The sequence below is a fragment of the Mya arenaria genome, chromosome 15, assembly GCF_026914265.1.
Source record: "Mya arenaria isolate MELC-2E11 chromosome 15, ASM2691426v1".
Classification (NCBI taxonomy): Eukaryota; Metazoa; Mollusca; class Bivalvia; order Myida; family Myidae; genus Mya; species Mya arenaria.
In genome coordinates, this window is record NC_069136.1 from 38,564,606 (window position 1) to 38,636,694 (window position 72,089).

The window sequence follows — 72,089 nt, forward strand, 5'->3', positions numbered from 1 at the left end:
AACTATCTCATGTTCTAAATGATAAATTGAGATACAAATGAGCACTAAGACGATGCAGAATGACATAATACACTTGAAATATTTCCAGTTATCTATGCCGTTTTTTTGGTGATAATAAAATAAATTATAGTGTTTATCATTCAATAAAAGTTAATCTTATAACTAGTCAAAAAACGATCAAATGTGCTCTTTCTCAGATCGCTTGTAATCGCAACAAAGAAATACATATACTCAGATATGTAACATATCATTTTCAATTTTATGTATCCGATGCACGTAACGTCCGGCATCAAAGGTTTTTAACAAAATCTCTAATTTTATCTTAATAGACTAGAAACCGGAGACGTATTTTTCTTAGATCGCAAGTTGCCAGTAACTGCATTTCTCCGTGACATTTTGTAACGACCTATTCTGAATTTGCATAATTGGAATAACATTAACCTAACTAAACTCGTTTTAGGATGCAAACATTGGCCTTTCGTTATTGGATTGGGTCTCTTTGGCATTGTTTGGCTACTTCTTCATGCAAAACACAACCCACGCCATTTCAGCTTTAGATTCCATGACTAAGGACTTATATTGAAGATATAATTTAAACGGGCTTCTGAACATTATGTTTTAGCTATCAAGTCTAAATCAAGGAAATGGTTTCATGTCTTCTATTAGAAAAGTTAATAACCCTAATACGTGGAATGTATTAAAAACAGCAGTCTCGTTTTACTTGAGTGAATTTATTGAAAGGCGCCCCATGACAATGTTTAAAAAATGAACAACAATCACAACAAATTCAAGCAAATATACAATTATTACTCCGCTCGCTAGGTTTTCTTATGTAACAAAACAATGGGAAAAAAACGGGACAAGAACCTTAACAATAAGGATTAATGTTATTAGACACATTGATCAAGCCAACTGACTTTTATCGATAGAGGTTACGAAGTCAGCAGAAAACAATCAAGACAAATACCAAAACAACGTTAATAATGGAATAACCGCCTTGGAAAGCTCAGTGAAAACTACGTAAGAAATAACTTGGAAATACCCAGAATGACATGCTATTGACTTGATCAATTTATGAAAACTCGTCTCAGGGCTAAGATAACAACTTTATGTAAAACAATGTAATAGAATAATATGCTATATGACATCAATTCCATTTGTAATTCGTATAACCTGTTTTATGGCCATTCATTGTGGTATTGAGGCCAGATATAAATACGCTCAAGTCTTACCGGGAATTCATTTGCATTTTTCCAACACGTATTTTTATATTTAGAGTAATATCAAGATTTTATGATGCAAAAAAACATAATTAAAAAAGACCAGATGTGTCTAATTTCCGAATTATATGTCAATCATATACTGTTGCACAAGACGTTGCATGTCCGTTAGAGTACAGAGTTCGTCTCTTTGTTTTTAAATGTACATGAAGCCAAACAGACAATACGTAAGTAATATATTTACTTTATTTTGTTTCAAATTTCACTGAATTAAATTTGTGAATTGTTGATGTTTTCTAGCCAAGGCAAATGTTACAGAGAATTACCCAAAAGTTTATTGCAGGAACCAGATTAAATATAGGAATTAAATATGTCTGAATTAAAGATAAAATATAATAGAAGTATTTATTTCTCCTGATCATTATGTCTAAAAAGAGTTAAATTGTCACGAACCTTCTTTGGTTAATTCAAGCCTAAATTCTCCCAGTTTTCAATAGCAGAATGGGTTATCAATTTAAAAAAAAAATGCTTAAAATAGTTCACGTTTGAAAATAATCTGATTAACATGCTTTAGAAAATTGATGTATTTCTAATCTGTATGTGGTTTTAACATTAAATCGGTGCTATTATTTCTTATAACTCAATTACTGAGGTTAGAAAGAATAATGGAAGGCAATCATACCATTTATAAGTGAGGTATACAACACGCTCCCCGACTGGAAAAAAACGATGGCAATTTATTAAGGCCATTGCCTGTTCTAACAGGTGCGTGTTGTAACACATAATCATACGCAATGTCGCATGTGGATATTATGAATGTTTTTATTTTAATTAACATCTAAGGCTATCACAATAAGACGAGTTTATTTTCTTTGGAAAGTAGGACACAGGATCAATCATATGCTTACATAAATAAAATGTTGCTGCTTAATACGCACGTTACAAAAGCCCAATACCTTTATTAATAATTTACAAATGGTAAATCCAGCCATAGTTGAAACGTAAGGACATACATATTTAACCGTGTTCAGGCCGCATAGAATAATATGTCTCGGTCGATTTCACATGGGAAATGTTAAAGTAGAAACACGTTACGAAAGCAGACAAGCAGATAAGCAGTACAGCAACACAATTACAATTGTCACGTTGAATGAGACCATAACCATAAGGCACCCATTTAACAATTATAAAGGCACGAGTTGGAGTCACGTAACATGTTCATGAAAGGTAGGGTAGACAGTTTAGATTAAAGTCCTGTGTTGGTCTGTTAGGATCAATAAATGCGTGGTTCGCGATATCAAACCGTTCGGATGCTATTGGTCGTTGACACTGTTGCAGTTTCTGTTAAGAGTCTTAACCAAACGAGGCGTCTGTTATATTTATTGTTGTTTTCCATTTTTTTTGTTCGAATACCAGACATAGTCACAGGAAGCCTTAATTAAAGGCAATCTCAAATACGATGATAACGCGTGGGTGCAAGGAGTGCAACGTATGTTTATCCGTTATCTCGTCAGTTCCTATCAGGAATGAATTGGACATGGAAATGTTGTGAAAACATAACATTTTGCGAAGCCCAAAGTCATTATTATTGCTCTATAGGCCACATTTAGGAAACTTTGATCGAATAGCCGCATTATTCATGAATGGTCCAAATTCCAAGTCAGGAGGGAAAAAAGGGATTCAGGATTGTTTGGCAAGTGTTTCCGAAGCTTGGTTAATACTTTATTTTTTCTCGAAGGTATAGACAGCAGCTGAAAGCTTATATGAATCACTCTCGAGCAGAAACCGGTATGTCCTTTTTAGAGGTCCTGAGAAAATACCCCAGTTGAGCTTCGAACACACAACCTCTCAGGTGAGTGGTAGATGCTCATATCACTAGGTCACTCTCAACCTTTTATATATGAGGCAAAACAACAATAACAAAACAATGATAAATGATATATTCTTTAACATCCATATGCATTATATAGTCTAACCCTATATTTCTTGGTTAGTTTTTGGTTTGTGCTTAACTGGTGACTGCCTTAATGATTGAGTGATCTAATTTAAAGCTCAGTTTTTTGTCATAGTGAAACATAATTGCACATGTAAATTTCTTCCTTAATGTTAGGCAGACAAGACTATGTTCTAAATTTTGGCTTTACTTTTAGTTTATAATTTTTATCTGCCTCAAAATAGAGATAGCTGGAAGCGATGCAACTGTAGTATCAAAGTAAATTGGCGTAAGTGATATTTACAAATTTTCGCTAAAGTTTTCGTCATGTGAAGAAAAGGCACATCTCTCCTCTCTGGAGCCATTTTGGTGATCCGCGGGCTTATCAGTAGTTTCTGTTAATTAGAGTTACCACTTCTGATGACTTTAATGTAGATGTTTTTTTATGTGACGCACCGAGAGACGTTACTAGTATACTAGTACTAGTATACAATACTAGTCATCTCCCTGAATGGCAATCGCTTACCCACATTTGTTTTTGCTCACTTCCTAAAATAAATACTATATTTGTAGAAGCGTTGGTTCCTTGACGTCCGTGTTTATTAAAATAGTTTCCGTGGTGGTATTGTGATAAGCTTCTGCGAATTTTACAAGTAAAAGAAACCCGCATACAAAATAAATTGAGGTACAAATAAAATCCAATCTATGTCTAATCCATCCATCAAAGAAAGCAAAAATCGTGTAAGGATTCCTGAAATTCGTTTCACAATACGAATTTGAACAGGATTGATTTGAACATTCTGCATTCACGATGAAATTGCAAATTTGACTCTTTGCAAATTGGACCTAAGATTTGGGCAATTAAGATTACGTGTCATTCATGCCCCTACACTGTCTAGAAATAACACGTTTAAAAGATATGCAATAGAACATTTGCTCTGACTAAAGGTGATGGAACCAGTATTTTTTTCTGTTCAAAAACTATATTGAGCGCGTGCATGCCGGACACCAACGTCATGGAAGAAAAAAATTAAACTATGCGATGCGGCGAAATAGCGCCCCACTGGTTATTAAAATAATTCAAAATATGCTTATAAACAATAACTATGAATATAATAAAACATATTTCTATAGATTGTCTGAGATATATACTTTGTTTACTTGTTTATTAAAGATATTCATACGCATTGTTTACCATTGTCTATACGAAGGTCACGCTTGACAGTTAGTCGTTGTCATTTTAGGCTTTACAATATCGATACTATTTAGATGTTTGACAGTTGTTGATCGGATACAAATTGCGAAGATTTAATTCCTGTTGGATTACCGGTTTAATTACGACCATGGATTATACCGGTAAACATAAGCAGAGTTTGTCACGTCAGCCAGATACAGTATGATTATTTTGTAAAAAATACTTTTTAGTAAATCATACAATGAATATATCAATTTCATAAACTTATGACATGCAGTTGACCAGTTCAGAAATCGCTATGGCTGAGCGAGATATTGTCACTGAAAAGATGGATGGGGTGTACCGTTTGTGAACCCCAGCAATGGATGAGTGAGATGTTTTGACTGAGATCAATGGATGGGAACACCTTTCAATTACCAACACGCTGGTTGAGAGATTGAAACTAAAAAGATATACAGGAATTGTGTGACAGGTGAACTCTTGTGCCATGCAACACCACTTTTGTGTAAATTAAGAAGTTGGGCGGGGAGGGTGGGGGAGGGGTATCCCCTCCTGCCAAGTGAAACCATGGCGGAGCGCAAGATTATGACTGAAAAGATCAATGGACCGTTGCGGTCCGACCCCATGTGAATGATAAAGATTGTATATAATATTAAAATATTTAATATGTAAATATATATGACCAAAAGTGGATTATTTGTTTATTATATGTATCATAGAGTACACAAGCACATTTTTTTTATAATTCTCAGACCAAGAGATCACCCAAGGGACTGAATCTCCCCAATCAGAAAGCCCGACTGGTAACAACTGCAGTCCAACTACCAGCTAACTGAAATGCAACACCACTTTTTTTGTGACAGATGTTATTAAATTAAGAAGTTGGAAGGGGAGGGTGCGGGTTTCCCCTCCTGCCAAAAAACATGGCGGAGCGCAAGATTATGAATGAAAAGATAAATGGACGGTCCAACACCATGACTGTAAAGATGAATGGTTTTGCTTTGATCCACAGATTGTGTGAAAGATTGTAAATAAATAGTGCCGAGTGACCCCTCGTGCCAAGCAACACTATGGGAGATGAGAGATTGTGACTGAATATGTTGAGAGGAAGGCTGACACCATAAAAGTGCAAGATTGTGATTGAAAGACAAATCGGCATATGCGGGTTGATGGTTTTGTTGTGGGCCACAGATCGTGTGAAATATTATAACTAAATAGTCAGCCCAGGGTGTGGAGAAGGCGAACCATCCTGCCAAACAACCCCCATGACTGAGTGAGAGTTGCCGTACCCTTTCCATGAAACAACATGGCTTTGTGAAAGAATCACCAATGTTACTAAAATACACTTACTTTACAGGTGCACCTGTATGTTATTAAGCTGTGCAATTCTTTATTCATACGTTCTGTTCTATATATATTTTAAAACTTTCAAATGGAGGTGCACTTACATAAATACAACTGCACCTCTATTTAAGATGCTGGTGCACATCTTTAATATACATCTGCACCTCTATATTTAGACCGTCATGCCTTTTCTTAGACCTGCACCTTAAAAAATTAGGGGCCACTCCATTTTTTCAATTTACATCGCCGTTTAGTAATTTTTCACCCAAATGGTAAGTCAAGCTGAACTGGCTTGCTGACACTCAATCTCATGGACAAGTTTATTATAAAATTGCCATTGTGTCAAAATTTCTGCTTGGTAATTAGTAAAAAAGTAAATGAGATGCCTAAAGAAATTTGTGTTGTTGACAGTTAATACTGTAAACACCCTCTGCGACTCACTCAAATCTCCATGCGATAATGCACCAGTCAATTGTAACCACGCCCCCCAGGTCCGGGAAATAGCGGGGACTTTGACATTTGGTCCAGCCAAACCCGGCTAAAATCCCCACCCTGTGGGGACGAACAGATGGTTAAATCCCAGCCAAATGCCCCTGCACCCAAGGGACCCTAGGTAAGGCCCATTCCCCGCTATATTTAAAGCGAAGACAAAACCACCACATTCACCCGGCACTGCGGGCCACCTGAAAAGTAAACACACGGCCCATTTCCCCGTCTATCCCCTGTATACCCCCGGACCTTGGGGGAGCCGTGGTTACAATTGACTGGTGCATGAGACCCCAGCTTCTCGATAAATCTCAAGCGTAACGGACTTAAAAAAACTTGAACCTGTAATAAAATATTTCAATAAATTGGGGCAAGAAACATGACATACAAAATAAAATGTCATGTACATACAGTGTACTAATGCTCAAAAGCAATATGTTTGGTCATAAAGAAGTCTTGTTACTATAGTATAGGACAATTAGATTTCAGTGTAAATCACTTGTAAATGGGATATGTCAGATTAGCACAAATTACAAACTTTTTTTTTGTATTTCAGAATGCATCCATGCCACCTGGTTTTTGACATAACAGCTGTGGACTGATTTTCAGCAATGCATGTATTGCCATGTTAGTATTGCCATGTTATGTATTACTGGAGGCAATAAGTTTGAAAATAAATTATTTCGATATTGTGCTCCGATTTGATTAGCGCTACACCATTAACTATAGATATGGAGGTTCCAAATATCAGCTATTCTTGATGGTATACGCTCATTGATATACTGTTTGTTTCTTTCCTAATTGAATTTCTTTCATACCGTTTTTGGTGCGGCTTTGAGATAATATCATTTTCTAATGAAACTGCGGACTTGTATTGGTCTTTGGTCTGTATTGTGCATCTATTCGCACATTTTGTTTGCTCTTTTAAGCAAACATACATAATTGCAAACAAGTATCAAAACTTCTTCACATACATGTATAATGCAGAATAATGTTTCATTTTAAAAATGTGCATATGATTTTCAGCTAATGAACAAGAATAACATCCACTTAAACAATCACAGCAACATAGTGAGATCCCTATCTAAAGAAATATTGCTTCTTTTCATTAATTCATACTATCAAACATTCATTAATATATTCATTTATTTGAAGTTAATACATTGAAAAACTTGACATTTCTAAAGGCAAAAGAAAAAAGGTGATCCGGTTTCATTGAGATTAGAACCCTTTCCCTTTATGCATTAAAGAAAACACCTAAATAAACTCAAAATGCCTTAAACGGAATGAACACCAGATTGGCACCAATTTTATTTTTATGTATCGAATCTCAGGACAATTATTTAATAAAATGTTGTCAAAACGTTCAATCTGTGAGAGTGCAGCTTTAAAAACACTTATTTATTATTTATTTCTATAGCAAGCCTGGTTGCTGAAGCCACTTAAGTTTTTTCAAGGACAAGAACCAATGCTGATAAAAACGTGGTCTTGTGATGGAATTCCATACCGGTTCTTGGCAATGATTTCCGAGAAAGGAATATCCTCTCCAAGTAAGGAATAATTCTAAGTATGTTTGGTTTCAACGCTTTCAAAATGCATCCAGGTACTTGAAATAAGTTGAGATTAACCTTTGAGTTGTTAAAAACTGATTGCAAAATGTCCAAAAGACTATATATATATTTAATAATTTTGTCATGAAAATCTTTGATTTAATGAACTTTTCTGCATATTTATCACATAAATGCCTACATAAAAGTTGTGTATGCCTCAAATGAGTGTTTACAGGCATTTTTCATACTTAAACAGTATAAGCAGATACATTTATTCTGTGTCAAACACTGATTTTGTTTCTTGCTTGCAGATTATTTTGTCCCAATAAGCTTCAGTTACATGTAGTTGCGGTTTTTCGCCCTTGACATCCAGGAGATGCAGCTCTGAATCCAGTAGTTCAGAAGAATAAAGTAAGTCAACTCTATAGTACTTGTTTGTGTGTAAATGATTCCAAAGAATGATGTTTATAGCAAAGCAGGTGTAAATAAGCAACTTATAGAAAATGGTAAAGTGCTGTACTCTTGATTTTAAGCCAAATCCAGTCTTCAAAACAGATACTTAATGCATTGTTTTTAAACTAGGGCATATTAATGCTATCGCTGCATTTTCTACACCATGTAGCCACCTCATACATGAAAACACCAGCAGTTGTCATGAATCTTTCAGATTTGGTGGTTTTTTTGCCATTTCTTTTGTTGCGCCATTTGTCCCGGAAGCAATCAATTTGGCATATAGTGGTGTTAAGAATGTCTATAAACACAGTATCACTTATTTTGTTTTTGTTAAACTGAACATTTCTGTTACCTTTGTATAATTGGACCAGAAAAGCATAAATTTGACAAGTTGTGGAATTTCAGTTTGGCGCTATGATATTTTTATATAAAACGCTAAGCCGATAAAGTGGATAATCGTAAATCTTATAAGAGTAGGCAGGCCATTTTTCTGGTGCTGTTTTATAAACACCATTGAAAGCTACAAGGAGAAATTTACTTGGTCAGATTATTCCAATGCATGAGGAAACAATGGCTCTTAAAAAGTTTGCGGCTAATCATTTGATGGAAATGGCTATTTCTGCCTTTTAAGAAAACACCACAGGTACTATTACTCATTCCTTAAGTGTTTAAGATATCATTGCCAAACTTTCAGTATGTGTTGCATACAGCCTGAAATTGAACCATAGGGATTTTGAAGTCTGTTTAAATTGCAAAAACATTATATGCAACGAATGTTTTGAAGAGAAAAGCCGGGTTAGTGTTTATATGAAACATATTGTGGTCTTGGACCATATTTAAATACTTTTAACAAAGGTGACTTCATTTATTAGTGTGATAGCCTCTTCATCTTTGTCAATGTGAACAAATTGACCCTTGTGTATTACTTCAATTTGGTGTTAATCTGTTTCAGATCGGGATATCACTTCAGTACCGTATTCACCAGTAACGCAGGATACCAGATTGGCCACCATTCTTTTTACATCCCTCCTTAATCTTCCTACAAACATTTATCCTTGGCAGCGACCAATCAAGGAGCCGTCCTACTGATGAAGTCCCGGACAATTTCATCCTATGATTAAAGTGTATTGAAAGTTAATGATAGACTATATATTGCTATTTATTACGTGGAACCTCAACATACATGTTATATAGAATAAGTGTAATGATAACCACTCTGTGCGTACTGTTAATTACAAACGTTAATTACCACATGCTACATTCGATAGCGATATACGTAGTTTTGGCTGGACTTGGATTGTTAAATTATGAATTCATATGAATTCCAAGGAAGTAGTTCGTATGTTTAAAATCATTCTCCGATTGAAATAGTGAGAATGAAAGCTTATTAAAGATATCCAACTATATTGAATTTACGTTGACATGTACAGTCCCTGTATTCTTCATGTGTATCAACTCAGAAACGTTTGATCAGAAACACAGCAGGATTGCCAAATGAGATAATATGAAGAACTATAATCCCTTAGTATCTATAGCTTTAGAAATTTATAAGTTGTAATAATGTGTAAGTCTTGTAAAGTAAATAATATTATCTGCAACCCAGGCACATATTCCATTTAAACTTCAATTAGATGATTTTGAAGCAGCGAGTATATGTTTACAGAGGTTAAGGAGTCTAGCGATGGCTTATTCTAAACACTTAAGTAAGAATAATTTGAGCAGATATTATACATGCATGGTAGGTAAGGTTGGTTTGCGTATCTACTTATATTGAAACACTAATGCTATTGTGTCGTACGAGGTAATTTAACTACAGTCAGAACCTTATTAATTGCAGCAACATGAATGATTGTGACCAAGTGACTGGATCACCTGGCATTTGCGCGAACTTTACATTTCTTAATATTGCATAACGGATATACTCTTCAGTTGAAATTAGGTATGCTGGTAGAATTCAATCTGAGACCCAACGAGGCACGTACATCACAACGCCAAATAAATTATAATGCAATTTAAGCTTCAACCAAGTGACAAATAACATTTGATTGTTCGCCAAAATAGCCTCAAATGCACATTTTATGACCAAAATTAGGCTTAATTCGGTGTGTCTTCATATTACAAATGAATTATAAACTTGTTTTATGATTGCCTTGTTTGCTTCGTGATAGAGAAGTATTAAATGCTCAGTTTATTTCGGTGTTGTTGAACATAAATTACGCTGGAATGTCCTTTATATGTTCAGTGAGTATGTGTTCATTGTCAATATTAAAGAATAACAAAGATAAGGCAATGCCTTTTTAAGGAAATAGAATGTCTGCGAAGTTATTTTTCATTTGGAAGATATACGCATTTCTTAATTATAAAACAGTTTATGACAGTTCTCAACGCGGCTCACCGCAACGTTTGAAAGCAATTTATGTATTCCTACACGTAATTACCATATTTATCTCAATTCCATACAAAAAAGTACTCACCATATAAGTATTGGTATAGTATCGAGTTTATTATGCAATGGAATCGAACCGGACAGGTAGAGTTGCTATAAACTTAATACACCAATGAAAATGTATTGTTTCAGCCACCATGAAGTTTCTCTGAAACTCGTTATTCAAATAGTTCCTGTGAGATTCACTTACCGAACCAAGACTCCGTCTCATATACTCATATATTAATAGTGTTATTACTGTTAAAATTTATCATAATGGCATGAACAACTTCTTGCTAGCATTAACAATAGTAACATAATGCCGATTAAGAATCATTTAAACACTTGGGATTAATTGAGCTGCTTTCGAGATGAACTTCATAAAGATCTAGTGTAACAGTTTTTACACGTTTTTATTGAATTATTCATGCGTGTTTCAATCCCTACTAAAACGCTTTTAGATATCTACAGCTCAAGCTGCTGTTGTCGATTTTTCACATGTGTGACGTCACATGTTTATCTAATAGGGGCGCCAAAGGGAACCTACACTCTTCTGATGAGAAGCAGTTTCCGACAAATCTAATACGCAGCGGAATTTAGGTGCCTTCCCTGAGTTTTTAGTTATCTGTCTTAGTTGAATATATAAAATATAAGATTAAAATAAGAAAATATTATTACATTTTAAGCATTTACCTAATATTTAGTCCCTAAAATTTACGACCGTCAACTCGTTCTTGAAATCAGGAAGACACATAATATCAATAATATTCTATTCATTTCTGAATCACCTGTGGGTTTTTTCTGCAATAAAGTTAATGTGGTAGTGAAACTGGCACGATAACAGTGTTCTCAAATTGGTACGCAATGATATTAATTTAAGTCACTTAAAGTGACACTCTAATTTAAAATCAATACATACACATGTATAACAAATATCAATTTTGACTGATAAACCTTTAACTTCTTACTAAATATTGCACTTTTGGAAAATATTAATTACTGATAACAAGATTGTAACCGTGTATTTAATAGCAGAAAACGCAAAAATATTAAATGATTGGTGAATGTTAAAAGATTTACTGTGGTCTACTATAGTCTCATGAGGTAGAAATACCGTGTTTTATGTTCATTTCTTTCAACTTAAACTCGGTATCCTTCATAAGAACCCTTGTTTTCGACATGTATTCATCCTTTTTCAAAATATTAAAATAATTGTATTAATTTAGGTAAATATTATTTGGGAGTAAGAGTGCATATTTAAGGAAAACCTAGTAGCTATTCATAGATATGCAAATTAGGTTCACACGCATGCGCAATTCGGTGCGCGTAACGATCCCCTACGTGCGAGTTTGTGTCGACATGAAAAATAAACATTTAAATAAAAATAATAATTATTTACTACTTCTCGGTAAGAACTTCAACTTTTGATTACCTAGTATCCATAGAATTATATATCATCCCCTTCTTTATGAAGATCTAAAGAAAGTACGCGAAAATATTTTTTGTCGGAAACTGCTCTCAGTCGGAAACTGCTTCCCAACCAGTACTGGCTAATAATCATTTGACTCTCAATTGTAGCAAAATCATCAAATTATGACACTAACATATTAAATTAGAATTTTCGGCTTAAATGTACTAAGATCTTTATTTAAAAGGTCACCTTAAATAATTCTTGGAAAATGATAAAGAGTACTTGGTATACACGCTTTTGCAGCATTAGAATCACTCCCGTTTGTTTCAACAGCCTATTAAATATTCCTGAGAAAAACAAGCGGTAGATACATCATTTCCAATGAAACATTGTCCGTGATCTGCTATTATAAGCATGATTTGTTTGCATACATATTATATATAAACTCATAGGTATGATTACTTTTTTCTTTACAATGGCACTTTTAATGAGGATATTGAGCCACTTTGATCTTCTAAAGTCCTACTGTCGCCTGTCTTTGTTCTATTTTCCATTTCATTCAGTTTGCAATTTATTTTCATCCTGAAGTAATTCACTTTACAATAGCTTTATTTTATTTTTTTGACTAAAAAGAGCGTGTTCCGTCATGCCAATTTTCATTTCTTTGGAGTCTTAATTTGTACTGTTTTTTATCATGGCAACAATAATGCAATCAATTTAACACAAACGCAATATATGGAACATCGCGAGGAACATGAGCGATTGCCTTAAATGCTTTATCTGGTAAAAATACATTGTTCATTATATTTTATATAGATTTGTATACGTGCGAGTCCATGCCGTCAATAGGGCCTTTATAAGAAGTATCAACCTGTGGAATGGCTGAACGCTTTACCCCTCTAGGAACTCTCCTGCCACAAACTTGTAGGGCACTTACACTTTATCTAGCAAAGCCATTAAATTTATTGTCAAGGATTCCGGCACAGACGCCAACAGGAAATAATGATATTTCTCCATTAACCAACCCTCTTTAATTTGTACTTTGTAAGGCTAACACAAAATAAGAGTGCCGTGGAGTGAGCACCAGCACTCGTGCGTTTTTCAGTCAACTAATTGGCAAGGTTGGGGTTTGTACACGTATATATCTGTTTTAAACATATGCTGAAATTTCGACGGTTTTGATGTTTTAATTAGGTACTAAAATAACTTTTGTTTGGAATGTTATCAAACAATATCCGTTGACTTTTAAAGACATGAATTTAATGATATAGACCGAATAATTTCCTAATTTCAACCCTTTCTGCACGTATAAAACACAGGCGGTATAGTTATATTTCAATGAAATATCGTATTTATTTCATGAGTATTGAATTTTCTTTGACTTCCCTTTTGTTCCATTATGTCCAAATATTGTTCACAATCTGTGCTTTTTTCGCATCATGAATTATGCAAAATGAACATATGTTAAGATACTCCTTAGCGAATACCCAAGGGCTGCATCGGGACGCAAAGAGTGTTATAATGTTTGGTTTAAATCAATGAGAATGTTAGTATAAATGCACATAATTTAATGTTGTAATCATTTGTAAAGAAAACGTAGCCAAGAAAACAATATAAAGTAATTAATATAGCATAATCTTTTTAACGGGTCAGTTATAAAACCTATTACAATCTCATACATAGTGTTGTCTTAAGATGACGAAAACTATGTAACGCGAAAGGCAACTGCTGTTAATAACACATATCGGTTCTAAAATACAAACTACATGAAACAATGCATCGTTGACAGTAATACATCTGATATTGAACAAAAGCGTTGAATGTTTAACAACAGTTTTTGATTCAGATAATAAGTTGTATTTCTGAAACACTTTTTGGCTATCCTCAACTTTATTTTATTATAAGACATTTTAAACAAAACCTAAAGGCAAACGTTCCGGAATACAATAAGCCCGTGAAACTTTATTTGTAGGTTGCCCATGACCCTATTGTTTCTGAAGCTAGCAGATCAAAGGTCACAGTCAAGAGTCTTATGAAACTTTTTTTCACACAATAACTGGAGAACCTAGGCTTGACGATACCAAATAATGATCAGTCATGCAAAATAAATCATGTCTGATCAAATAGTTCTGTGCTTTTATAAAAATACAGATAATAACATAAAAAAACATATGAACAGTACATAATATACTCACACATACAAGGTCACAAACAGGTAGGTTGCAGTAAGTAGATGGCCCCTGTTTTTTGGTCAGTATGTCAAAAGTCAAGGTCAATGTCTACAGTCATATGTTAATTTTGTTTGCACGATAAATGGAGGGTGGATTGTCCTAGTACTTGGATCTTCAGTGGTTTATTGTCCTTGGTTAGATGACCTCTTTTGGGAGTAGGATGTTAGTCTATCAGAATGTCAAGGTCACAGTCAGCAGTCTAATAAAAACTTTGACTGCACTTTTAAGTTTGAAATGTTTGTCTTCACTTTTTAAAAATCTATTCATAATCACTGCACATGTAAATCACATTACCCTGTCAGCAGTCTAATAAAACTTTGACTGCACTTTTAAGTTTGAAATGTTTGTCTTCACTTTTTAAAAATCTATTCATAATCACTGCACATGTAAATCACATTACCCTGTCATACAATAAATATATTTAGACAACTGCAAAGATATACCAAAATGTCTGTTTTGAATGTTAAATTTATGTTCATTTCAGGCCGAAGAAGCTATGGATGATACACATACATATGATCCTGTCGAGGTAGGTTTGATGTCAGGTGCTTTTGATCATAACAAAAGCCAGTCCGCTGCTGGTACGAACACATAGCAGGCTGTTGATATCACTGAGAGTAAAGATGAGGTCATAGTGACTGCAAAATATTCTTCTGAACATTCCCTAAATGGAGGAGATATAAAGTCAGGTGTTCATGCAAGTGTGAGTGATGAACTCTCTGTATGTTATGTGCCTATAATGCCAGGAAAAGTCCGAGAGAGGAGATTGACAGAGTCATCCACGCAAACTCAGGATGGTAAGCCGAAGAGCTTTCCCACTGTCTCATCACAAAATAAGCAATCACTTCCTCTAACAAAAACTAAGAATTTGACACAAAAGTGAACATGAACAAAAGCTTGAGATATCAACGAAATCAACACCAGTAAAGGTCAAAGGTTAGATAACTCAAAGTCACTCTGGGAGACCGTCCAACAACTCGAAAAAACAGGAAAAGGCTGCTATCAGTGGAAAAAAGAAACAAGATCCGAAGAACCCTGGACAGTGGAAGTCCACAGATGGGCACAGGCTCGTTTGTTTCAGGTACCCAGAAATTTAAGTCCATAAACAGTGGGGAGGGGAAGACCAGAGACCCTTACAAGTTTGAGAGCTCGCAGTCTCAGGTTTCACCTAACCAGGTAAGTTAGAATGTAGATTTTTTCATGTGTGAAAAACTATGTGTTCAGCTGAAGTATTCTCTCTATCATTTGCTTCAACCTTACTCATTCACTTACAGTGAGTTTAGTCAGAAAATAAGAAAATGCAATGGTGAAAAGCAAACATAACAATGTAAAATTATTTGAATTCCTAAACAATTGCCTCAACAGTTTTTGTTGAGAAATTCTTATCACAGTATTGTCAGACCTATCATTTAACTGATTCAGACAAGCAGAGATACTGGTGGCTCTGGACCACAGGAGAGAACCCCTCTCTCAACAAGGAAAAGGCCGGTCGACTCATCCACAAGAAAACTGGTCTCAATAAGCAGAAAACTGACAACCGTATGTGTTTAGCCTTATATTCTACATTTTCTCCAGCCTATTATTAGTGTTTATCTGTGGTAGAGAAAAAAATCCCATGAAAGTTAAAAAGTAAATATTGTTACGGACCTTAGCCCTCCGTGTAATAAAATAAATCCAATGTACTTGGAAATTTTACAGAATTATTAAGGAAACACAGATCAGAACAATTAAAATCAATACTTACGTGTAATCTTATCCTGTTACTATAGTTACCAAGTTTATAGCAGTTTGGAACAATACAACAGTGATAAAGGAGAAAAGAGCTTACCTTGTTAAGACTAATATCCAGAAGTATTTATCCGCTTCAAGACAGTTAAACTATCCTCAAGCGAATAACAAATACCCCACCCATCGTGATTTACATTATGGTCAGCATTTCATAGCGAATAATAACTCCATATTGTTTATTCGGCTTTAAATAACTATTCGTTAATTAACTTAAAACACTACTTAATAAGTTGCATAAGTTCATCAAACTTAGCTGACAAAGTGAGCGAAGAAATCCAGCACTAAACATATGAACTTTCAATTTCAGAAAATATCGGCAGCCATTTTTTTAACGATTCGGTGAACCTCGGACTCTGTGGTTGTGAATCGTTCATGAATAGGATTGTGGGTAATTTTAACAGTATATAAGAGCGCGAAAAAGCTCATTTGAACGGTGCTGCCCGAAGTGATAAGTTGACATCATGGAACCAGCTACTGTTCAGGTAACCACTTCTGCAAGAATACCAATTTCGTATTAGGTCAGCACACCTCCATCTCAAGTACCAGTTCTGTGCCGAAAACCATATTGGTTTCATTAGCCACTTACCTTATACCTATTTCCTGAGAATATCATATTGGTATAAATCTCCAAAGACGAAAACAACTGACTGACATTTTACTAAGTGTAATAACCACATCTGGTAACTTCCATATTAACAGTGTCTAAGTGTAATAACCACATCTGGTATCTGATAATATTCTAAAGTATTTAAGTGTAATAACCACATCTGGTAACTTCCATATTAATAGTGTCTAAGTGTAATAACCACATCTGGTATCTGATAACATACTTAAGTGTCTAAGTGTAATAACCACATCTGGTAACTTCCATATTAACAGTGTCTAAGTGTAATAACCACATCTGGTATCTGATGACATACTTCAGTGTTTTAGTATAATAACCACATCTGGTTACTTCCATACTAAGTGTTTAAGTGTAATAACCACATCTGGTAACTTCCATATTAACAGTGTCTAAGTGTAATAACCACATATGGCATCTGATGACATACTTCAGTGTTTAAGTATAATAACCACATCTGGTAATTTCCATACTAAGTGTCTAAGTGTAATAACCACATCTGGTATCTGAAACCATAATCAAGTTTCTAAGTGTAATAACCACATCTGGTAACTTCCATATTAACAGTGTCTAAGTGTAATGACCACATCTGGTAACTTCCATACTAAGTGTCTAAGTGTAATAACCACATCTGGTAACTTCCAACAAAAACGTGTTTGAGTAAGTGTTAATACCAAATCTGGTATAATTATACTAAATGAATAAAAGTGGAGTACTTACTCAATAACAACGTTATAAGTGTCTTGACCAAACCTTGTGAATAACAACTTAACATTGTTACCAGATCGGGACTATCTTCAACATAGTATTATCAACTAGCTGCCAGCCACCTATTTTACCAGGTCTTCAAACACCGACACTTACCAATTTTGGTGTATTGCATCATCTATCAAATCTAACCTGATCGGATAGACCACTCAACAACCGGCCATAGCGACAAAATTAACCATTGGACAATAAACACTGAACGATATCAGCCCTTACGACCAGGACGGGTTCTATCGCTACCTGATATAAGTCAACCACATGGGGGAACAACAACGCAACAGAGGTCTCTGTGACGATATACCATAAGAACTGTATTAACCATTTAGAGGGGAACGTTATGGACTATTGGATGCTCAGAATAAATCGCTACCAATGACATTAAATACCTATGAAATTCATTTGTTAGTTACAGTTGAATAAAAGAATTGAAGAATATCGCCTCTTTATCTGAGTCACCGAAGGTTTATCGAAAGCCAGGTCCAAACGGACCCTGTTGCACTAGCTGTGCCGTAAACCCCTGAAAACGTCATAAGCTGGGTCGTAACAATATATATTTGGCAGCTAAATAGGGGATAGTTTTTTGTTTCGCATTATATTTTGCTGAGTCAGAAACAAAAGCTATGTTATATGAGTGACATAGCCACAAGTGAAATATTAACTTGGGCTGTTTACTTGAGGTGAAATGTAATGTGACCTGACACTGTAACAATGTTTCTTTTATCATATTAATCAAAGGGATATATAATGATATTTAATTGCAGAAACAATGTCTTAAAATTGTGTCCAAATCTTGTGTATGTCTTGTTTGCATTGACAATGAGAACATTAAAACAACTTTAAAGTTTCGCTATTTGAAACAGTGAAATATCAAAGTATATTTTGCAGATAAATCTATATTAAATTGTGTTTTTTAGCATCCACTCAAAGCCGTGATTCACAAAATCCAATGAACATGGTAACCAGTCCAGTGTCAGAAAGTCGGAGCACTGATGTAACAGTGTCACAGTTGGCTCTCTGGCATCCCTGCCCTCCTCCATCAGCCAATCAAGTCCAGCAAGAGATATCTTGTCTCCCTCAAGCAGCTCAAGTAGACAGAGTGTCACAGATGAGATAAAAGGCCGATTATCTGGGAAAGGACTCTCTATTGAACAGGTAGTTAAAAATACTTCCATTTAAAATGTCATATAATAATCTTACACAAGGACACAATGGGAAATGTTTATTTTAGATAAATGTCAGCGAAGGGTTACTATGACAGTACATGTTTTGACAATCATGTAATCACTTTCAGTTATTTTAAATTGTTTTGGAATCTTAACATTTCTACTATGCTTATGAAAGTTATATTCGACGATGGGTCTTCTGGAGTTTTGAACAGGAGAATTAATTGTCCGGAGGTATTATTTATTTAAGGCTTCTGATGTATAGAGTATATAACCCATAGTATTCTATTTAGTCACTGCCAGACACCCTACCCCTTCCGCAGAGTGATGAGGACCATTACCAGCGTGTGACCATCGTAATTGAGAAGGTGGAGCGAGTTTTCAGGGAAATCACAAACACTAAAAAAGTTGTTGGACCAGATGGGGCTGTCATTGAGGGTTCTCAAGATGTGGTAAAAATTATGTTGGCATTACCAGAAGTCGGCTTTCATTGTGAATTTGTATAAACCAGGTGTTAACTGATGAATAGAGAAAAAAAGTTATTTGCTACAGTACTTTAGACTTGTACATATGTTAATCAAGTCTTTACTAAGACCTATTCATTGTAATTTCTTGGTATATCAATAAGATTGTACAGGATTAATTTTTACAAGATGAGAGCGAAGGCCAGGTTTGACTGAATTGTTCTTTTATATAGAAGCGTATGGACCCGGTTATTGTGGAGGAGAGCACTAACAAGAAGGTCCAGTATATCTACATCCCATCTCCCTCTCGTAGTGTAACCTCTATGACCTCAGGCTAAGTCGGCTACACCAGGGCATTCTGATCATGATGTGTCAGGTAAGAGAGACTTCCTTGGTTGTAGTGTTTTTTTCCAATAAATTGATAAATAGCATTTAAATAGAAATTACTGTAAAAAATATTTTGGTTGTGACTGCTAAAAGAAGAAAAAATTGTTTCAGCATTTGATGTTGCCTTTTTTTCTTTTAAAACAGCAGAAACATACCCGGTACTGGTTAAATGAATGCCATTCAGTATTTGCTGATAGCACCTATACTCAATACTTGTTTTCTATCCCTGTTAGGAGTGGTCACCCCACTGGGTTCGACAATCAATGGTTCGGGTAACTACTTGCACAGTCGTACAGTGAGTATGGAAAGCCCGCGCATGTCCTCCTTTCTCTTCTCCAGCTCTGACTCTGCAGGGCAACAAAGGAATGAACAGGGTAGGTAGATTAACTTTAGGCTATATTGACATGACCTTCTTTAAAATTGTTCAAGTATTAACTATTAGATATCATGTGCTTTCTTATATGCTTATGACTGATTATGCTTATTAGTAAATAGTTAAAAAAAATGTTATGTTTCATGTACAAAACTATTTTGAATGACACATATTAAACAACAAGTTAGATTTAATTGGACAGTTTTCATGTAGATAATCCTTTTTGCAACAGTTCCAGCCAGCAAAACGACTGAGATAGTGACAGAAAGTTCTTCCAGCGATAATCTTCACCCTGAACAAAAAAGGTAAGCTATGTGGGTTTCCGTTTGACCCAAAATCAGGAATTTTTGGAAAACCTATGATTTTCAAGAATTTTCTTAGAGTTTGTAGGTAAGTAACGCATTTAATTACAATTCAAAATGCTTATATTAAACAAAAACAAGTTTCTTAAACAAATGTTTTCCTATCAATTGTGTAATATGTAGTATATCAAAACTCTTTTTATCATGAATTGTAACACAAGTTATATTTATTAAACTTGGAAACTTGAAACTTAAAAATCTTTCCAAGTCACCAATTCTGACCCTGAAGCTGGCCCATCTGTCTATAATTTGGTACTTAGGCCATGTGTGATGTTTTGGGCAATTTTCCGGACGTTTACGCCCACTTACTGAAACACCTGAAGCTATGTATGTCTATGAACATTTCATGAGATACAAAGATTGACTGTCTTATAGAATAACACATATATGTAATATAATGGTCAGCTTGGAAACAAACAATAATCATATACATGTATCATGTAGTTAGGAGCAGGAAGTAATGCACTGTAAGTACATATAGAATGCCAAAATATTTTAATGTTTGTATTTCAAGAGCATCAAGCATTCTGATACGGTTAGTGGGCTGTCATTTGAATCAAAGGTTACATATCCCTTCTTTCTTATTCGCAGATATACAACGGCAAATTGTATCTTAAATATGTAGTATCTTGTGAAGATGGTTGACATTTTCACCAATTGTTTTGTTTCCTATTGCAGCTACTCGTTCAGCCAGGTGATTCTGTCGTCAGACCAGGCGGCATGTATCATCTCTGACCATGGTCCTGAGGTCCAGTTACAGGAGTGCACTACATCTCACTCGTCAACCGGCAATGTCAGTCTGGGTGAGGCTTTAGCAATAAACAGTTTCCTTATTATGCCATTCAGAAGTGATTCCTTTGCTTTATTAATACAGTTAAATTCTCTTTTATTGACCCTGGGAAATACATGTAGATGTGTAATTTAAACATGTGTACAATTAAAAAACATACCCAGTAATGTTCTTTTGTTTTTAAATTACCTCCCATGACAAAACAAGTATGTTGTATAAAAACTTTCAAGGAAGAGAGTGAGATTCTTCTATAAGTTGATGACAATGTACTAGTACCCCTTTGTATAACCAAGATTTGTATCTATATTATGTTTTAGAAAAAAGTTTTAGTTTATGGATGTGTTAGAATGATGGCAATGTGAACTTGCTAGAACAAACAAGAATTTTTTAAACAGTTTTTTCAAACATGCATGTTCATTGATAATACATTTTTTAAACTTTTTATGAAATACAATACAAGAGCAGCATTTTACTGTAAAGCTCACAGTTGCATGGTTATGGGTTGACTTATAAGATGCCTTCAAATTGCGCAACGTGTCAAATATGCTATTATCTGAGGCATTCTTGCATTTGTGCTCTTGTTATGTAAAATGTGTATCCCCAAATCTCAGTTAATTGACACTCGTGCTCACTGTCACAATGGCAAAGTGTAGTGAAAAATTTTGCTCTATCATAGAAAACCTGGTAGATGAACCATGAAGATCTGCCAAGAAGCTGCCTGCTAATAAATTCAAGGAAACTGTTGCCGGGGAGAGAACAGAGGATGAGGGAGGGGGAGGGGGACGGGGCCGTTCCAGGAAGAGAAAGCTGGAGCCCCAGGCCACCAGCACACCCATTCCCAAGGGCAAGGCTGAGCCAGGGGCTAGCCAGAGACAGAGAGGTTGGGATGCTCTTATTTGTAGATATGTGTATTGTCAAAGTGTATAATAATGTAGGCCAGAGAATATTATACTACTGTTTTCAAATACAGCAATCAAAATGTACTCGTCAATGAATTAAGAAAATGCATTATTGCAATGCCATTTAGCACCCACGAGACAGTAAACTTGTACTGCCCCAAAGCGGCTTTTTGGCACATCAATGAGTTTCGTTTGTCTCCAAGCTGTTCTTGTAAGGTATTGTTGATACCCATTATGTTAGTCCTCAGGACCTCAGGAAATTTGAAAGCTACATTTGAATTCATTAGTTAATGTGAAACCAATTCAAACTGTACATGCATGGATGCTTTGCAGCGGTATGAGCAGTAGATAATTTCAATATGACAAAGAATATATCCCAAGTAACTGTCAACTGCTTTGATGTGGGATCTCAAACAACAAGCCATAGATGTTGTTCTTGATTTTAAAAACTTGACAAATTTTGGCCAACTTTAACCCACGATTATTCAGTGCTTCAAAAACATGAAAAGCTAGTTTTATTTGTAAACAAAATTTTTTGTTTTACCATCTTATATTGAAATGATTTCCAAAGATTTCACATAATGTTTATTTCAATGAGGTCTTATATATTTAAACTTTTAAATTAATGTCAGCTTATATTCTCCATAACGTCTCGTTTCACAGCTAAGTGGTAGCATCTTTAGGATGTTCATTGAATCAGGCATTATTAATAAGTCGGTGCATTGTCACTATGGAGTGCTTGTCAAAACCAGCTAAATCCAGAAAAAAAATCAATTACACATCCACTGAAATAATCTCAAGTATAAGGTCGTCTTAATGTAGATATATTTAAAATTCTGCGTCCACATAAACAAAATTATCTTAATATCAGTTTCTACTACAATTTCATAAAAAATGTAGAAATGAGTTCTCTCAAGCAAGAGTGAAAATCATCAAATGTTATGTATTTTCAATCAAGCCAGCAAATCATAAATCCATATATGATTGGAAAGGGATATTAGAGTTATGGTTCTACCGCGTTAAATATTGACGTCATAATACCCCAGTATTTATATATATTTATTTTTGTGTACGATACGATTAGTCAGGAAGTTGTTTTGTCCCTTTTACGTTGTTCCTTTTGATAGAAATCGAATTTCGAAGCAGCTGAAATGTCATTTATTTAATGTAGAGTTCCAGATAAAAATAGAATCTTGTTAATGAAATAAGCGCATGCAGAAAGAGTGAACAATTTTGCGACGAGGAATTACCAATGATTTGTCTTATTTATGAGGAGCTCGATGTCGATATAACTGTGCTAGACGTCAACAATGCTATACGAATTTTTAAACGTCCAAAAGTGGAGTCATTTATCATTTGGTAAATGAGTTACATAACAGAACACATCTGCCCACCCATTTTGTTTTGTATTTCGATAAGGATTTCTACACTGCTTTATATGTAATTAATTATAGTCCTAAAGTACAAAAGGGAAATTACTTGAATGTGAACAATAATTGGGGAATTACTTCGTTCAAGTGAAAGATGATAAGAACAATTATATCTTATACACTATATTTCAAAGAGATATCAGTGGGTCGGAAGCAAGGGGATATACTTTCACCAATATTTGCTCCATGTTTGTTAAGTACTTTATCTTTAAACATACACAACCAGTGGCATACCACTGAATGATATAACTTTGTCAGTGTTGTTGTATGCGGACGACATTAACATATTTGCTGAAACGCCAGAAGAAATGGCTTCGTCTCAGGCTGATCTCAAAGTTGGGCCTTAGAGTGAACGCTGATATAAACAGCTTTGACAGAGATTGTGTAAAATTCAATTATCAGCGAAGATGTTTAATTGCCACGAGATATAACATGCAACATTTATTGTGTGGAAATGACTTAAAAGCAATGAATAATCTCTTGTTAAAGCTAAAATATTTCTATTGCAGTAAAATGAAATGAAAATTGTTCAATTATTCATAAGAAGAGAGTGCTTTGTCAGAGTTAAGGATAAAACGTATTCCGGTTTGGATATGCCAACATATTTTCTACGACATTCTCACCGCTTTGCATGAATTGCAAAACTACATGTGGAAACGGGGCGTTTGGTCGTAACCTTGTAGTTGAACACGAATTACGTTGTGAAACATGCCATTGGGGTCGATAGTTTTTTATAAATAGTTTTCTACAGTTTTTTTTTTCAAATTAGCATAAAATATCAAAATATTTTATTTCATTGCACACGAAACACGTTAGCGTATGTTCCACAAAATACGGTTTTACTGGTAGCTGTTATTCTAGGATTAACTTCAGACTTTAATTGTTTAAATAAAATTGTGATTTTTTTATTCAACGCTTTGTCCAACTTTATATAGATTTAACAAAAGACAAGGGGCAATCACTCGTCTGTTTTTGATCAATGAAACAATGGCCGTAAATCAACAAATATTAATTGGACCATAGTTCAAGTTAAACAGGACGACAAAAGAAAAGAACGGTGGTCTAAAAACTAAAACACACACTGTTTTCCTTCAAGTGAGATAGTCCCACCATCGGCAAACACATTATTCCAACGGAACAAGTCTACGATGGTCAATACAAGCTTGTTTGAGGCCGATTATACATCATTTAACATGATTCAAATACTATTTGTCGCTGACTCAGCTGCGTTTACCCTCTTACAAATAACGCATAAGAGTATCTTATTTCATAGTGTGTATTTAAAGCATGCGAATGTCACGTCATTAATATAGATACATAAACCGCCGCCATCTTTAAAATAGAGGGATATACGTGGTAAACAACGCAATAAATTTCGAAGTGGAAAATTATGCAAAACCTGCGAAAGATATCTTTGTCGTTAGCGATGCTATACATCAGTATAAACGATTAAATAAAGTGTAAACATCGATATTATTTTATGTAAATTTTTACTTATTTCTTTATTTTTTCTCAAATGTATAATCTGCTGTCTTGTCCCTTTAGAACTAATCCGATCCGACAAATATTTTCAATAAAGAAATATTGGCTGTTCTCTTCTTTTCTTTGATTTTCTAAACGACACTATTCCATTTGTATTACTTTTTGGATAAACGTGAAATGTTCCTGAACATTAATGTCAACTCATTAGAAGTAAAGATAGCGTGCCATCTAAAGTACAGCTAACGTTAATTGCGATAACGCCTTGCTTGTAGGCATAAATTGACGAGGGATTTGATTAGGAAATGATGTAACTTCATGCGAGAAATTATGATTTGAGGACGGACATTGATGCCATCTGATTTGTATTTATATTTTGTTTGTAAAATATGTGTAGCATTTTAAACCAACTCACGGTCATGTTCATTGAGGCTTTTCTTTCAATTTGGCTCTAATTGATAAAATTGATTTGGGGACAGTGATTTTTCCGGTTTAATTTACTACCTTCTAAAGATTGTTCCCCTAGTGAGAAAGTGTTCATTTTTTCACAATGAATTGAATAAAGATCCTTTGAATAAATAAAATAGCAATTAATTTATTAAAAAATAAACAAAATCTTGAAGAGACTAGCTCTTTTACAGCATAATGCATGCATAAAAAGTAAAGACGTGTATAATTGCTGTTTAAGCATGATTTTGTATTTTTCCCAAGGTCGAAAAATATCCCAATTAGGAAGGAACACGCAGGGAAAATAATTCCAAAAGAAATCACTGGGGGAAATGTGAATGGTTGTGTTCAGGTGAACAGGTTTAACTTACTTCCTTATGTTTTTCTTACACCATGACGAAGCAGGGACCCAAAAGGTATCAATAAACCGCGTAAGTTTTCGTAAAAGGCTTCATTACATTTTGATAAATGTTGGGATAAGCTTTGAATGTGAACGTGTAAACATATTTAACATTAAAGAACATAACTTGTTTCTCTTATTGTGTCTAGGCGTCAACCCCATCATTAAATGGTTGTATTTTTCGGAACTTGATCAAGGTTCCGTTGTTGGATGCTGGACAAGCCCCCTCCCCTTGTAGTTTCAGTGATTATAATTGTTTAAATCAAAACACTAACCACATTCTCCTACACAGTGATCTCCTTTGACGAACAGACAATATCTCTGCCGCAGCCAATGAACATAGCTGGATTCCAGCTTTAGAGGTTAGTTTGATAACAATTCTTTTACACGTATAACTATTTATGTATTTAAAGTTCTATTTTATAACGTTTTTTTTTCAAGCTATTTTTTAGTTTTAAATGAAACAATGACGTAACGTGATTTGACTGGTGGCAATGGTTGCTGTACGGCAAGGAACCGATCTGTAACATAGTCAAACATACACACAGAGCTAGAAGACTACAACTGCAGACTAAATATATACTTAAATCCGACGCAATGTCGGATGAGACGCTATGAAAATACAGATGTCTACCAGGACAATTTGAACAATTTACTGTGCTGTAACCAACCATTTTACGCTCGTTTGGATCATTTTCTACTGGTTTTGCACGTTTTCCAAAAGTGTTATTGCCTGTTCCATAAATGTTCTAGAAGACAATATCCGGTTATTATAATGTATAACATGATTCGGCATATAATAAATAGATCTTTATCGTTCGTAGATCGGCCAACGTTTTAGAAGTGATTGGTCTACTTAATACACGGCTTGGCTTCAGATGTACTCATGTATGAACTCGTGTGTAAAATTGAGTTGAAGTTCACAGATATTTTGAACTTTACGAACTCCTACACCATCTAAGTTTGTATTTCAAGTGTGTCTTTTACCTATAAGTCTACATTTACCTATGTGTAGCAATGAGATAAAGTTCACATATATCTAGATTTACACGAAAACTTCCACCTTTTTCGGCAGGTAAATTTCAATTTTGTCATTAAGCTTTGTCTGCAACGCAGCGTTTATCATAATTGTCAAAGAAAAAGCTTAGAAACTTCACATTTCAAAATATATATTATAATGGCAAATGAGGGGGACGGACCAACAACATTCGCGTTATTAGCACGACGCTCTAACCGACTGAGCTAACCGGCCAATAATCTTAAATGTCATTTGTAATGTTTGATACTGAATGCTTCAAGCTTTACACTACCAAATAAACGTTATTCTTCTTAAAATAATTACGTTAATGGTCAACGTTCTTTACTACATGTATACCGCTTCATTGCCATCGTGTTTAAAGGCAACCTTTGTACCCTGTCAAATAAATGTTACGTATGCTGTTTGTGATATTGATAAATAAGTAAGCATCACTAACGAAGATGTACTTCTAACACAAACGTGTGTAAGCAAAAAGGCACTTCTAAGCAGAGGTAAAACCTGTTTAAGTTGTAAGGATGTCAACATACGCATTATTTTTTATATATATATAAACATATATATATATGGCAGCTATTGTACCAAGTTTCCCCTTGAATTAGTTTTCTGGACGACTCCAACAATTGTGTCAACTACGAAAGCGATGCTAAAACAATACCTCGACGTTTTGGCTATAGATACTGACGAATTCAAAATCGTCAAGAGGAGGTCACCGAAGTTCATCGGAAACTATCCAGTAGGGCTAGCACAGTTGCATATAATGCTAATGTTTTTTTAATACAATAAGAACGTTCCCCTTTACATAACAGATAAAATATTCGATGCATGCACCATGAATGTCTGGTTTATAAATGCATGCACTTTCACAGGCAGGTTCGTTAATCAGTGTGGACAGACCACGTGGTTTGTTACGTCACATTTTGTTATAACGTGAAGCAAAATACCGCTCGATTCGAAAATGATTATCGCTGTAAGTTTGTTACTTTCATATCATTTTTTATAAAACCTAGCGGAGTCTAAGAGGAAATAATGTGCACTATACTCGGTTACTGTACGATATGTTAATCAATTTTTAGTTTTTTTCAAAAATCATGGGCAAATGCTGATAATGTACAAACTAGTGTTTGTTTTAGCGAGAAGCAAATTACGTTTCTGGTCCAAAATGTTCTTTATATATATGTTAACCATGTTTTCCTCAAAACGGAAGTCTCGGAATGCATATTCTATTCCCAGGATATATTCATACCTACAAATGATGCACACACTGCATAGAAATATAGAATGTTTTTATTTTGTTATGACGAAAAGCAAAAACTATTTGGTTATAACGAAAAGCAGTTTTTAAAGAACAATTGCCGACCTCCCTCCTTCTTGCCATGAGCCCAATTAAAACCCGTTTTGCAATATTAGTTTACATAGATAGTAGGTATGAGCATCGGTTATGTTTTACAGAAATTAAAATACATAAATATGACAACTAAATGTCACCATCATACTGCTTAGTATGCCACTCAATCTATCTATCAGAAAACTTCATGATTCCAACAAATCACATAGTATGTCCACACTGTTAATGCATGCTGCCGCATTACATCGATTTTTGTTAACGCTCCTTTCTCTTCCTGATAACAGTTACATTTTTACGATGAAATACTCGCACCACAACGGATTTTTCCCGACTTACATGTATATCATTGTTATTGTTGTAGTTATTGTAAGTTATACATTTAAATGTTAACATAATTATATTAGAAGATTAAACATTGGGTATTACTTATTTGATAATATATGTAACGTAACCATATTTGGTTAAAAGTTTAAACTCGTCATGCTCATTACCAATTGTCCCAAAAGATGCATGTTTCTTTATCACAGATCAATGATACACAATTTCAACCCTTTATTAATGAAGAACAGTAGAAAGTTTGCATGAATTGCCGACAAACATCATAGCTACAAGACAAGACATCAACGATACGTCCGTGTCTAAGCTTCATTTCCATGCAAACCACAATTATTAGAACTCCAATTACTACTAATGAAATTAATGTTTGGCGTTTTTAGTTTGCAACGAAGTATTTAATATTCAAAGCGTTAATTATCACTTTTGAGATTATTGAAGGGCGCTAAGGCACGTTTCAGAATTACGGAATCGGATAATATCTGCATGCAAGCAATTTCATTGCTTGTTTAGAAACTACTTTCATTTATTGCATGTAAGAAGTTTCAATGATATCAATAGTCCAGCGATACAATATAGTGTTCAAAGTTATATATTGCCTTTGAATTACAGGACCAATTCTCCCGAAGATCTTAACAAGAAGTATAACAGGCATAGGTTTCTTATTTCATGTAGCTAAAATACAAACTTAACCTTTAGTTTGTTGTTTATTTCTCCGAACTCTTCAAATGTGAACATTTTAAAGACTTATTGGCACTTATGATTCAGAGATACAACCACGGGTACACATATTAATATTTACACCTAAACTTCCATTCCTTAAATGAACTGCCTTTCGGCAATTGCGTTCATCAATCGATGAACGCAACATCTTCGGATATGTTCGGATCGTAATTCATGGCATAACAATAAACATGAAAGCTGTTGATCTTGTTATTGATTGTATTGTGTATGCAGGTCCCGTAAAATATAGATCAACATTTTTAAAAGTGTTTATTATATTTTAAATATATTGGTACAAGACGTGTTTCAATTTTACGTTTTAAAGTGATTATAAGTGGTTGATCTTTTCCCGCGTTATTGTGACGTCATTTGAAAAAAATGTTTCCGGTCGTTCTATTTTCCGAATGGGTAAGAACGGACTACTGAAAGGTTTTCTTAAATGAAATGAAGTATTTTTTAACAGTTCTTGAATGAAATAATGAACTATTGGTGTAAATATAAGTAATGAATTGCGGGGTTGATGTCATTATCGGGGATATGAACGCAATTGGGTTTGTCAAAGTAAACGACATGCAAATGTCGCTATGTGTTTAATGCTCATTTTGTCAGATAAATCCCTTGAGTTATTTCAATTCGAGTTACATAAGACCGTGCCAAGAACGTTAAAGCATTGAACATCATGCCTCAATACCTTGATCTAATCACAGCATTCGAACCCAATATTCATATTGTGTTTCTGCATCGCAACGCAGTCTTGACAAAAAGACATAAGATGCGGTAGGTTCAAATTGAAAAGGTATAAATTTATCATAACTGATTAGCACTGATGAGTTGTGTAGCAACAAACCCGTAAGGTTATTTTCTTATTTGTCCGTGCCTTAAACTGTCGGCATAACCAACAAACATTTGAACGTTCCCTCGGTTCGGCCAAGGAAACGGACCCAATATTCATTCATATCAGATTTCAACACTCTTGAATATCTAGCTGAAATACGTAAGTGCAAAGCAAGCACCATTCGCTCGACATATGTCTCTTTGAGTATGTGAAAGCATTGGTGTTTGGAAATCTAAACACGATTTACACATTATTAAGTAGAGAAAATATAGCCATCTGAAATATTCAGATATTTCAAAATAATATACATCCCATGGACACTTAATGTCATATGTAAACAGAATGTTGATGGATCATTAGGACATTTTCCCCCGGACATGAGCGTTTCTCATTTATCATTATTTCTAAACAAGGACAAATGCTGTCAAACCAACATATGTTTAAACATATAATGGAACTATGCAAAAAGCAAAATAACCATTTAGAAATATTCGGTAAATCTAGATCTAGCGAGAACGAGGGACACATATGTCAAATACATACACCTTAAATACTTGAAATTGTGTAATAAGTGTCGCCTCTGTAAACAAGACATATTGCATTACAACATTGCACATACTTTGGTGAAATAAAATAAAATAAATACAAACCAGTATGCCCTTGCTAGAAATTCTCAAAATCTAGATTTCATTTACATAACTTGTTGTTTGTATATTGTGTTCAAATTTAAGATGAATGTATGACATTGGATTTATGTGATTAATGTCACATTTGCATGTATCTAGAATTTAAAAAAAGGCTTTTAAATAAAGTCATTTTCCCAGTAAAGAATATAATTCAAGTACGCCAAAAAATCTAGTTTTTGTTAGAACAGAAAGGTAATGCATTTTGCAGTTTTGAAGTCTGGCGATAAAACACAATAGTTTGATACATATACTCGTATATGTATCACCGATTCAACAGAACGACCTTTACATTTAAGTAAAAGATGTAAGGATATTTCCCTGTGAGGGTCGTTTGTTAAATGTGCCGAACAATTACTTTACATTTTACTCCCGGTTGATTAATCATTCTAATTCAAGATGGTTTGACTTGAAAGAGGAGCTTTGAAAGAACACTCTATCAGCTTTCTCATCCTACGCAAAAAGCCTGTCGATTGCTGTTTTATCGCGCTTAGTAATTACAATATATCTAGAAGATTTTTTTTTTCTACCGATGATGTCAACCTGCGTCTATTATACCGTTCTAGAACAAATTAGCTTGCGGGCAACGGTTTTCAAACTACAGTTGAACCCCGTTGACTCGAACTCCCAGGGACCGGCGAAAATACCTCGAGCCTCAAAAAATTCGAGCCAAGCGGGATTGTTATCCTTCATTATTAAGAAATTGGTCTTATACATCTGGTTCGAGCCAACGAGGAATTCGAGCCAAGCGAGTTCGAGCCAACGGGGTTTGACTGTATTTCAATATGATTGACGATATTAATGTTACCCTGAATGTGTCCGTATATTGATGGTTATGATTTGTCAATTCAAATGCTTTGACGGGAAGCATGAAATAATTGCGCATGATAGTTTGTCTATAAATCGGAAAGTTTTTACTAAAAAGCACAAAAATGCATTTTTCTTTGCATTTTGTTGTGATTACTCTTAAAATTATAAGTCATTTCGCGCCGGCACTGTTTCCCAAAATTGAAATCAATTTAAAACTCGTCAGTTGCATTCTTCTGTTGGTTTTTGTAAAGACTAGGTCTCACTTTTTATGCTATAACACGAACTTAACCATTGTGGATATACCCATATAGGTTTAACGTAAATGCTTTACAAAACGTTCGAGATATTCGCAATATTTGGGACATTTATAAAATTCTCAAAATTACACACATTCACGACATCTGCGACATACACAACATTGGCGACGATAATGGCATTGAAGACATTAACAGCGTTAGCGATATTCACAACAAAAAGGACATTCAAAACATTCGCGGCATTAATTTTTTTGATAAAAATTATTCTGTTTTCTTTTATTTATATAAACATGTGTCATGGAGTCTTCTTTGATTAATCGGACGCTTTCCGCGTTGGAAAATATAACCATTAGTATTTTCAATCATTGGGATTATTCGTCGGAGTCGATTCAAAGGAAACCATGCAAAAGTAGATATTCTAGTTTGGACATTATCGCAGACTGCTTTTTCCCTGAACCGGAAGAATGGGTTTTGATTGCTGCATACGTCCTTACATTTATTATTGGGGTTCTCGGAAATATTGTGGTTTGTTTTGCCGTTTGGCGGAACCGGGAAATGCGGGCAATTACGAACATATTCATGGTGAACTTGTCCGTTGCTGACTTAATGTTTCTGCATGTTTAATGCATTTGCATTTTTTATATTGCTACCTACGGCCCTTGTCACTGGCAAGGGCTCATGTTTTTAAGGACTTAAATTTAATTTTTTCATACGTAAAGCATTTGCATTTTTTATCATCAACCTTTAACATTGTTCCATATGAACTGTCTTTGTTTACTATCATCAGCCAATTATATCACACATAAGTTGTCCACATGGGATATCTTGACTTGTAGACTCATTAAATTTAGTTGATTAGTTAAAAGGTATTATTGCATAAGGATAAATACTGATCTATCAATAAACATTTTGGATAACTTTGACCAACCGATATCTAAACCGATTTTCGTACAATTGGGGGCAGGTTTCCAAATTTTAGAGATTATATGTATTTCAAGTTTTCCCTGCCAATTATACTTGTTCAGATGTTTGACTCAAATAAAATCTATTGCTAAGATTGAAGTACAACTTTATTGTTCAAATATCATTTACATGATGATAATTGTGAAACCATTTTATAAATCGTTGTAAAACATTTTTCACTTGTAGAATAAAATAAATTATCTAAATCGTCGACAATTACACCATTCTTATAAAGGAGTATTTTTAATTGATGATTTTTCAATAAGTGAATCGTAAAGCACCATAAGCTTTTTCGTAAAAATGGGAAAATAGATGTCTGGAACGTCGAAAATAGCAAAACTTCAATGCAGTAGAATTGTAAAATGATTAAGATTAAATTAATGAGTCGTCAAGCGCCATAAGCCTCACTTTCCATAAATAATGGAAAATAGATGTCTGGAACGTCGACAATAGCAAAACTTCAATGCAGTAGAATTGTAAAATGATTAAGATTAAATTAATGAGTCGTCAAGCGCCATAAGCCTCACTTTCCATAAATAATGGAAAATAGATGTCTGGAACGTCGACAATAGCAAAACTTCAATGCAGTAGAATTGTAAAATGATTAAGATTAAATTAATGAGTCGTCAAGCGCCATAAGCCTCACTTTCCATAAATAATGGAAAATAGATGTCTGGAACGTCGACAATAGCAAAACTTCAATGCAGTAGAATTGTAAAATGATTAAGATTAAATTAATGAGTCGTCAAGCGCCATAAGCCTCACTTTCCGTAAATAATGGAAAATAGATGTCTGGAACGTCGACAATAGCAAAACTTCAATGCAGTAGAATTGTAGAATGATTAAGATTAAATTAATGAGTCGTCAAGCGCCATAAGCCTCACTTTCCATAAATAATGGAAAATAGATGTCTGGAACGTCGACAATAGCAAAACTTCAATGCAGTAGAATTGTAAAATGATTAAGATTAAATTAATGAGTCGTCAAGCGCCATAAGCCTCACTTTCCGTAAATAATGGAAAATAGATGTCTGGAACGTCGACAATAGCAAAACTTCAATGCAGTAGAATTGTAGAATGATTAAGATTAAATTAATGAGTCGTCAAGCGCCATAAGCCTCACTTTCCGTAAATAATGGAAAATAGATGTCTGGAACGTCGACAATAGCAAAACTTCAATGCAGTAGAATTGTAGAATGATTAAGATTAAATTAATGAGTCGTCAAGCGCCATAAGCCACACTTTTCCTCAATAATGTAAAACAAATAAATGACTGGAACTCCGACAATAGCAAAATTACTTTACAACAGGATTGTCAAATGATGAATATTAAATTAATGAATCGTAACGTTCCATTAGGTACACAAAAAAATAAAACGTTATGTTCAAACCACAATTACGTACTGATGAATGTGATATAATAAGACCAATCGTTGTAAAATAATTTTAATTATAAAATCAAATGTCTAAAACGTCATCGTAAACTTTTTCATAAAGCTCTATAAGCTATGCTTTTGTAATCACATGCATAATAGAAGAACTTTTTTTATTTCATCGACAGTTTACAATATCAGCTATTATGAGTTCAAGAGACCAAATCCAGCATAGTTAAACGCGCAAATTGTTCTCCTGCAAACAATGGACCCATTAAATTAAAATGTATAACGCATCATTTGTCTCTTTTTTCCATCCTGAGTTGTTGCATTGACGCGGTCGTCTTGTAAGGTGGCAATGATATACATGTCTTTTTTATTTGTGTCCATTTCTCTCAAGGTAAGTATGCGTTCATACACATTCCTTACATTAAGCAGCTGTGAAGATTTCCTTTTACACCCACATCCATCTTTACACAATTTACTTATGTCTGTAAGCTCACAATCTTCAGCAACTTCAGTATCGCTTTCCCATAATTCAGCCTCTCAATTTCCATCGCTGTCTATATCTTCGTCTACGATTTCTTACTGAACAATATAATCCCTCACTCGACCTTCGAATATCCCGCTAACTGGGTCAATATCATCGTGTTCGACCTCATTATCAACTCCACATGACTCGTCTAACTCTTGTGATGCAAATGGTGTGGAAACTAATTTGAGTACACACTCTCTAACTCCTGAAAATGTATTATAGAAAAAAACTCATTATAGATCTTTCTGTGATATGAACCGGGTAATGTTGTTTTATTTGTTAAATAAATCCAAATTAATCAACGATAAAACAATACATAACAACACAATTTATTGGGAATGTGATTAAAGTCAAAACTAAAAAAGTAAAGCGCAAAACAAGATGTGAACTTGAGTCTCTCGGGTGCTGCACATATATCTTTCCACGGCACCACACTCTATTTACGTTAAAACTTAATTAACGTTATATATCATATCAACTTTTGGACATAAAATACATACAATGACTCGACACTTTTTTCCATCTCATTTTAAACATGGTTTTTCGTAAAAACACTCATTTATAAATGACGCGACAATACCTGTTTTAATAGCATTGATAACGTTTTAGGAAAAACCGGATTTGAAATGACGTCATGTATTTTATCCAGGAAGTGAGAAGTTAGTTTTGTAAACACTGAAGAAAAAAATAGATATTTGTACATGTTATTGACTAAGATGTGTTAAAATGGATGCGGATTCGGAGGTAAGTTATCTTTTTTATGTATTTCATAATTTTGTTCTTTCTAAAGGAGGGCATAAAGTCGTTTTTACCAGTTTGCACTTAAGGTATATAACATTTGAATATATAACGTTAAATGCATACATCACCTTATATCGGCATCCAAACATTCCTTTAAAACTGGTAAGTTTAATTATTCCCTGTCTAAATCTCAGCCCGTCAGTAGATACATTCTACATTCTAGAATTATCTGTCTCTGAGTGGGGAAATGATTGGGGTGAGTCTGAAATATTCTGTGTCTAAGTAGGGAAATGATTGGGGTGATTTTTTTAATTATATGTGCCTGAGTCGGGAAATGATTGAGGTGAGTCTGAAATTATCTGTGCCTGAGTAGAGAAATAACTGGGGTGAGTCTGAATTATCTGTGCCTGAGTCGGGAAATGATTGGGGTGAGTTCTATATTGTCTGTTTAAGAGAAGGGAAATAATTGGGGTCAGTTCTATATTATCTTTCCCTGAGTAGTAAAATGATTGGGGTGAGTCTGAGCGTATCTATGTCTGAGTAGGGAAATGAGAGGGGTGAGTTCTACAATATCTGTTTAAGAGTAGGGAAATAATTGCGGTGAGTTTTTTTATTATATGTTCCTGTGTCGGGAAATGATTGAGGTGAGTCTGAAATTTTCTGTGTCTGAGTAGAGAAATATTTGGGGTGAGTCTGCAATTATATGTCTCTGAGTAGAGAAATGATTCAGGTCACAGAGTCTAGAATTATCTGTCTCTGAGTGGGAAAATGATTGGGTGAGTCTGAAATTATCTGTGTCTGAGTAGAGAAATGATTTGGGTCACAGAGTCTAGAATTATCTGTCTCTGAGTGGGAAAATGATTGGGTGAGTCTGAAATTATCTGTGTCTGAGTAGAGAAATGATTTGGGTCACAGAGTCTAGAATTATCTGTCTCTGAGTGGGAAAATGATTGGGTGAGTCTAAAATTATCTGTGTCTGAGTAGAGAAATGATTTGGGTCACAGAGTCTAGAATTATCTGTCTCTGAGTGGGAAAATGATTGGGTGAGTCTGAAATTATCTGTGTCTGAGTAGAGAAATGATTTGGGTCACAGAGTCTAGAATTATCTGTGTCTGAGTGGGAAAATGATTGGGTGAGTCTGAAATTATCTGTGTCTGAGTAGAAAAATGATTCGGGTCACAGAGTCTAGAATTATCTGTCTCTGAGTGGGGAAATGATTCGGGTGATTTTATATTATCTGTGTCTGAATAGAGAATTATTTTGGGTGAGTCTGAAATTATATGTGTCTGAGTAGAGAAATGATTGGGGTGAGTCTGAAATTATATATTCTGAGTAGATAAATGATTGGGGTGAGTTTTATATTATCTGTGTATGAGTCGGGAAATGATTGGGGTGAGTTTTATATTATCTGTGTCTGCGTAGGGAAATGTTTGGGGTGAGTTTTATATTATCTGTGTCTGAGTAGGGAATGGTTTGGGGTGATTTTATATTATCTGTGTATGAGTAGGGAATTGATTGAGGAAAGTTTCATATTATCTGTGTCTGAGTCGGGAAATGATTGGGGTGAGTTTTATATTATCTGTGTCTGAGTAGGGAATTGATTGTGGAAAGTTTCATATTATCTGTGTCTGAGTCGGGAAATGATTGGGGTGAGTTTTATATTATCTGTGTCTGAGTAGGGAAAGGTTTGGGGTGATTTTATATTATCTGTGTCTGAGTAGGGAATCGATTGTGGAAAGTTTCATATTATCTGTGTCTGAGTCGGAAATGATTGGGGTGAGTTTTATATTATCTGTGTCTGAGTAGGGAAATGATTGGGGTGAGTTTTATATTATCTGTGTCTGAGTCGGGAAATGATTTGGGTTAATCTGATATCATTTGTGATTGAGAAGGGAAATGTAAAAGTTGAACATGATATTATCTGTTTCTTGGTAGATCAAAGATGGGACAGGGTATGATATAATTTGTGTCTGAGTAAGGCAATGATTGATCAAAACATACAGAGCATAATTATGATTTGTGTACGGGAAGCATTATTTTTGCGCTTTTTAGCTCGACTATAAGAAGACTTAGGAGATGTGGCGGAGTTTATTTTCATTCTAAAAAATATTCTCGTCGATAACCCTTTCAGCTATTTGATTTTATTATGTATTAGACGGTTTTGTTTCCACACTGAGAAACCTAACCTTTACGGTAATAATGAACACATTATACCATTATAACTTTTAATAGTCATAACCATTTTTCAAACATATCCAATAATAGTTATCTAAAATTCTTTATATCAATATTTAACTAATAGTCCGTTTCTCAATACAATTTAATCCTAAATACCCTAACCTTACTTAAACTATAGTTATTGAAATAATTAAACTGATACAATATGACAATCACATCAAACTATTTAATATTTGCGATTTTCGCGACAGGAGTCTATGCTAATCGCCCCGGCGTGTGCGTCGGTGCGGCATGAGGTTAAAACTTCAGGGCATGTTGGGTTTTTCACTTTTAACTCTAATACCCTTCATTCATTCACCTAATACTTCCTACAGATAATCAGGACCATCCCACAATGAGGTTGCATAACTCCATAGTATAATGAATACAAATTATGGCCCCTGGTTGACATAGGAACTTGGGTTTAAGCTTTACGGAGCAAAGTTTTAGGTTATATGTTTATGGATTGTTACTTATAGCTTCTATACCCTTCATTCAAGTGACCTAATACTTCACACAATTATTGACGACCATCACACAAGTAGGTTACATAACACCATATTATCCTAAATACAAATTACTGCCCCTGATTGACTAATAGAGAACTTAGGTAAACGTTTTAGGGATCATTGTGTCCGGTTTAAGTTTAAGGGCGAGTTTGAATTTCACTAATTATTTTTATACCCTTCATTTATACTTCAGACAATTGTCAACGGCCATCAAACAATAAGGTTACTTAACTCCATATTATCCTAAATACAAATTATGGCCCTTGATCGATTTTAACCAAAAAAAAGGGTAACTTTTGGGTTTAACTTACATCTCAATTACTGTTCACTTAACGGCCTTATTACTTTTACAGTAGCCACCACACACATAGGTTACAAAATTCTTTATTAATCTTTAACACAAATTATTGCCCTTGGTTGAAAATTTGCACTGTATTTTTTGAAAGCTATTAATCACCATTTTACAAAGTGAAACATTGTAATTAGAATGACGTACGTCGATGTAAGGATGGGCCAGCTTGAGGGCGGTGTCAAACTCACTATTTCACTTAACGGCCTAGTTTATGCCTTCTATAAGTGACCCCCCCCCCCAAAAAAAAAACAAAAAAAAAACAAAAAAAAACGTGTATTTGTACACAACCTATGTTAATTGATCTTAAAATTATTGCTTAATTGGCTTAACATATCTCCAATATCAGTATCCTGTTGTGCAGTTTTCGATGTTTTATTATTGAAATGGACCCTAAATGGCCCTGGGCCAATAAACGAATACACAGGAAATTGGCCGCTTCGATGACACTAGTGCAATTAGCAGGAGATACACAGCAGGGGATTATTATGCCAAACATTCATTAAACTAGGCCTTTAACTAATAATCATATCGTTATGTTACTATTTCACTCAACTAATTATCATATGGTTATGATACTTTTGCACTCAACTTATAATCATTATGTTATTTAATTCAAATAATAAAGCATTGTTAAAATAATTTTATTAAAAAACACAAGGGACGCAACATTTTTAATTCTTATAACAAAATACTCGTTTACAGTCTATATTTTCCGTCTTGTTCCGTGCAACTTTCCGATCTTGTTTTCTCTGGTGTAAAAAAGGGTCAGGTTGACAATGCTGCCTCGTCAAAGGGTACAAGATTCAAGATTCAAACATATTTATTAATTATCGTAGACATATCGTTTCTTGTTACACGATGAGTTTAATTTACATTATATATCACGTGACATAAACATTTCTAATCAATTAATTGCATAATAAGTTTATAAGAGAAAAAAAACAAAAAACATATGCATGCATAAGAGGGGGGACTGGTATGTTGTTCATACAACAAAGAACAATTTCAATCCATGACTATTATTGCACTATATTGTTAACAATATTAGAACGTATAACAATTTTCATGGATAAATACTCAACCGTAGGAGAACATTATAGTATTAACTGTTTGTAAAAGTTCAATGAATTTGACAACACTTGGTTTTACATAGCAGGTTTTCGAAAGATGCGTTTTCCGAATATTATCATATGTTTTACAAATACAGACAAATTGATACTCATCTTTCAAATCACCAGAACCACATATTAAACAATATCGTTGATCATGATGTATTCTATCATTGCCGTATCGGCCAGTTTCAATACGTAAAGGGTGTGAAGACCTTAATTTTGTGAAAGCAATGCGGTATGTTTTCGGTACATTGTCCAAATAAACTGAAAATTACACATGTGCTGTTAGAAATTGTAACTATTTTTTTACATAGATTATGCGAATTTAAAGAGGCACAAACATAAGTTAATGAAAATAAAAATTAACCTCATTTGACTTTATTGATGAAAGTAGAATTATAATCTGTGTGAAGATAAAATGTTAGCGGTGTGCTGTCAAGTTTAAACTTTTTGTGGCCACGTAGCTATCAATTAAAAAGACGGTTAAAACAAACAATAGTTTTAATCAATATATAAATTATATGCTTATTGCTTTTAACTTTTAAAACAAATCTATTAAACAAAATATTAAAGCATTAAAATTAAAAACAAATATTTTGGAATCAATCGTAAACGCAATGTAGACCTGGAAGGATCTGAAGATTCTAAAGTGATTTATATACATGTACACATACAAATACAAATGCGACTAAACAAGTTTACGTGGCTTAATTTTGAAAAATGCACCTAGTAAGCTAACGACCAACTTAACCTTGTGTCTATAGCAGATTATCTCGGATTATCTACGATTAATCCTGGGTTCTGCTCATTTGGCCATACTTAAACAGTTCTATGTTGCGCGTCCGCGGACGGATAGGTTTTGGGCTTCTCTATCAAAAATAACAATTCAATATACTTTTAGTATATCAAAGTTCTCATTTAAGTAAAAGCATGTGAAAACTCAACATTTATACATGTGAACACACGTATACAGTGGTGGATTAATGGTTTCACAACAGTTTTGGAATTTATCATTATGCAAAATAATTATAATTAGTTTTGGGAATGTGGAATCATTTTTAAATAAACAAATTCACTTATTTGAAATAAGGTACACTATAATATAAACATATATGATCAACGACTTTGCCGAGTATTTCAATTTCCCTTTTACTAAAAATAAGGCTATAATACACAATTGTAAACTAAATGTTTCATGTTTCGTACTCAGTATCATTGTCATTTAAAGATGCACCCTTACTCCCAGATAAAATTTATCACAATTAATAATATTGTTTTGATATCCCAAAAAGGATGAATACATGTTACTTTGAAAGAATTAAGCATAAAACATGACAGTTCTACCTTATGAGACAATAGTAGACCACAGTAAATCTTTAAGCATTCACCAATCATTTTTTTGCGCTTTCTGCTATTTAATACACGGTTACAATGTTGTTATCAGTAATTAATATTTTCCATAAATGCATTATTTAGTAAGTAGTAAAAGGTTTATCAGTCAAAATTGATGATTGTTATACAAGTGTATATATTGATTTTGAATAAGAGTGTCACTTTAATATATCAGAAAATGATGCAGTCGGTGTGATTCCTACGATCAACATATTTAGATACAATTTGTTGTGGAAATCTATCTAACTACAGAAAATTGACCAGAACCAATATTTAGATAGATAATTCTTTATATCCTTCTTTGAAGTAAGACTAAGAAGGCTCGTTTATATTCTACATAGATAGTCACTTAATTAGTATTTGCTTTTTTTCGGGGATCGTTCTGTTCAGGATAGCAAGAAAGATTTTTCGCAATAAGGATTGACGACAAACATTTAAACTATTTGGTATGACCTAATATTTGAAAGGAATTAAGTTGTGCGGGTCTCGCACTGCTGCGTTTCTATAGGGTATCACAAACATCAATAACCGGACAAATAATTAGTTCTACCAATTGTTGCCTTTGTTATTATATACCTGGTTGTATTATAAAAATACGACCGGTCACTCGGACATAGAATACCAAATTAACACCGGGTCAAATTTGGATTTTAGGTTTGGATAAGATAGAAAAAAGAGAGCACTTAAGGTATTTTTAGAAGTTTATATCGGCAGATGACATTATTTTGGGTTTAAAAGGGGGATTTAAGATTTGTATGTCTTCTAGAAGATGGAAAATAGAACGAAATAAACCCGGAAAAAAATGGTACAGTTCATTAAACTGTTTCGAAGCAGACGCAAAGTGTTAACAATAGTTTTGTTTCTAGGCTTTATGTATTCAGTGAAGTTGTTGATCAGGGGTAGTGATATAACAGACGCAATTCACTCATCCTCCATCGCAAATGAGGAGCGAAGAAATGCATCGACACTTTATCTCGCATCTAGCAGTGGAATACGTCGAAATAATTTTACATTAAAAAATGTATTACCAGACAATTTGACGGTGATGGAAGAGGGGCCATCCATAATAAAAAATGATCTTGCGTATACCAGTAAGCGATTTCATGGAAAAGAATTAGCGAATTCTGCTTACACTATAGCTGAATGGAAAGTAAAGGCGAGGGAAAATAGCCAGTTTCTTCAGGAAATTCTGAGTCAAAGCTACTACCATCCTGATTCAAAGAAGATTTTATCACGATACTTTCTTGGAGGGAATTCTACCTTTCTTCAACTACACGAGCCTTTAAAAACTCAACCTAAAAACAACTACGACATTAACAAAGATCTAATCGTATTTCTTCACATACAAAAGACAGGCGGGATGTATCTCAACGAACGGTTCCGTACGAACCTGAAGCTGGATTTTCCATGTAACTGTAAAAAGTTAGCTCCCTGTGGCTGCTTGAACAAACATCACCGGATGTGGATGTACACGAGCGCCTTTTCGGGTTGGCCATGCGGCTTGCACGCGGATTGGACACAGATGCACTCGTGCATCCCACAACTCGCGGACAAGGTGGACAAAGAGCATCGAGAACGAAGGTATTGTACTATTAAAAGTTATATGATACATTGCGTTAACATACATTGCGTTAACATACATTGCGTTAACATACATTGCGTTGTTATGGTTTATCACCTGATATGTATAATGTATACGTTCAGAATTTATATTTTTAGGTCAAATGTAGATATAATGTAACTGTATTAAAATATGCCAAATCTTCTTTTTAATTGTAGACACCTTTCTGTACTAAGGGGGCGATATACAATTATACGTTAGGAGAACTCCGATATGCTTCGCGTGCTCATGAGCCATATTTACCTTTGTTTAGTTCTGTTCAATACTTTTCATATTTATTTTTTACTGCTAAAAACATTGTAAGATTAAAGCCGAGATAGACGTATTGTATTGTATTGTATTGTTTACACTCAACTGGTGTTCATACTGTAATGTAAAGACCGAATTATATAGTTTAAATAATTTTGTTGTACAAATCTATCTATAAATCAATATATAAACACAATATGTTGATTTTTATAAGCAAGCATAACATAACCTGTGTTGCCTGTTTTGCAATATAGTCTTTTGTTGTTCAAAACGAACCACTTTTACCAAATTACAAAACCTTTACAGAAAAGATATTTAGAAAATATTGATGCAAATCATTTACAAAGAATAAAAATAGTGAAGTACTTCCTCCTTTGCCGGACGCCATTGCAGCAAGGAAAATATTCCGACTTTGTTTTATTTACTTTTACACAGCTTTTTGCTGTTCGTACTTCATGTTCATTTAAGGAATGAATTGCGGGTTTGATGTCATTATCGGGGTATGAACGCCATTGCGCTGGTCTAAGTGTGTGGAGTCCTTCGGACTCCACGCGTACTTTGACCAGCCCAATGGCGTTCATATCCCCGATAATGACATCAACCCCGCAATTCATTACTTATATTTACACCAATAGTTCATTATTTCATTCAATAATCGTTAAAAAATACTTCATTTCATTTAAGAAAAGCTTTCAGTAACTCTTTCCTACCCATCCTGTAAATAGAACGACCCGACTGTAACCGGAAGCATTTTTTTCAAATGACGTCACAATAACGCGGGAAAAGATCAGCCACTTGAAATCACGTTTAAACGTGAAATTCAAACACTTATGGCAACAATACATTTAAATATAATAAATTAACACTTGTTAAAATGTTGATTTATATTTTACGGAACCTGCTGACACAATATAAATAATAAAAAGATCAATAGTTTTCATGTATATTGTTATGCGATGAATTGCGATCCGAACATATCCGAAGATATTGCGTTCATCGATCGATGAACGCAATTGCCGAAAGGCAGTTCATTTAAGGAATGGAAGTTGAGGTGTAAATATAGCAGCATTTAAAAAGTGTCCTTGTATCTTACATCCATGTAGTTTTAACCATAGCATGTTTCTAATAATAGAATCAATGGCACCTTTCAAGTCAATAAAGGCACAGAACAATTTCTTGTGAATTATGTACAGGTGTTCTATAAGCATATTTAAAAGAAACATGTTATCGATTGTTGAATGTGCCGGTCTAAAACCAGGTTGAAATTAAGTCACTTAGCATATCGACTTTTCAATGCTTTTAAATTAAACAGTGGTATTATAGGATAATTAGAGGGATCAGACATTTCACCCTTATTTTTATACACTGGGTAAATGACACCAATTGCCAAATGTTCTGATCGTAGTTGCAGTTTTAAAATATTAAATAGCTTAGTGACACTCTTATTCAATATCAATACATACACATGTATAACAATAATTAATTTTTAGTGATAAACCTTTAACTACTTACTAAATAATGCATTTATTCAAATTATTAATTACTGATAACAAGATTGTAACCATCTATTTAATAGAAGGAAGCGCAAAAATATTAAATGATTGGTGAATGCTAAAATATTTACTGTGGTCTACCATTGTCTCGTAAGGTAGAAATACCGTGTGTTTTTTATCATTTCTTTCAAATTAAAAACGGGATCCTTCTTAAGAACCATTGTTTTTCGACATCTATTTATCCTTTTTGGAATATTAAAACAATTTTATTAATTGTGGTAAATCTTATTTGGGAGTAAGAGTGCATCTTTAAGATACACACTCTTGAAATACATCAAATAACACTTTTAGGATTTCATTCATTGTTTATTATATTTGCATCAAACCTTAATCTCAATCACACGCATCATTTTACCACGAAAAATAGTTAAAGCTCATTTTCCATGTAGCCCTACATCAGTGGCCATTACTAAGTAAAAGGAGGTGGTCGCGGCATCTCGTATAGACAGACAGACAGACATTTTAAGGGAAGCGGCGTCATTGGGAACTCCTCGGATGTTTTCTATCACAAACAACCGCGGGTGTATATGGACGGTTTACAATTTAAGAATTCTTCACAATTTAACTACGATGCAAGTAGATGACATAGTTATTTTAATTTAGCAGTTAAACTTCATGGCTTTTATCTTAGGAATCTTAATTATGTTTATAATAATACACTTGACTGTTAATCTATTAAACTAAGATATGCAAATACACCATAAAATACAACATTTAATTAATAATATTATTCATTTATTTTACGAACTACTTCTACTAATGTGCCGGTATACATCCGAGGTAGTTTTCAGTAAAAATGGTCGAGGAGTTCCGAATGGAGCGGCTTCGAAAGCGTTTACTTCATGAACATTAAAAACAAGCAGCTACTATTGCAGTAATTATTGTAAAAAAATACTGTTTAAATGCTATTCATAATGTGCCCAGCATTTCAGTTGATATTTTAATTTGATGATGGAAAAGTGAACTATTTCCACTAGCTACCACAGGTTTCTATAATGTACCATTTGAGCAAAAGTCACTCTGTTTCGGGTCTACTGTCGTCTTAAGCGACTTTTGAACCACATGATAAGTCATAAATTTCACACTGACAGTATGATTAAATTACGTGCTATATTTTTACAGGTACTTCTACACGACACAACTACGGGACCCGCTTGACCGCTACATTAGTGAGTGGAAGCATCAGGCCAGTGGTGGTCACTGGGAGGACTCCTTCTACATATGCGCGGGAGGCCATGCCGAATGGGGTCAAGTCCGACCTTGCTTTCTCACAGACAACTGGCGCGGCGTTTCATTGGACGATTTTATGAAATGTAAATATAACCTGGCAACCAATCGGATGGCGCGGATGCTGGCAGACTTGGAGCGCTCGAACTGTTACAAGCATTTCCACGAAGAAAAATATAAAAGACAACGAGCCCTTCAGTGGGTATCATCAGCTAAGCAGAATTTACGTTCTATGGAGTTCTTTGGTATAATGGATCAACCTGAGCAATCGGACAAACTGTTCAGTAAAGTGTATTCTTTGGAATTTAAGTCAAAATCGGTCGGTAAGACTACCGGTAGTTCAACAAGCAGAGTAACGAAACAACAGTTTTTGAAGCTAATTCAGCTTACAGAATTAGATATTCATATGTATATTTTTGCAAAAGATTTGTTTAATCACCGGCTTAAAAACTAAACAAACAAAACACATATCGATGTATTCCCTTCATTTTACGTCTGTTTTTTTTTTTAATAAAACGTTCCATTAATGTATATATCAACATGCAAATGCCAGAAGAGTATTCAAGTATTGTTTATATATTTTACACTAAGAGTTCCAATATAATTACATGTACATAATTATAGAATAAGATATTATTTTCTACCACGAATTTGTCGTTGAATAGAGTAGAATACATAAGATACTGTATATGTCCGACCACCTTAAGTTCTATGAATTGTATTTTTTAACTAAGACATTAATCACGCAACAACAAAGCTGTTGAGCTAAATATTAAAATTGTTTTTGCTGCTTACGTCATTTTAAAATATTTTCAAAAAAATCGTTGTTGCCATAAATTGGCCAATTTGAAAAGCCACTTTTGCGATTCCACAGATACTATTTTTATATACATCAAGTATTTTATAGAATGGAACGATAGTCAAACTTGATAAGATCACTCTTAAGAATTGGGGAAGGACTATGTCATTGTTCAAAAGATGTGATTCTTAACACATTCTTAAGTATATTGTTAAGTTTATTTTTGTATGAGTTTAGTAAACTGTTTACAAACGCTTGTGATTTTGGTTTTTATGTGTACATACTGGTATATGCTGAAATCTTTATTTGTGTGTTTAAGTTAATAAATTATTATTATGTGTTATGATGAAAAAGTGAATCGTTTTTTTTGTTAAATTGTACCTCCGTCCAAATTGAGTCGTATTACATGCATTGTATAGATTGAAATGTTTAACTATTCATTGAATTCAAACTTTTATGTCATATAAATTGTTACTGATTAAAATTTCTTCTTTTATATAATTTACATCTTTTGGTGTGTTTTTTTCCAACCGTGAGCCCATTGCATGCGGAAAAATATTCAACAGTGCCATTTATTAAATGGCTTAATTCACAACTGTTCTAAAGTGGCATTCCTTGTTTAATGTTTAATAAATAATTGTTTGGTCTGAGAATCAATTTTGGCATAGATCTTTAGATAGCAGCCCTGCGGCCTTGGGGCCAATCTGCGTGAAGTAAGCGGCCTGTTAGCCTAGCGTAGTTAAGATAGAAGCCTAGCGGCCTGGTGGTCTAGTATCGTTAACAGCCTAGCGGCCTGGTGGTCAAGTATCGTTAAGATAACAGCCTAGCGGCCTGGTGGTCTAGTGTCGTTAAGATGACAGCCTAGCGGCCTGGCGGTCTAGTGTAGTTAAGATGACAGCCTAGCGGCCTGGTGGTCAAGTGTCGTTGACAGCCTTGCGGCCTGGTGGTCTAGTGACGTTAATATAACAGCATGCGGTCATAACAGCCTATCGACCTGGTGGCCTAGTGTGGTTAACAGCCTAGCGGCCTGGTGGTCTAGTGTCGTTAACGGCCTAGCGGCCTGGCGGTCTAGTGTCGTTAAGATGACAGCCTAGCGGCCTGGTGGTCTAGTGTCGTTAACAGCCTATCGGCCTGGCGGTCTAGTGTCGTTTAGAGAACAGCCTAGCGGCCTGGTGGTCTAGTGTCGTTAACAGCCTAGCGGTCTGGCGGCCTAGTGTCGTTAAGATAACAGCCTAGCGGCCTGGCGGTCTAGTGTCGTTAAGATGACAGCATAGCGGCCTGGTGGTCTAGTGTAGTTAAGATAACAGCCTTGCGGTCATAGCAGCCTAGCGGCCTGGTGGCCTGGTGTGGTTAAGATAACAGCCTAGCCGCCTGGTGGTCTAGTGTCGTCTAGATAACAGCCTAGCGGCCTGGTGGTCTAGTCTCGTTAAGATAGCAGCCTAGCGGCCTGGCGAAGATTATTCGATAGTGTCATCTACAGCGTGTGTATACCACGTGATAAATGACGTCATATATGCTACGTCGGGAGGCAGCAGTTTGCTTAAAATGAAGACTTAAATCAAAGATAACTTTCCTTTTACAACTCCATTTTAAATGAAACATATGGCTGTCTAAAGAGCTTAAAAATCTCCGTATTTTTTTCATTATCGAAATTTGATAAGGTCATTAGTTTCATCAAACTCTTCGACAAACCTATTTGACAGTGCTCCGTCAGACGGCCGTATTGTGTAAAGGTTTGTCGAAGTGATTTAAGAAACTGCACTCTCAATCAAAGTCAGGTGAAAGACCGAATAAGGGGCTCCGTAAGCGGCGTAGAATGCTTTATATTTCATTTTAATTAGTGAAGAAATAGGTTAGCTTTTTTTAGTCTTCGTTCGAAGCTAAATATTGCCTTCCTTCGTAGCATTTATGACGTAATTGATCACGCGGTATACACACATTGATGATGCGGAATCGAAAAACCACAGTATTGTGATGCGGAGTTTTCAATACGGCGTTTTGTATTTTCACTTTTAACTGTGGAAATGGAAATTGATAAGCAAATAATAAATTTAAATAACAAGTACTGCTGAAACAGTCGTCTCAAATATTATTAGTAATATTGCAGACCAGAAGTGCATCAGTTCAACATCCAGAGCACTATCAAAATGGAAGTTACCAACGATGTCCATAATGTCACTGTTCACTTTACCAAAGTTCAGAACAATCGATCCATAATTTGCTTAATGTGTCGTGTTTTTTTTAAATTTTCAGTGTGAGGTTCCGGTAATACAAACACAGTCTAGACGCTTGATCCAGCGGAAGCCTTAACAGCATTTTAAGTATGAAAACTACAGCTAATAAAATAGGCTTTGACCATTAAATGAAAATAATGGCTAGCATGACAATATAAACGCCCAAACGCATCGACTTCCTACCATTCAGACATTGGTCCCTGAACTCAACCATACAGAAAACTGCACAGTGTACTTCTTGTAAATTTAACAGCGTATCGTTTACAACCTGAAGAATGAGAATGATATAACATACGCAATGTTGGCGACATTAAACTTATATTTATTAAGTAATAGTAACTGTTTATATTTTGTCACATAGACAGATTCAATCTGCCCGTAAATCGCAGCCCGGTGCCGACTTAATTGTCTAGAATACCAAAATAAGATTTTTAAAAGTCTAAGTGTTGAGCGCGTAATGCCTCTATACCTGCCAACGCACATGCATCAAACCAATGATGACTGAATTAATAGTTGGTGATTGTAATCTGCTTAATGGTGTTTTGATTGTCAGAGCCGTTATAAATTGTTAAATTACAATCTGTTCGGCGATCACATCGGTGGTGTCATGAGCATAAACACTAAGATAGATAAAAAAGTCATTACATAAATTCATCAAGAATATATTGAGAGAAAAAAAAATAGTTCTATTAAAAAAGGGTAATTGGACAATTTTAGAACGTTTTCTATTGTAACTACATTTTTAATTAATTTATACTAGAATAATATTTCAATATTAAGCTTACATTGGCAATATGTGATATTTTGCATGTGTATTTCCTTTCTTTGTTATATTTTCTTTCAGATCATGGTTATTTGATCAGCGTTTAATAAAACGATACATATAATAAATTTAATGTACCTTTAAATATAATTTTTTGAAACAAAGTCCTTCAAAAAACACAAAAAAGAAACCTATATGGAGTTATCAATGGAGATATACATCCATTGATAACTCACTGTAGTTTTCTTTTCTTTTTTTCAAGGACTTATATATCCATTGATAACTCAATTATTTTGAATATAGTTTTCTTTTCTTTTTTTTTCAAAGACTTATATATCCATTGATAGCTCAATTATTTTGAATATAGTTTTCTTTTCTTTTTTTTCAAGGACATATATATCCATTGATGACTCAATTATTTTGAATATAGTTTTCTTTTCTTTTTTTCAAGGACTTATATATCCATTGATAACTCAATTATTTTGAATGTAGTTTTCTTTTCTTTTTTTCAAAGACTTATATATCCATTGATAACTCAATTATTTTGAATATAGTTTTTTTTTTTTTTTTTTCAAGGACATATATATCTATTGATAACTCAATTATTTTGAATATAGTTTTCTTTTCTTTTTTTCAAAGACTTCTATATCCATTGATGACTCAATTATTTTGAATATAGTTTTCTTTTCTTTTTTCAAGGACTTATATATCCATTGATAACTCCATTATTTTGAATATAGTTTTCTTTTCTTTTTTTCAAAGACTTATATATCCATTGATAACTCAATTATTTTGAATATAGTTTTCTTTTCTTTTTTTTCAAGGACATATATATCTATTGATAACTCAATTATTTTGAATATAGTTTTCTTTTCTTTTTTTCAAAGACTTATAAATCCATTGATGACTCAATTATTTTGAATATAGTTTTCTTTTCTTTTTTTCAAGGACTTATATATCTATTGATAACTCAATTATTTTGAATATAGTTTTCTTTTCTTTTTCTTTCAAGGACTTATATATCTATTGATAACTCAATTATTTTGAATATAGTTTTCTTTTCTTTTTTTCAAGGACTTATATATCCATTGATAACGCAATTATTTTGAATATAGATTTCTTTTCTTTTTTTCAAAGACTTATATATCCATTGATAACTCAATTATTTTGAATATAGTTTTCTTTTCTTTTTTTTCAAGGACATATATATCTATTGATAACTCAATTATTTTGAATATAGTTTTCTTTTCTTTTTTTCAAAGACTTATATATCCATTGATAACTCAATTATTTTAAATATAGTTTTCTTTTCTTTTTTTCAAAGACTTATATATCCATTGATAACTCAATTATTTTGAATATAGTTTTCTTTTCTTTTTAAAGGACATACATATATTGATAACTCAATTATTTTGAATATAGTTTTCTTTTCTTTTTTTCAAGGACTTATATATCTATTGATAACTCAATTATTTTTAATATAGTTTTCTTTTCTTTTTTTCAAAGACTTATATATCCATTGATAACTCAATTATTTTGAATAAAGTTTTCTTTTCTTTTTTTCAAAGACTTATATATCCATTGATAACTCAATTATTTTGAATATAGTTTTCTTTCTTTTTTTAAGGACTTATATATCCATTGATAACTCAATTATTTTGAATATAGTTTTATATTCTTTTTTTCAAGGACTTATATATCTATTGATAACTCAATTATTTTGAATATAGTTTTCCTTTCTTTTTTTCAAAGACTTATAAATCCATTGATGACTCAATTATTTTGAATATAGTTTTCTTTTCTTTTTTTCAAGGACTTATATATCTATTGATAACTCAATTATTTTGAATATAGTTTTCTTTTCTTTTTTTTCAAGGACATATATATCTATTGATAACTCAATTATTTTGAATATAGTTTTCTTTTCTTTTTTTCAAAGACTTATAAATCCATTGATGACTCAATTATTTTGAATATAGTTTTCTTTTCTTTTTTTCAAGGACTTATATATCTATTGATAACTCAATTATTTTGAATATAGTTTTCTTTTCTTTTTCTTTCAAGGACTTATATATCTATTGATAACTCAATTATTTTGAATATAGTTTTCTTTTCTTTTTTTCAAGGACTTATATATCCATTGATAACGCAATTATTTTGAATATAGATTTCTTTTCTTTTTTTCAAAGACTTATATATCCATTGATAACTCAATTATTTTGAATATAGTTTTCTTTTCTTTTTTTTCAAGGACATATATATCTATTGATAACTCAATTATTTTGAATATAGTTTTCTTTTCTTTTTTTCAAAGACTTATATATCCATTGATAACTCAATTATTTTAAATATAGTTTTCTTTTCTTTTTTTCAAAGACTTATATATCCATTGATAACTCAATTATTTTGAATATAGTTTTCTTTTCTTTTTAAAGGACATACATATATTGATAACTCAATTATTTTGAATATAGTTTTCTTTTCTTTTTTTCAAGGACTTATATATCTATTGATAACTCAATTATTTTTAATATAGTTTTCTTTTCTTTTTTTCAAAGACTTATATATCCATTGATAACTCAATTATTTTGAATAAAGTTTTCTTTTCTTTTTTTCAAAGACTTATATATCCATTGATAACTCAATTATTTTGAATATAGTTTTCTTTCTTTTTTTAAGGACTTATATATCCATTGATAACTCAATTATTTTGAATATAGTTTTATATTCTTTTTTTCAAGGACTTATATATCTATTGATAACTCAATTATTTTGAATATAGTTTTCCTTTCTTTTTTTCAAAGACTTATATATATCCATTGATGACTCAATTATTTTGAATATAGTTTTCTTTTCTTTTTTTCAAGGACTTATATATCCATTGATAACTCAATTATTTTGAATATAGTTTTCTTTTCTTTTTTTCAAAGACTTATATATCCATTGATAACTCAATTATTTTGAATATAGTTTTCTTTTCTTTTTTTCAAAGACTTATATATCCATTGATAACTCAATTATTTTGAATATAGTTTTCTTTTCTTTTTTTCAAAGACTTATATATCCATTGAAACTCAAATATTTTGAATATAGTTTTCTTTTCTTTTTTTCAAAGACTTATATATCCATTGATAACTCAATTATTTTGAATATAGTTTTCTTTTCTTTTTTTCAAGGACTTATATATCCATTGATAACTCAATTATTTTGAATATAGTTTTCTTTTCTTTTTAAAGGACATATATATATTGATAACTCAATTATTTTGAATATAGTTTTCTTTTCTTTTTTTCAAGGACTTATATATCTATTGATAACTCAATTATTTTAAATATAGTTTTCTTTTCTTTTTTTCAAAGACTTATATATCCATTGATAACTCAATTATTTTAAATAAAGTTTTCTTTTCTTTTTTTCAAAGACTTATATATCCATTGATAACTCAATTATTTTGAATATAGTTTTCTTTTCTTTTTTTCAAAGACTTATATATCCATTGATAACTCAATTATTTTGAATATAGTTTTCTTTCTTTTTTTAAGGACTTATATATCTATTAGGGATGCAAACGAATGACAAAATTGATATTCGAATATTCGGTAATTCTTTCGATCGAATATTCGAATATTCGAATACCAAAATGATCCTTTGAGAATTGTAGTAAACTAATATTCACTAACGTAATAGCCAGGGCCCTGGTACCCTTCTTTGTCGTATTCGGTAACCGCGACGGACACCTATTATTCCACAAATTAGCCTCTGAATTTCCCCCTTTTCAGAATATATCCCAAGAAAAAGCGATATATTTTAAAGAAAAAAACGAATTATATAAATTCCTCTGCGTTTACTTTTGTAAACATTGCAAAATAAGATCGGGGAATTTCGTTTTTTCCCGGTTAAATGACAATATGCGCCAACGTGGTACTTGCAGCCTCGTTCTGATATTGATGTTTACGAAATATATTTATAGAAAACGACACCAACCATGCCCAAACGTCGATTTTGACTGATGTATTTTACATAAATACAGGACAAATATACAATGTACTTAAACGTTAAACCATACAATTACTTTTCAACGCAAGAGCGTTGTAACGAAACATGGAAAACAGTTTAAAGCACATAACTAGCATATGTCCTTCGAATCATCATGGCGATTTGCGCAATATCGCCAAGCTTGATTAGCAGTGAAGACAACACATTGGTATAAAGGCCGATCTTAAATGTTCGAAAAATAATTGGAATGTGTCTGATTTCACTTGTCTAACAGTCAGTAAATACAAAATTACGGGGACTGTTTATAGTTCCCGGCGATATATCCGATATGGCGCGTGTATAGTGTCATAAGTTCACACCTCTGGCATAACGGGTCCATCGTTGTAAAAACAAGACAGACGAAGATGACAGTTGTAGGCAAAATGTTTATAAATTTAATTCATCAAAAACATCGAATATTCGAATACCTATTTTGACATTCGAATACCAAACGTTCGATCGAATATTCGAATATTCGAATATTCGTTTGCATCCCTAATATCTATTGATAACTCAATTATTTTGAATATAGTTTTCTTTTTTCTTTTTTTTTCAAGGACTTATATATCTATTGATAACTCAATTATTTTGAATATAGTTTTCTTTTCTTTTTTTCAAGGACTTATATATCCATTGCTAACTCAATTATTTTAAATATAGTTTTCTTTTCTTTTTAAAGGACTTATATATCTATTGATAACGCAAATATTTTGAATATAGTTTTCTTTTCTTTTTTAACGACTTGTTTATCTATTGATAACTCAATTATTTTGAATATAGTTTTCTTTTCTTTTTTTCAAGGACTTATATATCTATTGCTAACTCAATTATTTTAAATATAGTTTTCTTTTCTTTTTAAAGGACTTATATATCTATTGATAACGCAAATATTTTGAATATAGTTTTCTTTTCTTTTTTAACGACTTGTTTATCTATTGATAACTCAGTTATTTTGAATATAGTTTTTTTCTTCTTTTTTTCAAGGACTTATATATCTATTGATAACTCAATTATATTGAATATAGTTTTCTAGTCAAATATATATACACGTGTACAAATGCTAATAAGTGCACTCTTTAGTTGCACGCGAATGCTAATATGTGATCTGTTGATAAAAAATACGTTGTTACAATTATGAATATATTTATTTCAGTATTCCCTTTGGGCCATATCGGGTGTCAGTACCGACACGCCTTCACAGGCAAAGCCGAAATGCCTTAAATGGTCCTCTATGCTTAATGCACCAGTCAATTGTAACCACGCCCCCCCCCCAGGTCCGGGGTATACCGGGGATAGCCGGGGAAATGGGCCGTGTTTTTACCTTTCAGGTGGCCCCGCAGTGCCGGGTGAATACAGTGGTTTTGTCTTCATGCAAAATATAGCGGGGAATGGGTCTGACCTAGGCTTACATGGGTGCAGGGGCATTTAGCGGGGATTTTACCATGAGTTCGTGCCCGCAGGGCGAGGATTTTACCCGGGGTTGGCTGGACCGAAAGTCAAAGTCCCCGCTATTCCCCGAACCTTGGGGGTGGGGGCGTGGTTACAATTGACTGGTGCATAACATGTTATAAAAGTTATTCGAAATACCGTGAAAATGATCTTTAATCTGCCTTGAGGAAAGGCCGTAAAGTTGCGCTTCTTTTATTGTTTGCGTGTGAACCGATTATAAGGCGGAGCTCCTATCAGTTTGATTGTTAATCGATTAGTTAGCGCAAACAGTACCATAAAATATCTGCAAACTGGGATATCAATATATTTGAAATTAAATTAAAATGTTTGTATTGATTTATATCAAAGATTGTAACTTTAGTAGGTTTGGCGGCTAATCTTTTCAATTATTAAATTAGATATGTACGGAATTACGCACTCTGCAACTGACGTCGACCCCTACATCTCCGGTGACGCCATCCAAGTTACGCATAACTTGGACAGAGGACAGCTGGAAGCAGACGTTTTCAGGGTCGATCATCACCCCAGATGATAAATTTAATTCAAAGCATGTTGCTTGAGGATGCTTACTTTGCTTTGAAACGGGTCGTTGGTCGGAAAGAGACTCCCGATCCTGACGTTTACTGCAGACTGGGAACGCGGTATCTCTACTTAGAACCAGGTGAAAACGAGCCAGCAGATTCGCCTAGGCAACGACACCCGGAACTTTCTGCTTATGATCTCAATGGGGGGTGCTCACGTGCAGCAATACGACCATGATGTGGCCGTGACGCGGTGGGCAAAAGGCGAGACTTGCTGACCTTCTGCTTAACCATGATATGTGTTTACTGATGAATTTGCTTTGTTTAACCTGCATTCTTCGATATAATGTAAGGATAATTTAACTATGAAACTATTATAAGAAGTCATAAATTGACTGTGTAGTCATTGTGTTTTCTTATGATATTCAGTTCCGTTTACATATACTTTCTTGCCTTATAATATTATGTAATATTGAGTGTTTGATTGAGTTGTGGCTTGTATGTTTATATGAAAAACTAAAACAAATATAAAAAGGGAGGGGCCCCTCAAGCCTACACCGTTCAGTCATGTGTTATGTGTATCTGTGTTTGGTTGTGTTACGTGTATTTGTGTTTGGTTGTTTTATGTGTATCTGTGTTTGGTTGTTTTATGTGTATATGTGCTTGGTTTTGTTAAGTGTATATGTGTTTGGTTGTGTTACGTGTATCTGTGTTTGGTTGTGCTATGTGTATCTGTGTTGGATTTTCTATGTGTATCTGTGTATGGTTGTGCTCCGTGTAACTGTGTTTGGTTGTTGTACGTGTATCTGTGTTAGTTGTGTTATATGTCTCTGTGTTTGGCTGCATTAAGTTCATCTGTATTTGGTTGTATTACGTGTATCTGTGTTTGTTGTGCTATGTATTTCTGTGTTTGGTTGCGCTATGTGTAACTGTGTTTGGTTGTGCTATATGTATCTGTGTTTGGTTGTGCTATGTATATCTGTGTATGGTTGTGCTATGTGTATGGTTGTGTTATTTGTATCTGTGTTTGGTTGTGCTATGTGTATCTGTGTTTGGTTGTGTCATTTGTATCTGTGTATGGTTGTGTTATTTGTATCTGTGTATGGTTCTGTTATTTGTATCTGTGTTTGATTGTGCTATGTGTATCTGTGTTTGTTGTGCTATGTGTATCTGTGTTTGTTTGTGCTATATGTATCTGTGTTTGGTTGTGCTATGTGTATCTGTGTTTGGTTTTGCTATGTGTATCTGTGTTTGGTTGTGTTATTTGTATCTGTGTTTGGTTGTGCTATGTGTATCTGTGTTTGGTTGTGCTATGTGTATATGTGTTTCGTTGTGCTATTTGTTTCTGTGTTTGGTTGTGTTATTTGTATCTGTGTTTGGTTGTGCTATGTGTGACTGTGTTTGGTTGTGTTATTTGTATCTGTATTTGGTTGTGTTATTTGTATCTGTGTATGGTTGTGTTATTTGTATCTTTGTTTGGTGGTGTTATGTGTATCTGTGTTTGTTGTGCTATGTGTATCTGTGTTTGGTTGTGCTATGTGTATCTGTGTTTGGTTGTGCTATGTGTATCTGTGTTTGGTTGTGTTATTTGTATCTGTGTTAGGTTGTGTTATTTGTATCTGTGTATGGTTGTGTTATTTGTATTTGTAATTGGTTGTGCTATTTGTATCTGTGTTTGTTGTGCTATGTGTGTCTGTGTTTGATTGTGCTATGTGTATCTGTGTATGGTTGTGCTATGTGTATTTGTGTTTGGTTGTGCTATGTGTATCTGTGTTTGGTTGTGTTATTTGTATCTGTGTTTGGTTGTGTTATTTGTATCTATGTTTGATTGTGTTATTTGTATCTGTGTTTGATTGTGTTATTTGTATCTGTGTTTGTTGTGTTATTTGTATCTGTGTTTGGTTGTGTTATTTGTATCTGTTTTTGGTTGTGTTATTTGTATCTGTGTTTGGTTGTGTTATTTGTATCTGGGTATGGTTGTGTTATTTGTATCTGTGTTTGGTTGTGCTATGTGTATCTGTGTTTGATTGTGCTATGTGTATCTGTGTTTGGTTGTGCTATGTGTATCTGTGTATGGTTGTGTTATTTGTATCTGTGTTTGGTTGTGTTATTTGTATCTGTGTATGGTTGTGTTATTTGTATCTGGGTATGGTTGTGTTATTTGTATCTTTGTTTGGTGGTGCTATGTGTATCTGTGTTTGTTGTGGTCTGTGTATATGTGTTTGATTGTGCTATGTGTATCTGTGTTTGGTTGTGCTATGTGTATCTGTGTTTGGTTGTGCTATGTTTATCTGTGTTTGGTTGTGCTATATGTATCTGTGTTTGGTTGTGATATGTGTATCTGTGTTTGATTGTGCTATGTGTATCTGTGTTTGGTTGTGCTATGTGTATCTGTGTTTGGTTGTGCTATTTGTATCTGTGTTTGGTTGTGCTATGTGTATCTGTGTTTGGTTGTGCTATGTGTATCTGTGTTTGGTTGTGTTATTTGTATCTGTGTTTGGTTGTGCTATGTGTATCTGTGTTTGGTTGTGCTATGTGTATCTGTGTTTGGTTGTGCTATTTGTATCTCTGTTTGGTGTTATTTGTATCTGTGTTTGGTTGTGCTATGTGTATCTGTGTTTGGTTGTGCTATGTGTATCTGTGTTTGGTTGTGCTATGTGTATCTGTGTTTGGTTGTGTTATTTGTATCTGTGTTAGGTTGTGTTATTTGTATCTGTAAATGGTTGTGTTATTTGTATTTGTAATTGGTTGTGCTATGTGTATCTGTGTTTGTTGTGCTATGTGTGTCTGTGTTTGATTGTGCTATGTGTATCTGTGTATGGTTGTGCTATGTGTATTTGTGTTTGGTTGTGCTATGTGTATCTGTGTTTGGTTGTGTTATTTGTATCTGTGTTTGGTTGTGTTATTTGTATCTATGTTTGATTGTGTTATTTGTATCTGTGTTTGATTGTGTTATTTGTATCTGTGTTTGTTGTGTTATTTGTATCTGTGTTTGGTTGTGTTATTTGTATCTGGGTATGGTTGTGTTATTTGTATCTGGGTATGGTTGTGTTATTTGTATCTGTGTTTGGTTGTGCTATGTGTATCTGTGTTTGATTGTGCTATGTGTATCTGTGTTTGGTTGTGCTATGTGTATCTGTGTATGGTTGTGTTATTTGTATCTGTGTTTGGTTGTGTAATTTGTATCTGTGTTTGGTTGTGCTATGTGTATCTGTGTTTGGTTGTGCTATGTGTATCTGTGTTTGGTTGTGCTATTTGTTTCTGTGTTTGGTTGTGTTATTTGTATCTGTGTTTGGTTGTGCTATGTGTGACTGTGTTTGGTTGTGTAATTTGTATCTGTATTTGGTTGTGTTATTTGTATCTGTGTATGGTTGTGTTTTTTGTATCTTTGTTTGGTGGTGTTATGTGTATCTGTGTTTGTTGTGCTATGTGTATCTGTGTTTGGTTGTGCTATGTATATCTGTGTTTGGTTGTGCTATGTGTATCTGTGTTTGGTTGTGTTATTTGTATCTGTGTTTGGTTGTGCTATGTGTATCTGTGTTTGGTTGTGCTATGTGTATCTGTGTTTGGTTGTGCTATTTGTATCTGTGTTTGGTGTTATTTGTATCTGTGTTTGGTTGTGCTATGTGTATATACTGTGTTTGGTTGTGCTATGTGTATCTGTGTTTGGTTGTGCTATGTGTATCTGTGTTTGGTTGTGTTATTTGTATCTGTGTTAGGTTGTGTTATTTGTATCTGTGTATGGTTGTGTTATTTGTATTTGTAATTGGTTGTGCTATGTGTATCTGTGTTTGATTGTGCTATGTGTATCTGTGTATGGTTGTGCTATGTGTATTTGTGTTTGGTTGTGCTATGTGTATCTGTGTTTGGTTGTATTATTTGTATCTGTGTTTGGTTGTGTTATTTGTATCTATGTTTGATTGTGTTATTTGTATCTGTGTTTGATTGTGTTATTTGTATCTGTGTTTGGTTGTGCTATGTGTATCTGTGTTTGGTTGTGCTATGTGTATCTGTGATTGGTTGTGCTATGTGTATCTGTGTTTGGTTGTGTTATTTGTATCTGTGTTAGGTTGTGTTATTTGTATCTGTGTATGGTTGTGTTATTTGTATTTGTAATTGGTTGTGCTATGTTTATCTGTGTTTGTTGTGCTATGTGTGTCTGTGTTTGATTGTGCTATGTGTATCTGTGTATGGTTGTGCTATGTGTATTTGTGTTTGGTTGTGCTATGTGTATCTGTGTTTGGTTGTGTTATTTGTATCTGTGTTTGGTTGTGTTATTTGTATCTATGTTTGATTGTGTTATTTGTATCTGTGTTTGATTGTGTTATTTGTATCTGTGTTTGTTGTGTTATTTGTATCTGTGTTTGGTTGTGTTATTTGTATCTGTTTTTGGTTGTGTTATTTGTATCTGTGTTTGGTTGTGTTATTTGTATCTGGGTATGGTTGTGTTATTTGTATCTGGGTATGGTTGTGTTATTTGTATCTGTGTTTGGTTGTGCTATGTGTATCTGTGTTTGATTGTGCTATGTGTATCTGTGTTTGGTTGTGCTATGTGTATCTGTGTATGGTTGTGTTATTTGTATCTGTGTTTGATTGTGTAATTTGTATCTGTGTTTGGTTGTGCTATGTGTATCTGTGTTTGGTTGTGTTATTTGTATCTGTGTTTGGTTGTGCTATGTGTATCTGTGTTTGGTTGTGCTATTTGTTTCTGTGTTTGGTTGTGTTATTTGTATCTGTGTTTGGTTGTTCTATGTGTGACTGTGTTTGGTTGTGTTATTTGTATCTGTATTTGGTTGTGTTATTTGTATCTGTGTATGGTTGTGTTATTTGTATCTTTGTTTGGTGGTGTTATGTGTATCTGTGTTTGTTGTGCTATGTGTATCTGTGTTTTGTTGTGCTATGTGTATCTGTATTTGGTTGTGCTATGTGTATCTGTGTTTGGTTGTGTTATTTGTATCTGTGTTTGGTTGTGCTATGTGTATCTGTGTTTGGTTGTGCTATGTGTATCTGTGTTTGGTTGTGCTATTTGTATCTGTGTTTGGTGTTATTTGTATCTGTGTTTGGTTGTGCTATGTATATCTGTGTTTGGTTGTGCTATGTGTATCTGTGTTTGATTGTGCTCTGTGTATCTGTGTTTGGTTGTGTTATTTGTATCTGTGTTAGGTTGTGTTATTTGTATCTGTGTATGGTTGTGTTATTTGTATTTGTAATTGGTTGTGCTATGTGTATCTGTGTTTGTTGTGCTATGTGTGTCTGTGTTTGATTGTGCTATGTGTATCTGTGTATGGTTGTGCTATGTGTATTTGTGTTTGGTTGTGCTATGTGTATCTGTGTTTGGTTGTGTTATTTGTATCTGTGTTTGGTTGTGTTATTTGTATCTATGTTTGATTGTGTTATTTGTATCTGTGTTTGATTGTGTTAGTTGTGTCTGTGTTTGTTGTGTTATTTGTATCTGTGTTTGGTTGTGTTATTTGTATCTGTTTTGGTTGTGTTATTTGTATCTGTGTTTGGTTGTGTTATTTGTATCTGGGTATGGTTGTGTTATTTGTATCTGTGTTTGGTTGTGCTATGTGTATCTGTGTTTGATTGTGCTATGTGTATCTGTGTTTGGTTGTGCTATGTGTATCTGTGTATGGTTGTGTTATTTGTATCTGTGTTTGGTTTTGTAATTTGTATCTGTGTTTGGTTGTGCTATGTGTATCTGTGTATGGTTGTGTTATTTGTATCTGTGTTTGGTTGTGTAATTTGTATCTGTGTTTGGTTGTGCTATGTGTATCTGTGTTTGGTTGTGTTATTTGTATCTGTGTTTGGTTGTGTTATGTGTATCTGTGTTTGGTTGTGCTATTTGTATCTGTGTTTGGTTGTGCTATGTGTATCTGTGTTTGGTTGTGCTATGTGTATCTGTGTTTGGTTGTGTTATTTGTATCTGTGTTTGGTTGTGCTATGTGTATCTGTGTTTGGTTGTGCTATGTGTATCTGTGTTTGGTTGTGCTATTTGTATCTGTGTTTGGTTGTGTTATATGTATCTGTGTTTGGTTGTGCTATGTGTATCTGTGTTTGGTTGTGCTATGTGTATCTGTGTTTGGTTGTGCTATGTGTATCTGTGTTTGGTTGTGTTATTTGTATCTGTGTTAGGTTGTGCTATTTGTATCTGTGTATGGTTGTGTTATTTGTATTTGTAATTGGTTGTGCTATGTGTATCTGTGTTTGTTGTGCTATGTGTGTCTGTGTTTGATTGTGCTATGTGTATCTGTGAATGGTTGTGCTATGTGTATTTGTGTTTGGTTGTGCTATGTGTATCTGTGTTTGGTTGTGTTATTTGTATCTGTGTTTGATTGTGTTATTTGTATTTGTAATTGGTTGTGCTATGTGTATCTGTGTTTGATTGTGCTATGTGTATCTGTGTATGGTTGTGCTATGTGTATTTGTGTTTGGTTGTGCTATGTGTATCTGTGTTTGGTTGTGTTATTTGTATCTGTTTTTGGTTGTGTTATTTGTATCTGTGTTTGGTTGTGTTATTTGTATCTGGGTATGGTTGTGTTATTTGTATCTGGGTATGGTTGTGTTATTTGTATCTGTGTTTGGTTGTGCTATGTGTATCTGTGTATGGTTGTGTTATTTGTATCTTTGTTTGGTGTTGTTATGTGTATCTGTGTTTGTTGTGCTATGTGTATCTGTGTTTGGTTGTGCTATGTGTATCTGTGTTTGGTTGTGCTATGTGTATCTGTGTTTGGTTGTATTATTTGTATCTGTGTTAGGTTGTGTTATTTGTATCTGTGTATGGTTGTGTTATTTGTATTTGTAATTGGTTGTGCTATGTGTATCTGTGTTTGTTGTGCTATGTGTGTCTGTGTTTGATTGTGCTATGTGTATCTGTGTATGGTTGTGCTATGTGTATTTGTGTTTGGTTGTGCTATGTGTATCTGTGTTTGGTTGTGTTATTTGTATCTGTGTTTGGTTGTGTTATTTGTATCTATGTTTGATTGTGTTATTTGTATCTGTGTTTGATTGTGTTAGTTGTATCTGTGTTTGTTGTGTTATTTGTATCTGTGTTTGGTTGTGTTATTTGTATCTGTTTTGGTTGTGTTATTTGTATCTGTGTTTGGTTGTGTTATTTGTATCTGGGTATGGTTGTGTTATTTGTATCTGTGTTTGGTTGTGCTATGTGTATCTGTGTTTGGTTGTGCTATGTGTATCTGTGTTTGGTTGTGCTATGTGTATCTGTGTATGGTTGTGTTATTTGTATCTGTGTTTGGTTGTGTAATTTGTATCTGTGTTTGGTTGTGCTATGTGTATCTGTGTATGGTTGTGTTATTTGTATCTGTGTTTGGTTGTGTAATTTGTATCTGTGTTTGGTTGTGCTATGTGTATCTGTGTTTGGTTGTGTTATTTGTATCTGTGTTTGGTTGTGTTATGTGTATCTGTGTTTGGTTGTGCTATTTGTATCTGTGTTTGGTTGTGCTATGTGTATCTGTGTTTGGTTGTGCTATGTGTATCTGTGTTTGGTTGTGTTATTTGTATCTGTGTTTGGTTGTGCTATGTGTATCTGTGTTTGGTTGTGCTATGTGTATCTGTGTTTGGTTGTGCTATTTGTATCTGTGTTTGGTTGTGTTATTTGTATCTGTGTTTGGTTGTGCTATGTGTATCTGTGTTTGGTTGTGCTATGTGTATCTGTGTTTGGTTGTGCTATGTGTATCTGTGTTTGGTTGTGTTATTTGTATCTGTGTTTGGTTGTGCTATTTGTATCTGTGTATGGTTGTGTTATTTGTATTTGTAATTGGTTGTGCTATGTGTATCTGTGTTTGTTGTGCTATGTGTGTCTGTGTTTGATTGTGCTATGTGTATCTGTGAATGGTTGTGCTATGTGTATTTGTGTTTGGTTGTGCTATGTGTATCTGTGTTTGGTTGTGTTATTTGTATCTGTGTTTGATTGTGTTATTTGTATTTGTAATTGGTTGTGCTATGTGTATCTGTGTTTGATTGTGCTATGTGTATCTGTGTATGGTTGTGCTATGTGTATTTGTGTTTGGTTGTGCTATGTGTATCTGTGTTTGGTTGTGTTATTTGTATCTGTGTTTGGTTGTGTTATTTGTATCTATGTTTGATTGTGTTATTTGTATCTGTGTTTGATTGTGTTATTTGTATTTGTAATTGGTTGTGCTATGTGTATCTGTGTTTGATTGTGCTATGTGTATCTGTGTATGGTTGTGCTATGTGTATTTGTGTTTGGTTGTGCTATGTGTATCTGTGTTTGGTTGTGTTATTTGTATCTGTGTTTGGTTGTGTTATTTGTATCTATGTTTGATTGTGTTATTTGTATCTGTGTTTGATTGTGTTATTTGTATCTGTGTTTGTTGTGTTATTTGTATCTGTGTTTGGTTGTGTTATTTGTATCTGGGTATGGTTGTGTTATTTGTATCTGGGTATGGTTGTGTTATTTGTATCTGTGTTTGGTTGTGCTATTTGTATCTGTGTTTGATTGTGCTATGTGTATCTGTGTTTGGTTGTGCTATGTGTATCTGTGTATGGTTGTGTTATTTGTATCTGTGTTTGGTTGTGTTATTTGTATCTGGGTATGGTTGTGTTATTTGTATCTGGGTATGGTTGTGTTATTTGTATCTGTGTTTGGTTGTGCTATTTGTATCTGTGTTTGATTGTGCTATGTGTATCTGTGTTTGGTTGTGCTATGTGTATCTGTGTATGGTTGTGTTATTTGTATCTGTGTTTGGTTGTGTAATTTGTATCTGTGTTTGGTTGTGCTATGTGTATCTGTGTTTGGTTGTGTTATTTGTATCTGTGTTTGGTTGTGCTATGTGTATCTGTGTTTGGTTGTGCTATGTGTATCTGTGTTTGGTTGTGCTATTTGTTTCTGTGTTTGGTTGTGTTATTTGTATCTGTGTTTGGTTGTGCTATGTGTGACTGTGTTTGGTTGTGTTATTTGTATCAGGGGATGGTTGTGTTATTTGTAGCTGGGTATGGTTGTGTTATTTGTATCTTTGTTTGGTGGTGCTATGTGTATCTGTGTTTGTTGTGCTATTTGCATCTGGGTATGGTTGTGTTATTTGTAACTGTGTTTGGTTATGCTATGTGTATCTGTGTTTGCTTGTGCTATGTGTATCTGTGTTTGGTTTTGTTATTTGTATCTGTGTTAGGTTGTGTTATTTGTATCGGTGTTTGGTTGTGTTATTTGTAACTGTGTTTGGTTGTGTTATTTGTATCTGGGTATGGTTGTGTTATTTGTAACTGTGTTTGGTTGTGCTATGTGTATCTGTGTTTGGTTGTGCTATGTGTATCTGTGTTTGTTGTGCTATGTGTATCTGTGTTTGATTGTGCTATGTGTATCTGTGTTTGGTTGTGCTATGTGTATCTGTGTTTGGTTGTGCTATATGTATCTGTGTTTGGTTGTGATATGTGTATCTGTGTTTGATTGTGATATGTGTATCTGTGTTTGGTTGTGCTATGTGTATCTGTGTTTGGTTGTGCTATTTGTATCTGTGTTTGATTGTGCTATGTCTATCTGTGTTTAGTAGTGCTATGTGTATCTCTGTTTGGTTGTGTTATTTGTATCTGTGTTTGGTTGTGCTATGTGTATCTGTGTTTGGTTGTGCTATGTGTATCTGGGTATGGTTGTGTTATTTGTATCTGTTTTTGGTTGTGTTATTTGTATCTGTGTTTGGTTGTGTTATTTGTATCTGGGTATGGTTGTGTTATTTGTATCTGGGTATGGTTGTGTTATTTGTATCTGTGTTTGGTTGTGCTATGTGTATCTGTGTTTGATTGTGCTATGTGTATCTGTGTTTGGTTGTGCTATGTGTATCTTTGTTTGGTGGTGTTATGTGTATCTGTGTTTGTTGTGCTATGTGTATCTGTGTTTGGTTGTGCTATGTGTATTTGTGTTTGGTTGTGCTATGTGTATTTGTGTTTGGTTGTGTTATTTGTATCTGTGTTTGGTTGTGTTATTTGTATCTATGTTTGATTGTGTTATTTGTATCTATGTTTGATTGTGTTATTTGTATCTGTGTTTGATTGTGTTATTTGTATCTGTGTTTGTTGTGTTATTTGTATCTGTGTTTGGTTGTGTTATTTGTATCTGTGTTTGGTTGTGTTATTTGTATCTGGGTATGGTTGTGTTATTTGTATCTGTGTTTGGTTGTGCTATGTGTATCTGTGTTTGATTGTGCTATGTGTATCTGTGTTTGGTTGTGTTATTTGTATCTGTGTTTGGTTGCGTTATTTGTATCAGGGGATGGTTGTGTTATTTGTAGCTGGGTATGGTTGTGTTATTTGTATCTTTGTTTGGTGGTGCTATGTGTATCTGTGTTTGTTGTGCTATTTGCATCTGGGTATGGTTGTGTTATTTGTAACTGTGTTTGGTTATGCTATGTGTATCTGTGTTTGCTTGTGCTATGTGTATCTGTGTTTGGTTTTGTTATTTGTATCTGTGTTAGGTTGTGTTATTTGTATCGGTGTTTGGTTGTGTTATTTGTAACTGTGTTTGGTTGTGTTATTTGTATCTGGGTATGGTTGTGTTATTTGTAACTGTGTTTGGTTGTGCTATGTGTATCTGTGTTTGGTTGTGCTATGTGTATCTGTTTTTGTTGTGCTATGTGTATCTGTGTTTGATTGTGCTATGTGTATCTGTGTTTGGTTGTGCTATGTGTATCTGTGTTTGGTTGTGCTATATGTATCTGTGTTTGGTTGTGATATGTGTATCTGTGTTTGATTGTGATATGTGTATCTGTGTTTGGTTGTGCTATGTGTATCTGTGTTTGGTTGTGCTATTTGTATCTGTGTTTGGTTGTGCTATATGTATCTGTGTTTAGTTGTGCTATGTGTATCTGTGTTTGGTTGTGTTATTTGTATCTGTGTTTGGTTGTGCTATATGTATCTGTGTTTGGTTGTGCTATGTGTATCTGGGTATGGTTGTGTTATTTGTATCTGTTTTTGGTTGTGTTATTTGTATCTGTGTTTGGTTGTGTTATTTGTATCTGGGTATGGTTGTGTTATTTGTATCTGGGTATGGTTGTGTTATTTGTATCTGTGTTTGGTTGTGCTATGTGTATCTGTGTTTGATTGTGCTATGTGTATCTGTGTTTGGTTGTGTTATTTGTATCTGTGTATGGTTGTGTTATTTGTATCTGTGTTTGGTTGTGTAATTTGTATCTGTGTTTGGTTGTGCTATGTGTATCTGTGTTTGGTTGTGTTATTTGTATCTGTGTTTGGTTGTGCTATGTGTATCTGTGTTTGGTTGTGCTATGTGTATCTGTGTTTGGTTGTGCTATTTGTTTCTGTGTTTGATTGTGTTATTTGTATCTGTGTTTGGTGGTGTTATGTGTATCTGTGTTTGTTGTGCTATGTGTATCTGTGTTTGGTTGTGCTATGTGTATCTGTATTTGGTTGTGCTATGTGTATCTGTGTTTGGTTGTGTTATTTGTATCTGTGTTTGGTTGTGCTATGTGTATCTGTGTTTGGTTGTGCTATGTGTATCTGTGTTTGGTTGTGCTATTTGTATCTGTGTTTGGTGTTATTTGTATCTGTGTTTGGTTGTGCTATGTGTATCTGTGTTTGGTTGTGCTATGTGTATCTGTGTTTGGTTGTGCTCTGTGTATCTGTGTTTGGTTGTGTTATTTGTATCTGTGTTAGGTTGTGTTATTTGTATCTGTGTTTGGTTGTGCTATGTGTATCTGTGTTTGGTTGTGCTATGTGTATCTGTGTTTGATTGTGCTATTTGTATCTGTGTTTGGTGTTATTTGTATCTGTGTTTGGTTGTGCTATGTGTATCTGTGTTTGGTTGTGCTATGTGTATCTGTGTTTGGTTGTGCTCTGTGTATCTGTGTTTGGTTGTGTTATTTGTATCTGTGTTAGGTTGTGTTATTTGTATCTGTGTATGGTTGTGTTATTTGTATTTGTAATTGGTTTTGCTATGTGTATCTGTGTTTGTTGTGCTATGTGTGTCTGTGTTTGATTGTGCTATGTGTATCTGTGTATGGTTGTGCTATGTGTATTTGTGTTTGGTTGTGCTATGTATATCTGTGTTTGGTTGTGTTATTTGTATCTGTGTTTGGTTGTGTTATTTGTATCTATGTTTGATTGTGTTATTTGTATCTGTGTTTGATTGTGTTATTTGTATCTGTGTTTGTTGTGTTATTTGTATCTGTGTTTGGTTGTGTTATTTGTATCTGTTTTTGGTTGTGTTATTTGTATCTGTGTTTGGTTGTGTTATTTGTATCTGGGTATGGTTGTGTTATTTGTATCTGGGTATGGTTGTGTTATTTGTATCTGTGTTTGGTTGTGCTATGTGTATCTGTGTATGGTTGTGTTATTTGTATCTTTGTTTGGTGGTGTTATGTGTATCTGTGTTTGTTGTGCTATGTGTATCTGTGTTTGGTTGTGCTATGTGTATTTGTGTTTGGTTGTGCTATGTGTATTTGTGTTTGGTTGTGTTATTTGTATCTGTGTTTGGTTGTGTTATTTGTATCTATGTTTGATTGTGTTATTTGTATCTATGTTTGATTGTGTTATTTGTATCTGTGTTTGATTGTGTTATTTGTATCTATGTTTGATTGTGTTATTTGTATCTGTGTTTGATTGTGTTATTTGTATCTGTGTTTGTTGTGTTATTTGTATCTGTGTTTGGTTGTGTTATTTGTATCTGTGTTTGGTTGTGTTATTTGTATCTGGGTATGGTTGTGTTATTTGTATCTGTGTTTGGTTGTGCTATGTGTATCTGTGTTTGATTGTGCTATGTGTATCTGTGTTTGGTTGTGTTATTTGTATCTGTGTTTGGTTGTGTTATTTGTATCAGGGGATGGTTGTGTTATTTGTAGCTGGGTATGGTTGTGTTATTTGTATCTTTGTTTGGTGGTGCTATGTGTATCTGTGTTTGTTGTGCTATTTGCATCTGGGTATGGTTGTGTTATTTGTAACTGTGTTTGGTTATGCTATGTGTATCTGTGTTTGCTTGTGCTATGTGTATCTGTGTTTGGTTTTGTTATTTGTATCTGTGTTAGGTTGTGTTATTTGTATCGGTGTTTGGTTGTGTTATTTGTAACTGTGTTTGGTTGTGTTATTTGTATCTGGGTATGGTTGTGTTATTTGTAACTGTGTTTGGTTGTGCTATGTGTATCTGTGTTTGGTTGTGCTATGTGTATCTGTGTTTGTTGTGCTATGTGTATCTGTGTTTGATTGTGCTATGTGTATCTGTGTTTGGTTGTGCTATGTGTATCTGTGTTTGGTTGTGCTATATGTATCTGTGTTTGGTTGTGCTATGTGTATCTGTGTTTGATTGTGATATGTGTATCTGTGTTTGGTTGTGCTATGTGTATCTGTGTTTGGTTGTGCTATTTGTATCTGTGTTTGGTTGTGCTATGTGTATCTGTGTTTAGTTGTGCTATGTGTATCTGTGTTTGGTTGTGTTATTTGTATCTGTGTTTGGTTGTGCTATGTGTATCTGTGTTTGGTTGTGCTATGTGTATATGTGTTTGGTTGTGCTATTTGTATCTGTGTTTGGTTGTGTTATATGTATCTGTGTTTGGTTGTGCTATGTGTATCTGTGTTTGGTTGCGCTATGTGTATCTGTGTTTGGTTGTGCTATGTGTATCTGTGTCTGGTTGTGTTATTTGTATCTGTGTTAGGTTGTGTTATTTGTATCTGTGTTTGGTTGTGTTATTTGTATTTGTAATTGGTTGTGCTATGTGTATCTGTGTTTGTTGTGCTATGTGTGTCTGTGTTTGATTGTGCTATGTGTATCTGTGAATGGTTGTGCTATGTGTAATTGTGTTTGGTTGTGCTATGTGTATCTGTGTTTGGTTGTGTTATTTGTATCTGTGTTTGGTTGTGTTATTTGTATCTATGTTTGATTGTGTTATTTGTATCTGTGTTTGATTGTGTTATTTGTATCTGTGTTTGTTGTGTTATTTGTATCTGTGTTTGGTTGTGTTATTTGTATCTGTTTTTGGTTGTGTTATTTGTATCTGTGTTTGGTTGTGTTATTTGTATCGGGGGATGGTTGTGTTATTTGTATCTGGGTATGGTTGTGTTATTTGTATCTGTGTTTGGTTGTGCTATGTGTATCTGTGTTTAATTGTGCTAAGTGTATCTGTGTTTGGTTGTGTTATTTGTATCTGGGTATGGTTGTGTTATGTGTATCTTTGTTTGGTGGTGCTATGTGTATCTGTGTTTGTTGTGCTATTTGCATCTGGGTATGGTTGTGTTATTTGTAACTGTGTTTGGTTATGCTATGTGTATCTGTGTTTGCTTGTGCTATGTGTATCTGTGTTTGGTTGTGTTATTTGTATCTGTGTTAGGTTGTGTTATTTGTATCGGTGTTTGGTTGTGTTATTTGTAACTGTGTTTGGTTGTGTTATTTGTATCTGGGTATGGTTGTGTTATTTGTAACTGTGTTTGGTTGTGCTATGTGTATCTGTGTTTGGTTGTGCTATGTGTATCTGTGTTTGTTGTGCTATGTGTATCTGTGTTTGATTGTGCTATGTGTATCTGTGTATGGTTGTGCTATGTGTATCTGTGTTTGGTTGTGCTATGTGTATCTGTGTTTGGTTGTGTTATTTGTATCTGTGTTTGGTTGTGTTATTTGTATCTGTGTATGGTTGTGTTATTTGTATATGGGTATGGTTGTGTTATTTGTATCTTTGTTTGGTGGTGCTATGTGTATCTGTGTTTGTTGTGCTATGTGTGTCTGTGTTTGGTTATGCTATATGTATCTGTGTTTGGTTATGATTTGTGTATCTGCGTATGGTTGTGTTATTTGTATCTGTGTTTGGTTGTGCTATGTGTATATGTGTTTGGTTGTGTTATGTGTATCTGTGTTTTATTGTGCTATGTGTATCTGTGTTTGGTTGTGCTATGTGTATCTGTGTTTGGTTGTGATATATGTATCTGTGTATGGTTGTGTTATTTGTACCTGTGTTTGGTTGTGATATGTGTATCTGTGTTTGGTTGTGCTATGTGTATCTGTGTTTGGTTGTGTTATATGTATCTGTGTTTGGTTGTGCTATGTGTATCTGTGTTTGGTTGTGCTATGTGTATCTGTGTTTGGTTGTTTTATTTGTACCTGTGTTTGGTTGTTTTATTTGTACCTGTGTTTGGTTGTGATATGTGTATCTGTGTTTGGTTGTGCTATGTGTATCTGTGTTTGATTGTGCTATGTGTATCTGTGTTTGGTTGTGCTATGTGTATCTGTGTTTGGTTGTGTTATTTGTATCTGTGTTTGGTTGTGTTATGTGTATCTGTGTATGGTTGTGCTATGTGTATTTGGGTTTGGTTGTGCTATGTGTATCTGGGTTTCGTTTTGCTATGTGTATCTGTGTTTGGTTGTGTTATGTGTATCTGTGTTTGGTTGTGTTATGTGTATCTGTGTTTGGTTGTGTTATGTGTATCTGTGTATGGTTGTGCTATGTGTATTTGGGTTTGGTTGTGCTATGTGTATCTGGGTTTCGTTTTGCTATGTGTATCTGTGTTTGGTTGTGTTATGTGTATCTGTGTTTCGTTTTGCTATGTGTATCTGTGTTTGGTTGTGTTATGTGTATCTGTGTTTGGTTGTGTTATGTGTATCTGTGTATGGTTGTGCTATGTGTATTTGGGTTTGGTTGTGCTATGTGTATCTGGGTTTCGTTTTGCTATGTGTATCTGTGTTTGGTTGTGTTATGTGTATCTGTGTTTGGTTGTGCTATGTGTATTTGGGTTTGGTTGTGCTATGTGTATCTGGGTTTCGTTTTGCTATGTGTATTTGGGTTTGGTTGTGCTATGTGTATCTGGGTTTCGTTTTGCTATGTGTATTTGTGTTTGGTTGTGTTATGTGTATTTGTGTTTGGTTGTGTTACGTGTATTTGTGTTTGGTTGTGTTACGTGTATTTTATGTTTATATGTTTGCAACATAGTTTGTCATTCCTTTAATTTCCATTTTCTTTTTAATCCATCCACATTCCTGTCCATTCATTTCTTTTCATCCATAACTTATCTGCATTTACTTTTATGTCGTATTTGGTTTCACTTGAATTTATTAGTACGCGTTGTTATCTCAGCCACGAGTGAATGATTTTTCCCGTGCACGGTACAATTAGACGAAAGCCTTTGTTGTGTAATCGTCGTGGTTTGTTTTTGATTTGAACCTTCATTATCCCTTTAATGAAAGTGGGCCGAGTTACAAGTGTGAAACAGTCGAAACCCGTTGGCTCGAACTCGCGTGGCTCGAATTCATCGATGGCTCGAACTTGATTAAGAGGACTGATTTCTTTTATACTGAAGGCTAATAATTCCGCTTGGCTCGAACTATTTCGACACTCGGAGTATTTTTGCAAGTCCCTGGGAATTCGAGCCAACGAGGTTCGACTGTATGTCTTCGAATGCAATAATAATATAGGTTTAAAATGAAATCTCAGTAGGACAAACTGCATCATTGTATTTCAACAATTAATTTGGCCTTCATATACAGTCGAAACCCATTGGCTCGAAATCGCTTGGCTCGATTTCATTGTTGGCTCGAACTTTATGTCAAGTCCGGATGTTGTCTTACTGTTTTTAAGCAATTCCGCTTGGCTCGATATTCGCGAGGCTCGAAGTATTTTGACCGGTCCTTGGTATATCGAGCCAATGGGTTTCGACTGTAATAGTTAAACAGATCCTTCGCTGATACAGAAATAAATCCATAGATATTTATCTTATTAATAAGGTAGAAACTCATATTTTTGTTGGTTGTATTTTTCCCTATGTTTTGTTATTTTTGTACATGTTTGCATCATTTTCCTTGACCGTCCGATGTAATCTAATGCACTTTTATTACCC